The sequence below is a fragment of the Podarcis raffonei genome, chromosome 8, assembly GCF_027172205.1.
Source record: "Podarcis raffonei isolate rPodRaf1 chromosome 8, rPodRaf1.pri, whole genome shotgun sequence".
Taxonomy (NCBI): Eukaryota; Metazoa; Chordata; class Lepidosauria; order Squamata; family Lacertidae; genus Podarcis; species Podarcis raffonei.
The window spans coordinates 52477540-52549628 of NC_070609.1; the positions used below are offsets into that span (position 1 = coordinate 52477540).

Here is a 72089-nt window from a genome sequence, read left to right on the forward strand (position 1 = left end):
AAGGACATTTGCAAACTGGAGGGTCATATTTCAGCTGCCGCTCTTTGTATCTGGGATTTTTTCCCTTTACATCTGGCATTTGATGTCATTCGTCTCATCAGTATCAACAGATGCTCTACGATTGTGAGTACTTCTTAGAACCCAGGTGAGAAAGGATCACATTATTGGTTCTTCTCCCCTTGAGTAAAGTATGATGAAAGTGTTAACCTGTGAGAATACTAACATGACAACATGGTATAAAAATGGGTTTAGAAAAGTAACAGTCAACTGAGGCTGCATAAACAGAACATTATATTGTATGTTTTATGCACACTGAGATCTTGTTTATTTCTACCTAGTCCACAAACAATCCGGACCAATTGCTTATTTTTTACCCCTGAAAAGTGTCTTTTCACAAAATAGTTTCATTCAAAAACAAAAGCTCCATTCAGATTGATTCTGCATTACTCCTCAGTGTGTCCAACTGAAAACAGATGTAGGCAGTCTGAGCAATGGGGGTGTCTCCACACCTGCCCAATGACGTTGTGGGTGGGCACATGCCAAGTTCAGAATTACAACTTCCTTCTTCGTTCAACTAGGGCATATGCAGAAGGTAAAAGGTGTGGATAACCTGCTCAAGGAGAGTGTTTTCAATCACATATGCAGTATCCATGCCCTCCTAACAACTCTTTAAACCCTTAACAAACTACACCTCCCCCCCCCCCAGTATGGTTTGGAGGAAACCATGCCTCTTTAAAGTGGTATGATACTGCTTTAAATTTATAGTGCAGATCGGGGTATGTATGTATGTATGTATGTATGTATGAATGAATGAATGAATGAATAAATAAATAAATAAATAAACAGTGAAGCAAAACTGAAGTCAACCCACCCCCACCCTTGACTTAAGAGCAATGTTGGCATTTGATGCCAACTTTCTTCCATGATTCCCTTTTTGGAATTAGATTCCTCTTCTCCAACATCTCCTGCCTTAAAGAACATTACAAATCGTGTTGGATAGCATAGAGGAAGGCTTGAACGGTTAACTATTTATAGTATGATCCATACAGATGGAACCAATTCAGACATGAGTCATGCTGTGTCAAAGGCTGATACCTATTTGTTAATTCCTCAGTCTTGACTTGGCCTGAAATGTAAAAAGTGGTGACCGATAGCTCCTTGAGATAAACACCTCAAGCCCGCATTTCAATTTAGCACCGATAAGGCTGCTTTAATGTCATTGAACTACTAGCCTGGTGCAAAGCAGCTAATTAAGTTTCATTATTATGCAATGGGACTTGGCAATTGCGTGCAAATTGCTAATCTAATATATTGCAGATGTGCAGGGGTCAACTCTGACAAGAATGGGATTGTGTGCTGCAAAAGCTGAATGCCTAAACTGGGTGTTATGCTAAATTTGGAAAATGTGGTAGTCTGGGGTATTTTGTGGCTCCTTAAATCATTCTTTATAGGATAAAAAAAAATTGTCTTCTGAAAAGCCATGTTTTGAAGCTCAGAGGTGGTGAATGCACCTATGCTTTAGCGAAATTTGTGTGAATTGCTTGTTCTGAAGGGTCTTTATTCACAACCCCCTTCCCCACAAAAATTTCTAGCTAGCCTACATTTGGCAGAGGGTATCTCTAGTCTGTTTGCTCAGAAATGAGCCAGTTTTTTTTATCTCTCCCCCAATCTAAATTTCAGGCTTTCTTCCTGGTGGCAACACTATCCTGGTTCTCATTTTATAGAGAACCAAACTGCAACATTTTTGTTTTAAAGTAACCCACTTTGCTTTACTATATTTGTGGGAATTTTCAGAGGTGTGGTAATATTAGTTTGGTGCAGCAAAAACTTACCACAGGTCTTTTTGCATCCTAAAGGCTAGCTAACATAATATGCAATAAGCAACCAATGATGTGGACCCTGGTCCAAAAAAAAGTTGATGCCACAATACGTTTGCTAGTTTTTAAGAAATCTCAAAACTCTTTCATGTTTGCAAGAGGATTGTGACAATTTATAAAAACACACACCAATGAATTTCAGTTGAAGAATCTATTGCAAAGTAAATTTTGTATACTATAAAGTGGCTAAATAGTTTTGAAACTTTCTTCTGTGGTCTAAAATAGTCATTCATAGAGACCATAAAAGGGAGGACATGCAAGGTTAATTGATTTTACCGAAGGTCACACATGCAGTTTACAGTCTAATGAGCAATGGAACCCAGATTTTCCCCCAAATTCCAGCTGGGTGTCAAGACCACCCTTTCTGCTATTGTTTTCTCATATTTGTGCTATGAAAAACATCTGGGAACAAAACATGATTCTAAAGAATCTTAAGTGGCTCTGTGTCAGTCATGTTTACTTTGTGCTAGAGGCATATTTTAAATTTAAAAGGAAGTACATTGGGCTGGATAAAACTAGAGCAATGCAGGCTTTATGACTTTAAGATCCCAACTGCACTATACATTTACATTGGTCTTATACCATTTTGTGGAAGACAGGAGTGCCTGGTGTGCTCTGGTCCACGGGGTCACGAAGAATCGGACATGACTAAACAACAACAACATACCATTTTTAAAAAATCGTGGCTTTCCCCAAAGACTCCTGGGAGCTGCAGTTCCTTAAGGGGGCTGAGAGTTGTTCTCAGGGCCCTATTCCCCTCAAACAGCTACAATTCCAAGAGTCCCCTGGGCTTTGTTTCTGAACCACTCTGCGAATTGTTCTTACACCAAGAACTCTTCTTTATTCCCTCTCTCTCCTGCCATGACGCTTTGCTTTATATGCAACCTGATGAAGGGTTCTGGAGGAATTTTCCAGTGGATTTCCCATTACTAGGAGTTGTGTGTTCACTTGCTTTTAAATGAATTGTTAGATAACCAGTGTTGGTTCTTGTGATGAGTTTTATAGCTGGATACTAATTTTGAACGCAGTTTCTGTCCCCGTTGCATTAGCTGCCCTGTCTAATGGACTTGGTGGAAAGAAACCACTTGGCCTAACACTCTTGTTATCAGGATTAATCTACTGCCTGGAAGTCATTGGAACTCTCTTCTTAGCTCCAGAGTCCTTCCTGCTTTACCTCTATCTCTGCGGCCACCTTGTTGACATGAGCCTAACACTTAATCCACTGGAGGAAATCTAGCCTGCGGCCTAGGCAGAGACGTCCCCAAGAGAGGGTAACCAGAGGGCAGCTGGGCTAGAGGTGAACCCTACTAGAACTTTTTTTAAAAAAAGAAGTGACCCTCTGAACAGATCACTTGACGGAGAACCCTCAGGGTGATTTGTGCAGTCGGACAATGTAACTGAAGGCAGGTAGCACCAGCGAGATGCTAATTTAATGGGAAGTTTGATTACAGTGTGATAGCAGCCAGCTAATTGTTTCCACCTCTTTATGTTCTTGGTATTCATTACACTCTACATATTCGAAGGCATAAAGATCTGCTTCTGTACAGCCTTTTGGCCGAACAGTGAGACATCATGTTTCTTTTTATAGCTCTATAAACACTGCTCCCATAAACTCGCTTGCTCTCCCTAACTATCCAACTCAGCTTTCCAGGAGGCTTTTAAGTCTTTCTTTAACAGAGTAACCTTAGAGTCCTGGAATTAGACCGGAGGAGGGAGAAAGGGATGAAGCCTGGGAGAGGAGGAAGGGGGGATATTTGTCCCCAAATGATTTCACTAAATCCCCAGTACCTTCTATGAACTGCCTGATACTGAGTCAAGCCAATGGCCCATCTAGCTCAGCATTGGTTATAATGATTGGAATTGAGGGCTGGTCCATTAGCATGAATATGGCACTGCCCTACCAATCACAGTCTGCCCTCAGCCAGCCCCCACCTCCCTCCCTCCCTCCCTCCTCACAACCAATCCAGGAGGTGGCACTGGCTGTCAGCTGCATCTCCATGTTGCCTTTGTAGGACTCAGCAAGGGAGGAGGATGGGAATAAACCAGACTAGTTGGGTCCATTCTCACTCCGGCTACTGTTGGCCTCCTTGCCTTCTGCCCAATGGGCATCAGCTTCCATTGACTAACTGGCAGCTGCCTTACATGGACTATGGGTCCATCTAGCACGGTATTGTCTACACCGACTGGCAGCAGCACTCTGTGGTTTCAGGCAGGAAGTCTCTCCCCACCCTGCCTGAAGATACCAGAGATTAAACTAACAACTTTCTACCTGCAAAGCAGATGCTCCACGAACTGGTTTTCAGCAGTACACCATCATTCAACATGGAGGATCAATATACAGTACTCATTATGACCAATAGACATTGACAAACTGATTAGTACTCTTCATCATCTTAATATGGGCAACTTCAAGACCCACCAACTCCCCTTTTCTTGGGGTTCTATCCAATGTTAGTTCTACTTAAAGTAATCCCATTGAAATTAAAGGTCTTGTGCAACACACCCACTTTCTCCCCCCAAAATCATACTTTTTGTCATAAGGAAAATGCACTAGAAAATATGGGATAATACTTGTTGTGATGCAACATCATCTAACCTCCGTGCAGACAAATCAATGAATGCTAATTAAGTCACCAACTTCCCCTAATTTCCCTGAAAACAAATCAGGACAAATACTCAATAAACAAGTCACCTGGAAGATTCTGTCAGTTTCAATTTCTCTCAGTTTCTCATTTTCCCACTCTTAAAATTCAGTTATCCACAATTCCAAATGAGTTCGCAATTTTAGATAACAGATGGGGACAGTAAGTGTGTAAAATGTTACACTCAAGCAATCAGGGTAACCGTTAGAGGTCTTCCAGTGATTTACTGGAGGATTGTGTCATTAGCCTGTATTGTGCTTCTAAATGAATTTGACCAAGCCAAGTAAAAATAAAACAAAACAAGAAAGCCATTAAGGCTTTTCACTATAAACCCGTAGCAGTCCTCGGGCAAAACAGAGTGCAGCAAATTATATGAAACATATCTCCCTTAACCACAGCTCTATTGAAACAATTTACTGGATGCCTGAATTGTCCTGCAGTGGCTCTGGATGACTGATTGAGGGGAGAAAGTCAACCCCTTACAAGCAAACACACTTAATATTTTCCAAGCAGGTGAACCATGGAAAAATCAACATTCCCGCCAGGTAAAGATGGGGTGTCAAATTCTGGTGAGTTTTTGTTTTTCTTGGTTTTATCCCATTGGCTGGCGTGAGAGGAAATCCAGACCCCCAGACCCTTCTATTGGGTGTGCCATTTGAAACGATCACAGCAGGTTATTTTGGGGAAAGTTCAGAGATCAGCCGACATCTGGGGAGAGGAGAGCAATAGCATTTCCCAGGGCAAACAAACACAATTGTTAAGCTGTGGGTTTGTCTGAGGGTTTGAGAGAGCTGGTGGAATTCAGCCTCATCATTTCAGACTACCTGAAACACATGTTTAATGCATTCCTATCTCCAACATTTGTACCTAATGAATACAGTGGGCATTATTTTCTCCTCCGAGCAAGATTAGAATTGATTTGTGGGCCAGATCAAGAAGCCAGTAGAATAGGCAGTGATCAGCGAGATGCTTTCCAGCTCTGGAAGGCAGCAGACATTCTTGATGAAGTTTGTTGACAACATCATCTGGTAATCCGAAGCACACTGGAATGATGGACAAGCAGAGTGGTCAGAGGGAGAAGAGGGAGCTGACTGGGAGGAGGTGGTGTTGGAAGCTGAAGAGGCAACAGGGTTTAGTGAGCAGGAAGAGGCTGTGGCAGAAACCAGTCCAGAAGCAGAGGCAGAAGCAGAGGCTGAAGAGGAGTGGGATGAAGAGGCAGAGATCAGGCAGGCTGCTGAAGAAGCCAGGGAATTCCTCCTCCTGCTGTAACCAGCTCCCGTCCTCCTGGTTTCCCAGAACCTGAAGAGGCAAAGACAGACAAGGCAGAGAAGTCTCAGGTTGTTTGGGAAGGACCCAAGGGAGAAGGAGACTTAGAGAGTTGTGGAACCCACAGGGTCCCTGGACGTTTAACGGTCTGTTGATCCCTGTGCCACCACTGTGCTCGCTTCCCCGCTGAGCTGTTTTGCTTTTCTGAATAGAGTTAATTTCACTGACACCTTATGAGTTATTCCTCACCTGATCCCAACTCCTGCCTTGACAACTCCCATCAGCTGCATTTATAACATTTAGTGAGCATCAGGTTGGGGAAGGCAGCTCTAGAGCTATCCTACATTGTTATTCCTGTTACCTGGTATTCAGAGGTACAGTGTCTCTGTACTTGTGATGGATGGCAGCCATTTGTAGACCTTGTACCTGCTGCACTGCTCTAAAACCATGTGGAAAAGAAAGGAAATACTTGCTGTCTACAAATTTATCAACTGGTGGCTTGAAAGACTTGAAAGGAATTTCTGTAAAAACAACACAGTGGCATGCCGATCCAACTATTTTCAATGAGGTGGAAAGAAAAGTCAGAAACATGAAAAGATGTTTCTTCAGAGTTGTTTCTTTTATCATGGAGGTATTTTGATTTCATAAATTATAACTGAAATTAGGCATATCCTGGTGTGTGTGTGTGTGGAATAAGCATGCTTTCTCTTCATTTCGAAGTTCCTCATTTCCAGAGTTGGGAGTTCAACCACACTGGGAGAACCCTCCCCATCTGCTCCAGCTTCCTAACAAGTCGGTTTCTCTTGCCTTGATCCGAGCTGTCAGTGGAGTGGGAATGAAAATCACCATATTGCCCCTTCTGCTTCTCTCTCTTCACAGACTCCAGAAACTCTGCTCAGATCCTCCATTTCAAACAAACCCGAAAATGTTCCAACCTGCAAAATAATCTTGGGCCAACTGTCATAACACCACGTTTGCCATGTACAGCTAATAAATCATCCTAAATGGGTGGTTTAATGGTCCAGGACTTGACTGTGCCAGGATTAAAAGGGCATACCCAAACAAAGAGTTTCTGTGGCAGTAAGGCATGGTGTGGCATGGCGATCCCATGAGGATGCAGTGTATCCTCTGTGGTATTCTGGTAAACTTCGGCTCTGTCGATTGCCAGCCAGGAAGTCAAACAGAATTCCCATCTCATGACCCTCATCCGTCCATCTCCTGTGATGGTGTGCTCATACTGGAAATGTAAAAGTGTGCTTAATCCGAGAAATGATCGTGTTGGCTCAGTGTTACTTCTACTTTGAGTGGAAATTGTGTGGAAAGTTGAATCCAGGGCTGGCCTAAGATTTTTTGCCACCCAAAGTGGAAGAGTCAATGTTACCTTCCTTCCCACTCACCAACCCAGGGCTAATCCCATTGGGGAATTGTCTTGTGAAAGCCCCATTGAAATCAACAGCTGTGGGTGGGTGTGAGTGCTCAAAAGCAAGAACAATAAACCAATTTATTTTCTTCATCTGAATTTCCAAAGAAGGTATTTCCATCATTCCTGACATTTGACCATGCTTTCTGGGCTGATGGAGTCAAACAGCATCTGAAGGGCATCCCATTGGCTACCCCTGATGTGAGTGATCCAATGAAATTCCCCTACTTAAACCTGCTAGGACACAGGTGGGTTAGAAGGCATTCAATCAAAGACAAAAAAGCAGATATCACCAGTTATTATTCCAAAGACCAATCAGGGCAGAGTGGGTCAGAGCAGAGTACAGAAGGTACCTTCTTATCCTGTATTAAGGCACTGCAGGCTTTATTCTGAAGTCTGCATTAAGTGTCACATTGACTCTGTTGTCTGTCTCATGTTGGATTTTTGGCACTTACTACACTCCATAAAAGCTGCAACACCTTGAAAAATGGTAGGAGCCCCCATTTTGGTGGGACCACACAACTTCACAAGCCCCTTCCTCAACTTGGCTTCCATACTTCTAAAATAAACGCCCGTTGCTTGAGAAGTTTCTGTGGAACGTCACACACAAGCAAGCTGTCTCTCAGCAGGAAGCCATGCGAGTCTTCAGCATGCTCACTTTTCCTTCATCAGATGATGTTTATGATGTTGCAAGCACATGCTCCATTAATGGTCCAATGACTCCTTTATTTGCTGACAATTTCTCAAACAAATGTGAAGAAAGGGTGGGTGGGTTTTTCATATATACCTTTGGCTCTTCCCCAGCTAAAATGAGATTGAGGGAAAGATAGGAGAATACATTTGTTTGATTTCACTGCTGTGACAGATGCCTTTAGATGTGTTTCACTTCAGTGTATTATTTGGGGAGGACTCCAAGCCAAAAGGCAGAACATGGTCCAAGCTCAATCATAGGGTTGGAAAAGTCCCCTGTATGAAATCTGAAGAGTAACTGTAGACCTATAATAGCCAACACAATCTCTTTCAGATAGCATTATGATCTTTCATATTTTAATACTAAACTCTCCAACTAGCACTTCCTGAAACAATTAGTAAATTGAAACAGTTATCCTTCAGAATTTGCACTTCTCCAAATTTTGCAGTGCAGGTTTCCAACCAAATAATGTGTAGAAAAATGTGTATATTAGGGGGAAGTGCATGAAAAAGAGTATATTAGTGAAAACATCATACACAAATGCATTATGTCAGGGAAGATTCCTTGGGAAATTTGTGTATTGAGGAAATTGCAGCACTAGCTAGGGAAATAGGGATGTTCCAGGATCAAATCAAAAGCTGGGCTGGGTTTTGTAATTTCTGGACAGTATCTGGAAAATCAGGACACTTTGAGTGTATAGGTCCCTGGTGCTGATATTGCTTACCGCTGTCATAAACTCGATCCGATGTCCTTCCTCTCAGCCCAACTTTTGCAATATTAGGACAATGTATTACTATTAAATATCCTGTAATATCTCAGGTATTGAGTGCTGCTTGTGAGGATCAAATTGGAGGACCATCCACACCACCATGAGTTCTTTGGAAAATAGGAAGACCCTGGTTCACCTAGCTCAGAATTGCTGACACTGACTGGCAGCAGCTGTCTTGTGTTTCAGGAGTGGCGCCATTCCCGGTCTTACCTGAAGATGCCATGGAGTGAACCTGGGATGTTCTGCACGCAAAGCAGAGTGGTTTAACAATCAACCCCTCTTCAAGGGGAACTCTGGGAATTGTAGCTCTTGGATGGGAATAGGGGGTTTCCTAACTCTCAGCACCCCTAACAAACCACAGCTTCTTAGGATTCATTGGTGGAAGTCGTGATGGTTGAAAGTAGTATCATAGTGCTTTAAATGTATGGTGCGAATGTGGCCTCAGTATCATTCTCTCCCTGCTCACTCTTGCACACACATAAACATGCCCTCCCACTGCCACCAATTTCTTTTAAGGAGTTGGGGGGTAGGGTGGGGAATGAAGGTTGTCCTTGTAAACAGGGGCCAGAGTTTAATTTCAGATACGGTTACTCCACCTTGTGCAAGTGATTTGGTTTGACACCACCCCGGCCTAGCCACACACAAAAAGCTCTTTATTAGTCTCTCGCCGAGGAGCCTGAAGGATTTCTTGCTTCTCCGAAAATGACATTTCTCCTCCCTTCAACACACATGCACTTTTCCCCCCTTCCCCTCAAATCACCTGAACACTGGCTGGAAAGCCACATCACGCAAAGGTCCCATGTGAAGTGGGGGCCAAAGCATTTCAGCATCTGCTAATAACCCCCAAACTGAAGCACCAGTGTGCCTGGAAAAAAAAAAGTTGTATTTAAAAGACTGCAGCTGCAGCAGCTCATATTTCAGCCAGCCACCAATTTCCTTTTCCCCCTGACAAACAGGCCTCAGAAAAGCACACAGGCCAGAAATTCTCCACGTTAGCGAAACATTTCCTCTTTCTCATTCTCCTCTCCATTAGCATTATTACATTGCTCCTGGGGAGAGAGAGAGAGACCTGATTTTTCCAGCCTGTTCTGAGTATTTTACTCTTTTATTTTCAGGACTGGTGTTCAAAGAGGCTCAGGAGACATTGCCGGGAACAGGAAAAGGAGAAAAAATTCCCAGAGATGGAGGCGACATGAGCCACATTCACACCATACTTTAAAAAAGCACTATTATACCACTTTAAACCATCATAGCTAACCCCAAAGAATTCTGGGAGCTGTAGTTTGTGAAGGGTACTGAGAGTTGTTAGGACACCCCTATTGCCCCTCAGAAACTGACAATTCCTAGAATCGCATGTGAAGAAAAATTAATTGTTAAATCGCTCTAGAAATTCTAGCTTTGCTAACGACTCTCAGCACTTGTAACAAACTATGACTCCCATAATTCTTTGGGGTGTTTTTATCATAGTGCTTTAAATGTAGTGAGAATGGGACCATGAGCTACAACACTGTTGTTGTTGTTTTAATGAATATCACCTTCCTTTTAAAAATGCCCTCTGAATCTCTGTTGGGTTGGTGTGTTTTTTTTAAGTACTACTAGTTCCAAATTAGTGTGAATCTATGAACGCAAAGAAGGATGTGCTTGCAACTAAAAGTGGCTCATTGGGTGGGGCAGAGTTACTGCACTAATTTCCCAGTGGGTGGGGAGCTGCAGCTTACCAAGAGGGAGAATAGCAAGGCAGCACGGTGCAAACACACCAATGGAGCCAATTCAGTGTTCCTGCCAGTGTGTTTGCACCACACCCACTCAGAGAGAGTGGCGTTATGCCTCTGAAAGTGTTGGGAGAACATAGCCTTATCCTCTATGAATTTGTCTCAACCTCTATGCTAGCTGATGACCATCACTACATTTTGCAGGAGCGAATTCTACAGTTTACCTATGTGAATAAGTGCTTCCTTTTGAGCAGTATGATTCTGAAAGCTAGTTACTAGAAATCACAAATGTGGAGAGTGATGTTGCACTAAGGTCCTGCTTGTGGGCTTCCCATGGGCATGTAGTTAGCCACTGTGAGAACAGGTCCCAGCTTCAGTCTCTGACATCTATGGTTAAGGGTGGGAAGGTCTCCTGTCTGAAGCCCTGGAGAGCCACTGCCAGTCAGAGTAGACAGTATCAAACTAGATGGACCCATGGTCTGATGATATAGGGTAGCTCCCAACCTTTCCTAATGTTGACGTTCTTCAGTGTCTTCCTTCTCCTCAAGGATCTCTAGAAGATAAATATCTTGGTGAGTGGGTGGGTCTTGTCTCTAAACACATGTGGATGAACATTAAGTTCTGACATGCGTGGCACCTCTGTGAGATTTGTAACATTTCACACCTTGGTGAGATTAATGTGCATAAGGGATGCCCCTCCACGTGGCCATAGAAGGTTTGTACTGTACTTGCTTCCTAGCCCACACTGGAAGTTCAGTAAATGTTCACTGAAAATGAACGTGCAAATAAAATAAATAAATCCAGAAGCAGCTAAAGTTCCTGAGACAGATATCGTTCCCTTAGACAATTTGGTTAATTCTTTGATTATATCAGGGAAACATAAGCCGTTCACTTGCTGATTGAATCCAGGCAAAGCTCTCTCCACAAAACCCTTGACTCATTTTTAAATTGCCATTAAGCTTACATTTCAGCACATGCCGCAGAACTCAAAACTCATCCCTCCCCCTTGACAGCTTTCCACCCCCAGTGACATGGCCAGTGACAAGGCCTTTCTTCAGGAAAGAGTGTCTATTCCCAGGCATATGTACCATATTTAGCAACCCCTCATCATCCATTTAGTCGGCACCGGATCCATCATTTCTGCCAAGTTTGGGTTCCCTCACCCTCTCCATTGCATGCAGTTCACAGGGGCAAGTGTGCCTCCTGATATTCATGATGGTGACCAGATCCCTTCTTATAAGCTGAGAATCATGTCATTGTGGTTAGTGGTTCCACCGTCAGTGGCAGCATTGGATATGCCAGCTCTTCTCAACAGAACCTTTGTGTCAGAGCTGTTTACAGCAACTAATGGTGACTCTGAAGTTTTGGTACTTCTGATTCAGGACTGAAGACTGCATTGGACCCCAGATCATTAATTGGGGGCCATAGTTTGTTTCTAGAGGGGGAGCATGCAGTGGTCTGTTGCAGTGAAAGCAACAAATAGTACCATTTATAGAACAGAGGTAGAGAACCTACTTCAGCCTAAGGGTCAAATTCCCTTCTGGGTAATTTTCAGAGGTCCACATGCAAGTGATACATGCGGCCAAGGCCAAAGTGGACAGAACAACTGAGGTGGAAATGGGGCGCACTGAATTTTAGATGAAATCAGTGAGAACCTGAAAGCAACCAAAATGCTCAATCATCCATCCATATCCCAGAGTGGCTCCTGACCAACATTAAGTGAAGGAGCATTTAACGTCTCAAACATAGGGCAAAGGATGCTGAGAAACCATAACGTAAACTCACCAAACAGAATCGCAACAAGTCCCTTGTTGGGGGGAAAAGGGAATGAAATAATGGTCACCTCCAAACATTTACTTCTGCGAAGCAGGGGGTTCCAGTGCCTACCGGGAAATTTAGGTTTCTGTAATAGTCGTCAGCTGCTGTAGCACATTATTATAATTTTTTTTTAAAAGGAATGGACTAGCAAAGTGATGGGGACATGCACTGGAAAGTGTGTGGAACGAACAAATGATTTATGGGAAGATGTCTAAATAGCCTGCAAGCAAATCCTGTAATCCCTCTGAAAACAAATAAGAAGAAACACTCAGTAGAAAATGGACACAATATAACCTCCATGTAAACTCTTGAGAGTCCCATGGACTGCAAGAAGATCAAACCTATCAATTCTTAAGGAAATCAGTCCTGAGTGCTCACTGGAAGGACAGATCCTGAAGCTGAGACTCCAATACTTTGGCCACCTCATGAGAAGAGAAGACTCCCTCGAAAAGACCATGATGTTGGGAAAGATGGAGGGCACAAGGAGAAGGGGACGACAGAGGACAAGACGGTTGGACAGTGTTCTCAAAGCTACCAGCATGAGTTTGACTAAACTGTGGGAGGCAGTGGAAGACAGGAGTGCCTGGCGTGCTCTGGTCCATGGGGTCAAGAAGAGTCGGACACGACTAAACGACTAAACAACAACAACAAACTTAGTGCAAGCAATTCAGGACGAACGCCCAATAAATAGGAGCCCAGAATCTTGCCTATAAAGTGGAGCACAATCCTTACTGAAATGCAGCTGAGGGGAGGTAGAGTTAAGGGGACTCACACAGAACACTTCTCCCTAGAACTCTCCTCCCTCCTGAAATGAGAGCGGCAGATGGATTAAAGGTGAGGGGTGCTCATTGCTGGATGTGTTCCTAATGATACAGGACACAGTGGCGGCAGCCAGAGGGAGCATTAAGGGCTGAACGGCTGAAAGCCTCCGTTGCTGAGGTTAATTTGGTTGACATTCTCCAGAACCTGCCATCTCCAGGAGTAATGGGATGCATAGCAGTAGCGCTGGCTATTAACTTCAAATTTAGAGGTTTCACCTTTTCTTCTTCTTCTTCTTCATTCTGCCCGATGACAAATCCTACATCTACAGAAGGGATTGAAAGGGCTGTTTGTTTTTTCAGCTGACTCGTTGGAACTGAGCACGTCTGTTGGATGCACCATAAATGGCTGAGGTTTATGAACTGCAAAACACTGAGGAAGTTTTCCAGGAAACCATGTTAAAAAAATAATAATAATCCGTAGGCTTGACAATCTACCTGAAAAATAAAATATTACTATTTGGAGCGAGATAGCAACATGCAAAGATTTGCGCTACATTCTGTTAGAGACTGGTAACCAAAGAACTGGCTATTGGATTCAAACTGATATTTGAAATTAAATGCACCCTTCACCACACACGTACATTGCCCCCTCATTGTCTCTTGTTGAAATCTTTAACAGCAGCCTGATACAGGTGTGGCATTTCCAGGCATAGAGATACATGTTAGGAAAAGCTTCAGCTGCATAACTGATCTCCTTCATCGATCAACTCCGGCTGCTGTTTCTCAGCCTACTCCACATGTACCCCGTTTCATCCAAAAACTCACATGCTACCTGTGGTCTCCCTTTCATATCTTACTTTCCTTACTGCTGGAAGTTTTACTTCCAGCCAAACTGACAACTTCCCCATGCCTCATTCAAACTGAGCTGTGCATTTTCTGGTACTGTAAGCTTTGTTCCCTGAGCTGATGACATCACAGCAGCACAGCCAATCAGAGATTTTGCTGCCAGAAGCACAGTTATTTACAGGCAACTTCCTACTATCTGAATGCCTTGTTTAATTTTTTTCTTAGATCCAAAAGAAATTAATTTCACTAATTCATCCTTAGCAGGGGGAAACCCTTTGCACTAAAGTGTCTCGCATAGGCTGGGACAAAGATGTAGCTGAGCAATAGGGCTCAATCAGAATAATGCAGGTGCATTGCATAGGAGTGCAGTGGCCTTTTAATGTTCGTATGAAGCATCCATTCTGGGTGGGCAACTTTCCTTTCCTTTTGGCCCCCAGGGATGGGAAAATAAGCCCAGGATGGTTCTCCCTAAGGGTTTGTCTTTAACTGCACACATCTGGCTTTCATAGCTGGAGAAATAAATATCAGACCTAATTAATCCTCCGTGGCTCCCTAGCCCTTGAACAAAGCAGCTTCTAATTACAGTTTCAACCAGGCATGGTGACAGAACAAGCTTGCTACGGCCGTACTCTTGATTTTGAAGTAGTATATTTCATCCCTGGAAACATAAAGGGGGAAAAGAAAAGAAGAGGAAGCTCTGAAGGTGGGATGAAACTGGGCAGAACACGGAATAAAATGTCAAACTAAATGACTAAAGACAATCAACCAAACACTGAAAAATTCTGATCAGGTATTTTAAAGGGAAGGAAATATTTTAGAGTGGCAGGACAAGGTCAAGGGTTGCTTCCAACTAAGTACTACTCAGAGCAGACCCACTAAAATTAATGGACATGTCTAACTCGTATCCATTCATGTCAATGGGTTTCCTCCAAGTAGCACTAAAGTCATGTGCACACCATATATTTAAACCACTAAGATACCACTTTAATCAGTCATGGCTTCCCCCAAAGAATTATGGGAGCTGTAGTTTAAGATTCCCTCACACAACTACAGTTCTCAAAGTGGTTAAATAGTCCATTCCTCTTCTAACAGAACCCTGTGACTATCTTTGTAAATGCATGGCACTTCACAATAATTAGTCATGATCAGGGTTGTCACCCAATTACAGGAATTCTGTTTGATGAGTTTTGGTCGATTACATATGCTTACCTTTGCATATAGGTAAACTCAATAGTTCTGAAGCAAGACGTGTGCTGCCTTTGTCTTCAGATAATGCCTTGTTGCAGGCATCATCTTGGCAGTGTGTTGATAAAAGATAAAAGAAAGGACTTCTTCATGCAGTGCGTAGCTGAACTCATTCTCACAGGAGGCAATGGTGGCAACCCAATTGGATAGCCTCAAAAGGAGGATTAGACAACTTCATGGAAAATAAGGATATCAATGGCTACTAGTCATGATGGCTATGCTCTGCCTCCATAGTCAGAGGCAGTAGTGCTTCTGAATACCTGTTGCTGGAAACCACAGGAGGAAAGGGTACTCTTGTGCTTGGGTCCTGCTGGACAGTTTCAGCTCAACTCAACTCTTCTTGTGTACTGCATGCTTCTTGCCTACATGGAGGTCTACCCTACACCTAGGGAAAGAATAATAAGAGACACACGTTCCATTTTTAATGTTCTAAATTTCCTTTGCCTTTGCTACTCTTAACAGAGATTTTTGTGGTTTGGTTTTATTCCTTTGCTGGATTTTTTTTATGGTACCAATAAAGCACCAGGGGAAAAAAAAGTTCATTGGAAATGCCTGAAATGTTTCTCCACTGGAAAAATAATATCCTGTAATATATGGAGAGCCATGTAAATGCTCTTTTGCCTAACACAACAGAGCCCTTGTCCGCAATGATGGATGGGATGGCGGGGGAGGGGAGGGAGAAGGGAACTGACTTCATGTTCCACACACACACACACACACACACACACACACACACACACATCTTGCCTTTGGAGGCCCTGCCCAAAGACCTCCTTTTGGATCCGAGGGACAAGATCTCTTGGATGCAAGAAGGTTCAGGAAGGGTAGCTGTGTGCCTGACTTTGTAGAGGACAGGCATAAGGACATAAGAAGAGGCTGTTGGATCAGGCCAAGCGCCCACCTAGGCCAGCATATGAGACTCACAGTGACCCCCCAAATACCTGTGGGAAACCGTTGATAGAATACAAGAGCACACTCCCCTCCCGTGGTTTCCAGCAACTAGTAATCAGAAGCATGTGGAAGGGCCATGTACCCATCATAGCTAGTAGCCATTGATAGGCTTCTCCTCCACAAATTTGTCCAGTGTTCTTTCAAAGCCATCCAAGCTGCTGGCCATCATTGCCCCCTGTGGGAGCCAGTTCCATTGCTTAGCCATGCACTATGCGAATAAGTACTTTCTATCATCTGTCCTGAATATTCCAACCAGGTGATTCCTTTGTAAATTTTTTTTTACTGACGTTTCATATTTTATTGTACTTGTAAATGTCCTTGTGCACTGCCCTGATATTTTATATAAAGGGTGGTCTATAAATACATGTTATACATGAATAAATAAAATACGCAAAACACCCACCTTGCAGACGTTCATTCATTCATTTAACAAACTTTAACAAAATGTAAACATCTAAGTGGTCTATAAAAATATAAAAACAAACCATTAAAATGCTTGATTTAAAAAAAACAGTTAAAAAGAGGTCTTTAGAAATATGCAAAATATGATTCAGATCAGCAACAATCTGAAACAAGATTAAAGCACATGTAACTTGTACCTGTCTGGATAGGCTTGTCTCAACAAAAAATGTTTTAAGCAGGTGATTTCTTACAAGTGCAGAACAAGTATTATATGACACCTGTAGCTACTCTGGTTCCTCAGACTGAAGTTGTTGCATGGGCATATATGGGTAAGGTGATGCCATAAGTAAACTGATCCATCTCACCAAGCAAGAGAGATTATTCTAGGCAAAGGCATATATTCCAGCCAGCAAAAAAGCACTCAAGGAAGCAGGGCATGTGACGAGTGCTGGTGGTTTGGGTTGGCCTGCATAGAGCGTCAAGGGCCAGACAGCAACTCCTGAAGGGCCAACACTCAGCTCCCAAACCTGAAGCCTCCATCTCCTGATCTGCACACCCTCTATGTTCAGCAATGTGCTCCCATTTCCCCCACAAAGAAGATCATTGACTCAAACCATAGTACGATGACACAATCTCACTGAAGCATCAAATCACAGAATTTGATTCCAGTGGAAGTTAGTCAGGCCTCAACCATTTCAGCAGACCTCGATGCATGTCCTCTTCCCTAAGGCCTTGATTCATGGAGAGGGTTATCAGTTAGGGCTGTTATGCTGAGGTCTCACTGAGTGTTGCTCTATTATGTTTTATTTTACCTCTGTCTGAGCTGCTAGGTTTTTAGCATTGCCATGAAATGGATCTTTCAATGGTTAAGAAATTGACATTTTACACACACACACACACACACACACACACACACACACACTATTGTAACTGGACTTAGGTTTTATATACAGTATTGTCGCAAGCACCTTTTGTGCAGCCTGCTTATCAAATAAAATAAACAAACATTTCCCTATAGAAGATAGTAGCTGAATCTTAGCTACTGGATTCAGATGCTGCACAGATGTAGAGTGTGGGACAAAGTTATATATACAAATCCCTGAGAGGGCCCAAACACAGGCCTGCCTAGAGTTGGTCCTAGACAATGGCCAGCCCCAGAAGTACAAGATTAATGCCATTCTATCCTGGAGATATTGCATTGCCACCCTCTGACTCAGAAGCCATTGCAGAAACCTGAACACAACTAGAGTCTTGCCTTGCCTCAACTCAGAGCCTGACACTCAGTGAGAGCTTTTAAAATTGTAATTTAAGAGAAAATTACAGTAGAAAAGCACCTCTGAAATGGTTCGTGGTAGCTACCCTCTCCCCACCCACTCTGGTGTTGAAACGGGGAGGGCCATTTCACATCAGGCCTAGTCTGCATTCAACACATTCTCTCTGCAAACAACAACCAAAAAGGTGTTGGTAGCCTCAGCACTAACTCTGTTCATGCCAACATCATGGCATGAGATTGCCTTTCTATCCTTTAGGCTTGAAATAGCAGGTATCTGGAACATGTGTGGTCTCCTGAACTTGGACTATTGAAGTGAATTCAGGCTGCATCCAGATGTCAAATATTTAATTCATGTATTATCGATTCTATAAACAGTTTCCCAGCAGGGCTTCTCCTACTCTTAAGGAAGAGAAGGGGAAGGGAAGGTAGAGGCTGGCTTCTCCCTGAGGGACAGTTATTGTGCTTGAACACAACATAGACACAATACCTGCCCTCACTCAGTTTGCTTCTGTTCAGTCCAAAGCCCTTCAAGAAGAATTACAGACTACAAAACCCATGATGGAGTACAACTGTGAGTGAAATGCTTATACTGTACACAAAAATGTCAGATCCATGCATGGGAATGCCTGGGGCCTTTAATATTACTAGAATGGCAGGATAAACCGAACTGGTTTGAAATTTTAATCAGGAACCAGAGGTTCCCATGGCAATCAGTTCCTCAGGTTGGATAAACATATAATTCAATAAGGGAATTTCTCCAGCGATTCTCATACATGCTCAGAGTCCATCTTTTCATAGAGTTCCATCAATTCCCACTCTTAACAGATTAAATAATTAGAACACAAGGGTCTTTAGGAGAATGCATTGGGGTCACAATTTCCATTCATTTGTGGTATCTTTCAGCATTCAGGAATGAGGGAACCAAGTCTTGTTTGAGTGAAGGAGAATCTTAGGATCCAAGTAGACAAACGAGAGAAATCAGATCTGTTGTTTCTTTAAAATATGGGTGGGAAAGTAGCCATTGACCCTGAATCAGATTGAGACAGAGGCACCATGTGGGGGGCTGTCAACCCTTTCTGCAGTATTAACCTAAAACACACACACCCTGCCCAAACTGCTGTTTTACACTGTTAAGGAAAAATATGGGTACAAAAAGTTTTCCTTAAAGGGAGGAAATTTTTCTTCAAAAAATGGCGTGGCAGGAAAGCATGAATCCCGCCCCTCAAGTGCCACAGTACCAGCTTGAATCATCCCACCTCCACCACAACATCTTTCTACCAAATTGTAAAGACACATGTGAGCCATTGTATTTCCAGACTGTTGCTATTCAATGACATACCAGCAAATTCAGGTTGCACAACTATAGTAAATTGGGAGGTCTTTTGCAACAAATCCAATTCCCCAAAAGATACTTTTTTGTTATGCATAAGGAAAGTGATGGGGAAATGAAGGGGGAAATGTGAAAAAACACTTGCTGTGGTGCAATGCCATCTCACCACCCCACAAACATATCAGAATGTATGCTTCTTTAAATAGCCAACATTGTCTAACCTCCATGGAAACAAATCAGGACGAAAGCTCAAAAACAGGTCATCTGGAAATGCCCCTAATTACGGATCTCTGCTGCCTGGTCTGGTTAGACCTTTCGATGCATCATCACCATCATTGACAACAAGTATATTCCACCTTTACCTCCAAGAAGCTCAAGGTGGTATATATGATTCTCACCAGGTTGTGACTGGTTCGAGGTCACCCAGTGAGCTTTCCTAGCTGAGTGTGGATTTGAACCATGGTCTCCTGTGCCCTAGTCTGACACTCCAGCCACTACATCACACTGGCTCTCAATACAAGGCAGATTTTAGAGCTCACCCTCTGTATCTGAAAATATACATAATGGTTGCTTATGCTAGGAGTTGCATATGGTGGTGAAAATCTCTTAGGGCTTAGGCCATCCTCTTTAACAGCTTCCTCACTTGAGAAGTGCAAACAGAAAGCTCAGCCACAAAAGGCTACTGCAGAAAAGGTCATTGGCAGGAAATCCATAAAACACCATTAGTTTTCCTTGGGCAATCCTTCTCAGCTGATAAGACTCCTATTAGATCCTTAAGTCAAGTTTTGTTTACACTGCTAGCACTAAGTGGCCACTTAGACACTTTGCTGCTTGTATTTTTCTTGTGTGTTTTTCTTTCTTTCTTTCTTTCTTTCTTTCTTTCTTTCTTTCTTTCTTTCTTTCTTTCTTTTTTAAAAAAAATCCTGTTCCTCTCTAATTTGGCAAGCAGTCTGGCCTGATATTGTTGTCATAGGAAAGCTGGTGGAGAGAATCTATGTTCAGGAGAGAAACACAATTCAGTTTGTGAACCTGCCTAAGTCACACTTTGCAAAACGATGTACAAGCAGAAGAACAGCTGTCCTTCAAAATCTGCACTTTCCCTAATTTTGCCATGCCTTTCTTCAGCCAAGTAATGCACATAATAGGGTTAAATGTGCATAAAATGTGTGCATTGGTAGAAATATACACAAGTGTATAATATTAAGGGACATTGCTTTGCAGAAATGTGTATGTTGGGTAAACTACAAGTAACGCAGAATACAAATAATCAGTGCTCTTTTTTTCTAGAAATAGAGGTGCCGGTACTCACCATGAAGTTGTTACAGTAAATGCCACACTTTTAAGAGAGAGAGAGAGAGAGAGAGAGAGAGAGAGAGAGAGAGAGAGAGAGAGGTGTGCCAGTACTGCGTGCCCTTAAGTACCCCCAGGGGAGAAGGCACTGCAAATAATACAAACTACACAGACATGTGTACATACTGGGAGAAATTGGTACTAAAATGCTGCTGAATTTTCAAGAAGGCTTTTTTTAAAAAAGAAAAAGGCAAACAAACACAAACTTATGTGAAAATGTGAAGAACTGATTTTTAAAATGAGGTTGTGCAGTGCAGTGAATGTTTTGATTCTGTAGTTGGGAGTAAGTGGGTGGAAGTAGTCCTATACCCTGTAAGATGACAGCCTGCTCTGGTACAGATCTGGGCCCCTCTCAGGTGAGAGATAGGAGAGGCCAGATGGTCCAGTGGGGATAGGGGCATGAGTCTATTAGTGCAAGGATATTAGCAGTGTATCTTAGATGTTCATGCTTGGCAGTGACCCTTTGTATGTGGGGTGCAATCACAAAATCATTAGATCAACTGCAATACAGGAATCACAGCTAAAGAATTCTTTGCATATGGCCACTTAACCTCTGTTTAAAAATCTCCCATGAAGGAGACTCCACCTGAAGGAGCAGGTTGCAGTTGGGCAGTGCTTCTGGATCCAGCTCTCTGATTGGCAGCTCAGGTAGCCTCAGTGGCTGGAAGTGCTTTTTACCACCTGCGATTGGTTTGACAGCTGCAGCTATTCCTGAACTGAGGAAGCCTTGCCACAGAAGTTCACGCTCTGTGTTAGTTCAAGACTGCATTACTGCCACATCTGCTCTATGTGGGGCTTTCCTCATGCTTGATCTGGAAGCTGCAGTTACTGCAGAATGCTGCAGAACAATTGCTGACAGGAGAGATGCCTTGGCAGCATAGAACACCTGTGCGAAGAGATCTGCCCTGGTTGTCAATTTGCTGACAGGTCAAGTTCAAGGTGCTAGTATTAGTATATAAAGCCCTTAATCACTTGGAACCAGTTTACCTATAAGATCACCTTAACCACTTTGATTGGTGGAATTGTTATTATTACAGGTGCCACATAATACCGTATTTGTAAGAACTCAGTTGTTTAGTGTGGCAGTGCATATACTTTGTAACTCACTGCCGATTGAGATGAAGCAAGTGCCTTCATTGTAGTCTTTTCAGCATCTGCTAAAAACATTCTTGTTTAGACAAGCCTACCCAGATGCTTAGAAAACTGAGGCAATTTTAATCTGCTTCACTATTTTCACTTTTGTATGTTTTAAAATATGGTTGTGATTTTTTCTTGATTTTCTTGTGTTATCTTTTGCAAACTGAGAGTTCAGAGGTTTTTTTTTTTTACATTTAAGCAGTATATCTACTTTTTATGAAATAGATACATAAAATAACTGTACAGCCAGTGATGTGCAGCCTCCCTGCCTGCCTTTGCTTTATGATCTGGGGGTATAGGAGGAACCATGATGTTTCCCCCTGTGCTTTAATTCAAGTGTAGGCATCTAGGTAGGCTGTAATGTGCATAACCACTGCTGAGTCTATTTGCAGAATGAAAGGAAGGACCTTCACAGACACCCCTTGGCACTCTCAAAATTAAGGTAAGATGGACAAACCTTGCCCTCCACCCACAAATTTTTTAATCAAAATCCCCCCTCCCCTTTGATTATTTTCAAATGCAACTGATGCTAAATGGTCAGGGGGGAAATGCAGGTGAATTTTTTGGCAAAGCACTACTCTCAAGTAAGCATGTATAACATGGCAGCTGTAGGGTTCACCCTAGGGTTGCCACCCATTCCTAGAAAAACGTGATTGTCTTTTCTGGGGGGGGTGTGGAAAGTGTATCTATTTGGACTTCAAACGGGAAGCCGTTTTCCGTGTATTCAAGCTCCTCCTCCTCAAAACTGTGAGGGCAGAGGGTGGATCTAGTGGGGGGAAGAGGAGAGCGAGAGCTTGAGCAGGAGTTTGTGTGGGTAGAGGGTTGGGACCATGAGGAAGGGAGCCAAGAGAGAAAGAGGTATTGCAGGACGCATGCAGAGGATGGGCTGGGGTTGGGAGGAAGAGTCTGAGAGAGAGAGCTTTTGCACAGGCAGAGGGTGGGTCACGGAGAGTGAGAGAGGGAGTTTACACAGGCCTGGTCCATCCGGTGGAGAGTGGGGGCGGGGGGAGAGCTTTTGTGAGAGCAGAGGTGTGTGTGTGTGTGTGTGTGTGTGTGTGTGTGTGTGTTGAAGAGTGAGAGGGGAGGTTTGCACTTTGCACAGGCCTGGTCTGCCCAGTCTGGTGCAGAGTTTGCACAGGCAGCAAAGAGGGAAGAACAAGATCGGAAGAAAAAGAAATGACTGAGCGCAGTGTAGCAGCTACAATGCAAGGACACTTGACCCCCAAACTCCTTTATTGTGAAGGTGGTGGTGAAGGTGATAAAGGTCAAATTTTTGCTCTGGTTGCATTTATGATATTTCTTTTGGAAAATGAGATTTATGTAGGGCATAATAATTTCATTTCCAGTGTGGCAATGCTTTTAAATACACTCTCGGACCTGTCCCATATTTTGCCCCAACTGTCCTTTGTTTTCCCTGACCAAAGGTGGCAACCCTAGATGACCGACCATACAGAAGGTTCCTGGTGGTGAAATACAAGTCCTACCATGGTTTCGTCCTACCCTGCAGTATCCCGATCCTCCTTGGGCATCACTTCCAAAAGATTTGAGGCCCATCCAACATGGAGAATTCCATCGAAAGCTCCAGCTTGAAATGCATCCATTCCACAGGTCTTCTGGTCCTTGGCAATATTTTCCCCTTAACCTTTTGGCTGCGCTCAAGGACTCAGCAGAGGTGTGCGGCACGCAGCATTTCACAGACTGTGTCCTTTGGCACCAAGGAGCGATTGCTTCAGCGGTCAAAAAAATACGTCCAAGATCCTCTCTGGCTTTGCTTTCTGGGCCATGTAACATTCAAGTGTGGCTTTTGGATCTCTCTTACCCCGTCCGTCCCCCCCCCCACCGCACCTCTGCATGCAGACCAAACTGAGAGCTGCCGCCGTCTTTTATGACTGGCAGAAAATTGATTGTTAAGCTCCAGGGAGTTTCCAGCACAGCTGTAAACTTTCAGAAATACTCGGTGACGGCTGAGAAACCTATAGAGTGCTGTTTCAATTCACAATACCCCCTTTTCATTCCTCAGTGCTAAGGAGAGGGAAGGATGTGAGGAGGTGGGGGGAGAAATCCCACCAGGATTTCTGCTGTGGTATTAGCCAGGTTTCAGAAAGAAATATGTTGCTCTGTGTTGTGTGTGCTCCCAGAAAGAGATGGCATGTTCTTCCAGGCCTATTAAGAGTGGGACTATGAGAAGACGATGCGTGCCTCAGGAACAGGTGTTTGGAAGCCCTCCTTCTGATGTCCCAAACGGGACAACTGTTGTGTCTCCAGATGACTCTCATGCGGTTGGCCAGTAGTTGGGTCTGTTTCTATGGCTAGGGCTTCTGCCAAAGCTGCCTGCCCCATCAGGTCTCTGGCACACCTGGTTGGAACATCAGCCGAAGTGACATTCCAACCTCGCAGATCAGCATCGGCTAATCAGCCAAACTGTAATCCTACCCCAAGACTCGGGGCAAACAACCCCCCCCCCTGCCTCAGTGGACTGTGTTTAAAAAAAAACCCCAAAACCCACACAGGCCTGTCCCTCCAAGGTTTGGCTAGACATTCTCGATTTGAAAATAGGCACGGAAATGTTCAAGTGAGGGCCGTCTGTCTAGGTCTTACGATTGTCTATTTGGAAGCGACAAATAGTAGTTTAAATACACATACACACAGAAAGAGAGAGAGGGAGAGAGGGAGGGAGGGAGGTCTTGTACCTAGTCTCTTTTGCTCACTATTTTCTTGGGCTTCCTTTATTCACTGCTACAAGGGCATCTACATGTTAGGAACGAGGCACTGCTTGCTAGGTAGAGCACATGCTACATAGCCGCCAACATAAACCTTGTTCACACATTACGCTGAACAAGACATCTCTACACACACACATCTTTGTGGGAAAGACACTGCAGCTCATATATTATGTACACAGGGCAAACGGACTATACATTTGTGAGTCGTTGAACATGAATGACCATGCAAGTGTGCAGCTCAACAATTTGAGTGCACAGGGACACATATTGTACACTCTGTGGATACAATGGGTGAGTGTCCCATTTGTGCTCACGTAAATGGTGCACGCTGAATGTGACGCATGGACTCTCCCCTATGGTGTCATGATTAAAGCAAGGCGGGGGCAACCTGTGGACCTTGCTCTCATTTCATGTGGCCCTTGGCTCAACTTCAAAAACCCTCTGCAAACAGTTGTATCAGATCTCTGGCAAGAATGCTCTGCCTCCTCCTGGCAGCATGCATTGAAAATGTTAGGATGCAACTCAGCTTATACTGAAAGCTGCTGGATTTCTATGGTAAGAAAGGACAGAGAGGGAGGGAGGGAGGAAGAGCAGGATGTGTTGATATCAATATTGGAGGCTTTCCTCTAGGTGTCCCCTCCATCTGCAGTGGGACCAGGATTAAGAGCTTTAAAGGCCTTAAAACACTGGGGGGGGGGTTCTCCCCCCCCATATGTTATTAAAAATAAAAGCAGCACCAACCCATAAAATAAAATTTTATTGTTTGAAATGACAAAAAAACCTTACATGTATGTTGAAATTAAAATAGCTTATTTCCAGATTTTCTAGATGACAACTTCAGTGGGGTTTTTTTTTAAAAAAATGTGAAATTCTTTTAAAAATCAAATGTGAAATTATTTTTTAAAAACATCTTCCTTCCTTCCTTCCTTTTTTGGTACCCTTGCTTTGCTTGTGCTCTAAGAATGTTCTTAGTCTGCCTGTTGGGAATGCAGCACTGAGTGGGGCATGGATTAACAGCAGTACCTGACACCATTGGATAGATGCTAGCACCCCAGCACACATCCCATCCAGTGGTGTTGACATCTACCCTGCTCAGTGGACACTTTTTAGGTTTCCCTCCCAGTCTCCAGTCACTGCCACCAGGTTAAAGGTAAAGGTAAAGGGACCCCTGACCGTTAGGTCCAGTTGCGGACAACTCTGGGGTTGCACGCTCATCTTGCTCTATAGGCCAAGGGAGCCAGGCTAGCCCTCAGGAAAAGCAGGCTAAATTGGATTTCCTGGTGTCAATATAATGCTTGCTTTCTTTCCTCTGTATGACTGGTGGCAGCAGTATCAACAATGGGGGGGGGAGTACTGAATTTGAATAAGTAATACGGGTGGCAGGAGGCAGGTGTACTTATCTAACAGGGCTAGTTTAGTGCAGTTTCTTGGAGTAAGTGAAGTAACTCACAATATCATCTAAAGCAGTGGTCTTCAACTGGTGGGTCAGAACCCACAAGTGAGTCATGGCCTGATTCAAAGTGGGTCACAACAGGAGCACTACCACCAGGAAAATTATTTGGTAAAAGATTAATAAATCGGGTCCTGACTGAAAGAGGGCACATATTGCGGTGAGACCTGGACAACCGACACCCTGTGTTGTGGGTGGGTACAATTGGCCAGCCACAACACCCGATTGGTAGGTCCCTCAAAGCTGGGTGCAATCTGGCCAATGGGACGCAGTCCAAACGATTCAAGGGACCTATTTATGCCCATGCATGTGACCCAGAACTTCCTCTTTTGGCGCATGCATTCAGAACACCCGCCCACCTCTCCCTACTTTTAGGGCTTGCGCTTGACCTTGCTATGCCATTGTGTGTCATCTGTTGTTGGGACAGGGGCACGGCAGGAATTTTCCCCACTTGGCTGATTGGCTGTTGCCATTTGGGTTTCGCCTGCCGCAGAGCAAATCGTCACAACTTGTAAGGTTGCAGATAGACTCTGGTTCAGGTGATAGGGATGGGAGAACGCTCTCGCCATCCCTATGTGAAGGGTATTCTGTTAAAGGAATCCAGGGACTCAATGGTTTGGTCAACCCCTGAGAGGGGGTTGTGCCCATGCCTGAGTCCAGGGGGACATTTGGGTGGCGGAGTTAGCCCGTTCCCAGCTTTCTCCTTAGCCAGGTGTTCACCCTTGGCTGACCTATGCTGGAACCCTGGGTCAGCACTACCTGCATGGCAGGGAGCTAGTTGAACCAGAGCCTATGCAACCAGTCACTTTCAGTAATCAATAAAGTTATGGCCTAAATTCTGCCAAAAACCAAACCAAAATTTGGGTCATGTGTGAATTTATTTAGGGGGGAGGTTTCTGGCTCTGAACACGCAAATGCATGTTTGGATTAAAAGTGGGTTCTGGGGCTGGAAAGGTTGAAGACTGCTGATCTAAAGAGCTCCACACACCTTAAGACCACAAAAACCAGAAGAGGCAGAAGACCAGCAAATCCAGAATCTAAATGCCACCCCAAGTGTTCCACTGTGAGTCTGAGTTGGGTTGCAAATTCAGAGGAAGGCCTACAAGTCTTGGCATTCCTTAAAACACATACACACACACCAGTTAGCCAGCAAGTCTCTGTAATTCAAGATACTGCCATCCGCCCACGTGCAAAATTCCTGAAACTGTGCACATTTTCATACTTGGATAGTTGAGCGTGGCTTTTGCTCTGCCTGAGCTGAAACCAGCTTGGCCGCCACTGAATCCCAGATCATCCAAGTCGAGTGGATTCTGACTCTTTGCCCAGGAACCATATTTGAAACATTTCTCAATTAATCACCCAAAGTAACTAACATTGTTGCCTTCCCAACAAAAACCACTAGTTTAAAGTCTTGCGCATGTTGCATCTTATGAAAGAGCGATTATATAGCCATCTCTTTCCGGCAGGTGGAGAATATGGCAAAGGACGGGTCAGCTGCAGGTTAATATTATACTTTTTTTTTGTTAAGTATATTCATTCTTCTTTTCCTGAGAGAGAATTAATATATTTAACAAAAAGGTATAAAGGGAAAGGGGAAACTTCTCCAACCTTTCAAGTCCCCCGCTTTAAGGCACATGGTAGAAGATGGAGGTGGGAAACCATTAGGATACAATTTCAAATATTAAATTCAAATGTAGGATTAAATGAGATTTATTTCAAAGCCCCAGCGATTGTCTGGAATTGAGACTTTCAGAATTTTGACATCAGGCACAACCAGATGCTAGGCACAATTTGGATCCATTCAGTACGAAAGTAGCACCTTGAAAGTGAAACATCCCAAGTCTGTTTTGTAGGGTGAACATTTCATCTTTTTCCAAAAAAAGAAAAAGAAAGAGAAGATTTTCTTTCCAAAAGCTGTTTCGTTGCCAGAGAAGCTGAAAGGGAATCATTGTATAATAGAGCGGCTTTTGTTAATAGCAATGTCACGGGAATTCAACGCGCCTGAGTTCTGAAGAATAATAAAAAAATACCATGGTTTTTTCAAGGCAGCAGAAAGCCCACAAGTATTTCACCAGCAGCCCACTCAAACCCCCCTTTGAATATCCATCTTGTTCCGTCAGATCTTGGCTTTTCTTGCTCTCTGAACAGTTTGGCTTATATTGTGCTGCTATGTAGGGCATGTAATTTCATATGAATATGAAAATCTGTGACACAGATTTGCATACCATATGCCTATGCTGATTTAGATATATCGTTTTATACATGCAAAATTGGTTTACTCATAAGATTTCTTACCCACCCTTCAACATAAGGCCCCAGCATGGGTTACAACAACATAATCATGCAATTAAGAAACAAGTCCAATAGTTTATACATTATAAAGAAGCAAGCAAAAGAGCTCTGAACAAAGATGACAGGGCATAGGTAGAACAAAACAGAAGAAATGGGTCTCACTAAAATATCTTAGCTGTCAAAGGCCAGGGCAATGGTGGTGTGTGGCACATCGTGGTGGGAAATGAATTCTTCATTTTAAGGCAAGGAAGGGGAACCTGTGGCCCTCCAGATGTTGCTGCACTATAACTCCCATCATCCCTGGCCATTGGCTATGCTTTCTTTCCTAGAGGTAGAAAAGATAAGGTGGACCATGCTGCATCAGTTCAATGTCTCATCTGGTCCAACATCCTGTTCTCACAGCAGCCAATCAGAGAACAAGCAGGACCTAAACACAACAATCCTCTCCTGAGGTTTCCAGCAAACTGATATTCAGAAGCATTACTGCCTCCGACAATGGAGATACAACAAAGTCACTGTTAACCATGAATCCATCAATATTTCTCCTACTGTGATGCTGCTTTTCCTCAGCTGTCCAGCTATTCACTGAATACTCTTTGAATAGCACGAACAGGGCTATAGTGTGATGGTGAACGACCAACAGCAGCCTTCACCCGTCTTTCTTTTTGTAGCAATCAGCATAAACGGGATCCTGGGTTTTTGGGTTTTTTTCCTGAAAGGAGCTAAGACAGAAGACCTTCAGATAATCTACCCAAACCTGCAATCTCAATTTGAAAGATTCCAAGCATAGCTAGGAAATTAAAGGGTGGAGGGGGAAGAGAAACCTGACTTTTTAATTCTCCCGATTTCTGGCTTCCATCAAATAGACCCACCAGCATCCATAAATGGAATGAAAACTTGTGGAATTGCCTTGTTAAATAGCTTGATTGCTTCAACGTTCACATCACCTACATAGACCATTAGCTGAAACCTGAAGAGGGCAATCAGGAGAGTGGGTGACGGGGCAGACCTCAAAAGGTTTGGACATGTGTCTCCATCTCTCACTTAAAAAAAAATAGCAGAGAATTTAAAGCTTTCGTTGGGCACAAAATCTTGCAAGAAAAGCAAGTGTTTCCCCTCAGAGAGATTTATGTTCTCTTTCAAAAAAATTAAATGTCACAGAAATTGCCTCTCTCTGATATAGTTTCCACTTCTGTTGCTGGCTGTAAGCTTAAGCAGAACATTTCAGGAGTCAACATCAACATTTTCAAAAGTACATTAAAAAAAAAAATCGAGTCTCATCTGAGCATCCTGGAGGTGAGAGCATCCATAGATAAGCTGCATTGTCAAACTGTGAAAGACTATTGTGATTTTGAGGAGTTTCAGGTGTTGTCCAGCTATGCTCCTTTGAGGTTAAGAAATCCAGGGGGCTTTAAAGGATCAGTCTCTCTCTCTCTCTCTCTCTCTCTCTCTCTCTCTCTCTCTCTCTCACACACACACACACACACACACACACACACACACACACTATTAGTTTCTCACAGCTAGTTATATGTTGAGATACCACTGCATGGAAATCTTAATATCTGAGATAAGCTCCTGTTGATCTCACACTGGCACCTGGAATAAGGAGTACTGGCTAGTCTTAAAAGTTATCTGTGTGGGTTGCCTGCCAAGCATGAAGCAGTCTTTCACTTAAATTGGAAGATACATGTCACCCAGCACTCAATATGGCTTATGCAACCCCAACAACATCTAAGCTTCGAGATCAGCTCTGCTAGACAGGACCTCAATGTACACCCTAGACTGCAGAAAATGCTGCACACCAGCCAAGCTCTCCCTGAAGCTTTAGGAGTCATGTCTGTTGCTGATGGGGTCCCCTGCGACCACAGGGATATAAGCATAACTGTACTGCTTTGTAGTTTTCTTTTAGTCCACTTAATAGAATCTTTAGCCTGTGTTAAGTTGTGGGCGAACATATCAGATGACACAGTGATTCTTCCAAAGCAGCTCTTTATTTGTAAGCTGGAACAGAACTGAACTGAGGAGCTCAGTCAGCCTGCTTATATAGAGCTCCACTAGAATGCAACAGTAACCATTTTCTGTAACTAGCCAATCACTGAACGTCACTTTCGATCCTTCATTTGCATAACTATCTACTGTATCCCCCTGCTGGCCCAGGGTGAGAACTTCAGTACATAACAGCCTGCACCCTATTTCTGTGTTCATTGTGTTCTGAATCCAAAGAGAATATTGGCCCCAAGGCAGAACACAAGCATCAATTTGCCACCATATGGGGGGCAGAACAGAAGAAGGTTTAGCTAGAAGGAGCTACAGCATTTTTATAATATTCATTTATACACTAAGATAATAGTGGGGTTTTTTTGCACATCATTGTTTACTTATCTAAAAACAATTTTTAAATCATGCTTTTCAGCCAAAAATAGAAGGCTCCCAGAGTGACTAACAAATCATAGAAACATAAAAGCCCCTGCCCTTAGCTTTACAATCTAAAAAGACCCAACACAAAAGGAAAATGGATTGTGAAGGAGGAGGAAACAAGCAAACTTAGATTCAAGTTCTTAGTTGCAAGTTGTTCTAATGACCAGCTGGAGAAGGGAAAAGATCACAAAATTGCCTCACCCCTCATATGCCCTGTTCTCTACAGCAGAGAGCATCTTGTTATTATCTGTGTGGTGTTTGGTTTATTGGAGTTAAGCCAGACTTTTGACAAGGGTGAAAGTGAGGGTTTGAAGGGGGAAAGAGGGGCATTGCTTGGGGAAAGTCCTGAGGACCAAACTAAGAGGCTTGGATGGCTACATTCAGCTTCCAGGCCTGAGGTTCCCTATGCCCAATCTGATCCAATCCAATCCCAGTGACACCCACAAACCAGTTTGGTTGCATAGTGTTATGACATCATCACATCCAGTATTTGAGTTTGAGTGGGTTGGATGAAAACAATAGTCACCAAAGAAGCCCTGAAGGGAGAAAAGGTACTGTGAACAGAAGGATTTTGTGGTGGTTTTTTGGGAGTAGGTGTGTGTCTTCCAAACATGGCTTCCTTGCTGAAAAGAAAACTCGGATAACCTTCTGTTAACCCCTAGAACAAACAATCCCTATACGTGTCTGTGGAAGTTTTCTTGCCAGCCAATTGTTCTATCCCCACACAATCTCACCCATGACATTAACTCATTTTACTAGGGTTCTGTCAGTCATGTAAGGCCTTCACCATAACTATACATTGCAAAAGAGCTGTTTTATTATCCTAGGAGGAGCTGACCTGGAAATATCATTGGCACAAATACAGCACTCTCTATAGCCTGCCCAAGAGGTAATTGGGTATTGATGTGTTTGTTCAAGGAGGTCTCATGGTAGCAGAGCCACCATCCATATTCCATAGCTCAATCCACCGGGTCCATCGGAAGCTGAGCAGAGTAGCAATTGTTGTGTTGACAGCTTTATGGCCCCTCTACCTCAGCTATTCAAAGAACCACATTATGTCTATGACGTTACCAAATCTTCCCATTTGGAAGTCATGTCATTGTTATTTGGAAAGGGCTAGGCAGCCTCACTGGAAATGCCTTTTGATGGGGGCTGGAGAGATTTTTATTTTTGCATTGTCAAATAATCTGTTAGGAGTCAGCATTATGTGCAGAGGAGTAAATTGAAAAGGAAATGCTTCTCGGACTTTCAGCATGTGAGGTGAAGAGGAAAGGAGAAGTTATTTAGCTCAACATACCGAAGGGGGAAATCATTTGCTCTTGAGCTCAATTGTGGTTTTCAAAGGTCAGCGGGGAAGACCTTTGCCTGGTGACCTTCCCATTCCAGCTCATCTCTCACCAGGGACGCAACAAACCCAGAGTGCTGCATCCCAGGGGTCTCCAGCCTTTTCAGACCCAGGGACACATTTTGAAATCTGTTGTGGGCACCACTACAAAATGGCTCAGTGATAAGCCTCTTTTCCTGTTGGTTTAAAACAATGGTTTGAATTATATTTATTTAAATCAATCCAGGCTGCTGGACACAAAGGTAGAAGAAAAACAACAACACCCAAAAGTATTTCTTAAAAAATAGGACGGACAAGGGGCCTCAATTTGCACAGGAGGCACCATGGTGCCCACAATCTTCATTTTGAGGACCCCAACACTAGACCATACAAGCACCATTTTTATGTCTTCTCCCAAGGCACTGTGATTGGAGTGCCCTGGGAAAACAATTAACCCTGTTTAAAAGCTAGACCTGCCCATCGAAACAAAAGATCCCCTCCCCTCTCGAGCGCTGAGTGTTTTCCCAGACAGGTTGGTTTCAGTTCTTATGATGAGGATCTAACAAATCTGCCTTGTTTGGAGAGCTGAAGTCACAGCACTACTTGGAAGCCTAAGGTCCCTGAGATGCCTTGAAGCACCTTGTAGATGTTACAACCTGATCTGGAAAGGTGAAAAACTTTCCTGAATCATCCTAATTCATCTCATAATTTGGGGTGCACCCAGAGCTGATACACCCCCAATATTAGTCCACAACGAATGCTCACCCCTAATAATAAATGAATGTTGTTATTTTAAAACTGAGCTGTTATTTTAAAACAGACCCAGAAAGGTCTCCAAGTAACTTACAATATATTTTAAAAATAAACGTTAAGTAAAAGCACATAATAATATAAGCACACACAACAACACGGGCAATACATAAAAAAAAAGCCACAAAGCAACTCAGCCCATTACAGCAGCAGAAAGTTTTGGTGCACCCAATACAGCAGCAAAAGAACATTATCATAGTTCATCTAAAGCCTGTGGGGAAAGGTAAGCTTTTACCTGGTGCCAAGAGAATGTTGGACAAGGCACCAGGCAGAGCTCATGAAATTCTCTTTCATTCCTTGCTGGAGCTAAACAAGACATAGCTATACAAATTAGGAGGCTTTGCTGCCTTGTACTGAAAGAACATTGGTCCATCTAGCTCAGTAGGGACTGGCAATGGCTCTCTGGGGTGTCAGGCAGGTATCCCTCCCAGCCCTACCTAGAGATGTTGAGGATTGAATCGGATGCCTTCTGCATGCAAAGGAGATGCTCTGCTGCTGAGCTATGGTCCTTCCCCACATGAGCCTATGCAAACAGAGTTGTCTCCTTTGCATTTGTGGTAAGCAGCTAAAGTACATAACAAAGGTTAGCTGCACTAACTGTAAGCAATGAGTGAACTTGCTGGACAGAGGCTTGCTGAGCAGAGATCCAAGTGCTGTTTAGCCCCCAGGAGCAGAATGCATGAGAGAAGTCTGGTCCATCACCCCCCCCCCAAATACACTCAGTCAACTAGCACTGAGCTGATTAGCTAAGGGGCAGAGCATGTCACAGTCAGACTGCAATTAGCCATGCTAATCTTGCCATTCGCTCCTGTCTCTCCTCTTAGCCCTGGGACATAAGTGGGTCATTCCCTAATTCTGAGCAGATGAGCATAGGATTCCATGGTGATCTTTGCTGCAACAGGGGTGCTACAGGCATGCTCTTATTGTTATCTATGGCATGCTGAAGGGGACGCAAAGCGCACTTGCCCAGCCCTTAGGCTGCTCCCTTAGGTCATGGGTAGGCAAACTAAGGCCTGGGAGCCGGATACGGCCCAATCGCCTTCTAAATCTGGCCCACGGATGGTCCGGGAATCAGCATGTTTTTACATGAGTAGAATGTGTTCTTTTATTTAAAATGCATCTCTGGGTTATTTGTGGGGCATAGGAATTTCTTTTTCTTTCTTCCAAAATATAGTCCGAGCCCACAAGGTCTGAGAGATAGTGGACCGGCCTCCTGCTGAAAAAAGTTTGCTGACCCCTGCCTTAGGTGGTGCTTCTCCCCGACACTAGAGCTAGTATTGATCACGTGATCCAACAGATCCTGGAGCTCGGCCCGGTCTCAAATGAAAACCTGGTTTCAGAAAGGTTTCACAAAAGGACAGGCCAAATGACAGAGGATGGAGAGACTCCCCTATGAGGAAAATGCTGTAGTGTTTGGGAGTTTCTAGTTTAAAGAAAAGGCAAGTAAGAGATGAGATGATAGAAGTTTATAAAATTATGCATGGCATGGGAAGAGGGGCTAGAGAATAGTTTTCTTCCCCTCTCCTAACATTAGAGTGGGCACCCAAATGAAGCTGAATGTTGGCAGATTTGGAAAAGATAAAATAAAGAATTTCTTCACGCAACTCATAGTTAAACTATGGAACTCACTCCCACAGGAGGTCATGATGGACTTCAACTGGGGTGACTTTAAAAGAGGATGGGACAAATACATGGAAGAGGAGACTATCAGTGACTACTAGCCATGATGGCAATGCTCTGTCTCCGCTCTCAGAGGCATTATGCCTCTGATTACCAGTTGCTGGAAATCATGGGTGGGCAGACTGCTGTTGTACTCGGGTCCTGCTTGAGGGCTCCCCACAGACAACTGGGTGGCCACTGTGAGAACAGGAGGGTGGATTAGAGGGTCACTGGTCTGATCCAGAAGGCTCTTCTTATGTTCTGACCTGGAGCCCCCTTCCCCTTCCAGCTCTCCCTCTCTCTTTTTCCAAATCTGGCTTAGCTGGCTTCTCAAGCCAGCCGTGGGTGGGACTTGGAGAAAGGAAAAGAGGTTGCTGTGAATGGGAAATGAATTTTCCATGAGAATCCACTTCAACTTCTCAGTAATAAGATATTTGATTCACTCATTGTGTCGCTGCTTGTTTTCGTTTCACAAGTTTTCGCTGCCTAGCCATGAAGCTAAGATTGAAAGCCAGGGCGTTTGGTAATTAAAGACGGGCCCAGCAATCCAAAAGTTGCACTCCTTCCCAATGCCAAGTAGTAAATCCTTTAATGCTTCTGGATTTTACACTCCAGTTTGGAATTTCCCAATGGTATTTAGTAATATGCTTATTGTATTGGTTTTAATTCCAGGGTCAATGGAGTTTTCACCAAAAACGCTAACTCCGTACAGTAGCTGACATTGATTGGAAAGAATGCTGGGTTGTATTTACAAAACCTTTCTTTTTCTAGCAGAAGTTCCATGTAGAAGCTGATGGCCCCAGCTTCAGATGACCCCATATTTTCTGTTGATTATAAATGAGTGTCACCCAGAAGAAGGCAAAGTCTTGTCCCCTACTGCCCTAGTAGATTTAGGCTAAGCATTTAGGCGCCTTCACTATATTTCCCCCCCGCACCTGCTAAAAGCATTCTTGTGAAGACAAGTCTACACAGATGCTTAGAAAGTTTAGGTAATTTCAATCTGTTTTCTTATTTTAACTTTTATATGTTTTAAAGTAAGGTTGTGGTCCCTCCCCCCTTGGTTTTACTGTTTTATCTTTTGTAAAACACTGAGGTGTGTGGTTTTTTTAAAAAAAATCAAGTGGTGTATAAATTTTATGAAATAAATAAAAATAATAATTTAACAGTAAGAGCACTTTGACTGCCCAGACTCAACTCGACAACTTCGGTGAGAACTACTTCACTGAAATGACATGCTCATGTTTAATATCTCACATGATGGCATAGATGCCTTGCGACTCTGTCGGAATGTTAGCCATTCTTTCCCCCAATGAGCAGCAAGCTTTCTTGTTTATTGGGGAAGCAAAAGTTCAAATTTTAATTCAAGATTTGTATAGTGGCAAGTTCCTTACTTGACTTCATAAAATGGCAAGATGTACCCAAAAGTTTAGCTGTGGGGGGATGCACACTGGTTTCTAGCTTTCACAAGTGAACTGAAACCTCAGCAGATAGAAACTATAGCCCTCTGGATCATGTTCCATGCATATGGACCATTCGAAGCTGCTGTCTACCATTGGTCCATCAAGCTCAACATTGTCTACACCAGTCATCCCTAAACTGGTGCTCTACAGATGTTGTTGGACAGCACCCCCCAACCATTTAGCTCATTACTTGCTTGCAGGCTTCCAGTTGGGGCAACTGGTTCAACACAATGAGAACAGGATTCTGGATGATGCTGGGCTCTCCTTAACAAGGGAGCTCACACCTATGACTGTATTACACTGAAGTTAGTACCATTTGGTTCTCATGAGGTGGCATGCACCCTAATGAGACCATTTGGTCTTTGTGGGGGGGAGGCAGTCAAGGCAGCAGCGGTGCAATGCTTGTGAAAAGCAACACCCAGAGGTGTTCCATCCCTTAAGCATTTTGAGCTTTTTTGGGTAGTTTCTCTCAGGGGGTATATATGCGTGTGTGCATGTAGTCCTTCTGAAAGGTTTAACAAGTCAGGCTATTGCAGCCCCCAAGCACTTGTTGTCCCTTAGACAAATTGGCAGAAAAGGAGGCAGGCAAAGAGGTTTTTTTTGCAAGTGACATTCCATCAAAGCAATATGGAAGTGTTTAAAGGGAAAGGGCTGGCACATGGGGGTGGGGGGAGTCGAGATCTGAACCTTTAAATTACAGCCATTCCCGGCCTAATGATAAGTAAATAAACAGTTCACAGCTGCACGGGGACCAAACAGAGAAACACATCGATCTCTTGGAGGCGTGATTGGCGAGCAAGTAATTAAGTGTGAAATGTGAGCCCTCCATCATGTCAGCAGGAGATGCTGGAGGTCTCCAGTTGGACAACCCCCTAGGATTAACCCTTCGAGCACCCTTGGGTGAACTGCAGAACACTGATCCAAAAGAAAAGAAAGACACTTGGAGCCGCAGAAAGCTCCCTCTGAATAAGGGAGGGAGTTGCTTGTATGAGACCATTGGGAATGTAGCTGTAGCTGTAGCTTTTCAAAGATCGTGAGGGCTGGAGAAGGTGGAGTGGTTAAGGCAGAGGGAGTCAACCTGGTGCCCTGCAGATACTGCTGGACTCCAACTCCCATCAGCCCCAGCGAGTGGTCAGTGGTCAGAGATGATGGGATTTGGAGTCCAGCGACATCTGGAGAGTTGCCATATTGGATATCTATGGGCTAAGTGGTGTCCAAACTTTTTTCAAAGAGGGCCAGATTTGATGAAGTGAAGGGCCATGAGGTTGTTGAGCTGTTTATATTATTTTACTCCAAAGTTGTTGAGCTTTGTTTAGGATTTTACCCCAGGAATTAAACTGCCACAGGGGCCAAATTAAACCAACTGGCGAACCGGATTATGCCCCCAAAATGGACTTTGCCCATGCCTGGAGGGATGAGCTACAAATAAGTAGGACCCAGATTCAAATATTGCCTTTGCCGTGCACTCTCTGGGTGGCCTTAGTCAAATCACTCTCTGTTAGCAACATCTGCAGTATGTAGATAATAATAGTGGCCTGCCTTACAGGACTCTTGTAAGAGTGCAACTCTATAATGTAAATGAACCTTCAAAAGCACTGTATTATTATTATTATCATTATGTCCAGACTGGTTTTTAGAGTCAGTTATTACTGAGCTCCCTCACATCAAATGTATGGTGTGGCAATTAACCTTTGACATGCTCCCCCACAGCCAAAGTGTGGCATGCATCTTAAGCATCCACAAATGGGCAGGTTCCTTTTGTTCATGGTCAGGAAGACTGAGGTCCAGTGGAGGATTCTGCCAGCAGAAAGAGGGGAGGCAATTTTCACTAATTTTCCCTTCAGCCCCTTGCACAGTTTTTCAAGCTGCTCCAGGGGGTCCCCCAGTCCTCAGAACAGATTGGTTGTGGGGTTGTTTTTGTTGGGGTTTTTTTTTTGGGGGGGGTACAAGAGACTGCAGAGGGAAGGGGAAATTGATGGAAAAAACATATCCCCTTTCCACTCTAGTAAACATCCTGTGCGGAACCCTGTTCAGGCGGTGCTTCCATAAGCAGAGACCTAGTTAAAATCTATGGCCCTGTGCGTAGAAATCTAGTGTATCAAGGAGCAAACTAGGCAGTTGCCCTTCTCCATAATATTCACCTTTTTTTTTTAACATGGAGGGTTTTTAAAAAAATATGTAGGAACATTGATTCTGCAATCCCAGCATGAATTTACCATGTGATATTTCTGATTGTGTAGTTTGTCTATCTAGTGGCTGTAGGGGAAATGCTGCAGAGATCACAAAATGATCGCCATGATTGTTCAGTTCACACATTTTATTTGACCAGGTGCACACCTTGAATCCCCTTCCACCCCCACCCACCCGTCTCTCTTAAATGCAGCTGCCTCTGGGGTGAGATCCATCAGCTACTTAAGAGCTTGCAGCATTACACCCCTGCAGGTCAGGCTCTCACGGAAAATGTCATTGCCAGCTGTAGCTGTCAGGGAAATCAGATCAGTCCAATTAAATTACCCAGATTCCTGGAATTTGGTTGGGAGACAAGATTAACACCAATCCCCTTTCAAATTGGGGTATGACCTCGAAATAGCACCGAGCTACTCAATCTGACGTTCAGCGTTCACTTTGCATTTCTGGTTGTGTTGGCAAGGCATGAGTGAGAATGTGTTTAAACAAAAACATTGCGAGATGAAACATTTCAGATCATAACACCGGAGAGGGATTTGCATTAACAAGCCAGGAATATTAAAGGATATATATATAAAAACACACACACACACATAGTACAAGGCATAAATAATGTCCAAGCTAAAACTGTGCTCTGTTGCAGGCAAGATGGATTTTTATTTTATTGTATTTTATTTGAAGGAAAAGGATGGAAGCAGGGTTGGGAAGGAGGTGGAACTAACTGGCTGAGAGGAACTGCCAGTTTTAGTATCTGGTGAGGAGGAAAGAAAGCAATTACCACAAGTGAAGAATTCCCAAGGCAAGAAGTGCTGACTTTTGGAAAGAAACTCGCATCCTCCTCAATGTCTCGGTCTTTGTGGGTAAGTTTTGTCCACTCACTCTGTTCTATTTTGGGTTGCATACACACCATACCTGTAAAGCACGTTCAATGCACACACCTTTCCCAGGAGAATCCAGGGAACTGCAGTTTACCTTTGAAGAGCTACAATTCTGAGCATCCTTAACAATTTACAGTTCCTAGGATTCTTTGGGGGAGGGGAAATGTGTGTTAAAGGTTTGGTATCTGTTCTGTTCTATTCTATTCTATTCTATTCTATTCTATTCTATTCTATTCTGGTGAGAAATGCTTTTAACAAGCAACAGGTGAAACAAATCTGACAGATAGAACCTAGTCCTGCAGCTGAAATGATCCAGTGTTAGAGTCATGCTGAATCGGACCAAATGTACAATATAGCTGAGCATTCTGCCCCCAATTGCTTTGATTTATTGCATTTCTATGCCACTTTTCGGGATGCAGGTGGCACTGTGGGTTAAACCACAGAGCCTAGGATTTGCCGATCAGAAGGTCGGCGGTTTGAATCCCCGCGACGGGGTGAGCTCCCGTTGCTTGGTCCCTGCTCCTGCCAACCTAGCAGTTCAGAAGCACGCCAAAGTGCAAGTAGATAAATAGGTACCGCTCCGGCGGGAAGGTAAACAGAGTTTCTGTGTGCTGCTCTGGTTCGCCAGAAGCGGCTTAGTCATGCTGGCCACATGACCCGGAAGCTGTATGCCGGCTCCCTCGGCCAGTAAAGTGAGATGAGCGCCGCAGCCCCAGAGTCGGTCATGACTGGACCTAATGGTCAAGGGTCCCTTTACCTTTTACCTTTATGCCACTTTTCATTCAAACGAACCTCAAAGCAGCTTGCAAACAAGAAATAGCAATAACATAACAAAGCATAACAGAACATTGCAGCTACAGTATAAATCACAGAAAATAATTACCAAATCGTCAGTAAGACAACCACAATCTATAAAACACTATTAATGAAATAGTGACTAACAAATAAGCTAAACATTACAGCAAAAGTCATATTATGTGATTAACAAACAAACACAGCATTTAGAATCTATGATAACACCAGATAATAAAAATAAATGGCCAGCCGGAAGCTACCGAGAAGCCCACAGGGCAGAGCATGAAGAGCAGTCCCCCTCCCCGCTGCTGTTATTCAGAAGCAGGCCACTGCCTCTTAACATGGAGGTCTGTTTGGCCACCATTCCTTCTAGCACTCATGTCCAGAGGTGTGTGCTGGTGCTTGCTTAGCCAAAATGCCATCACTCGCACTTAATACATACATATTAAGCAACAGGCTTGGGAGGACCTCAGCATTTTCATAAGTTATTTTTTTTAAAAAAAATCTCACTCATTAGTCCAGTTAGTAGAGCACGTGACTCTTAATCTCCGAGTTGTGGGTCCAAGCCCCACATTAGGCAAAATAATAAAAATAAAAATAAATGCTGCATTGCAGGGAGTTGGACTAGACACCCTTGAGGTCCCTTCCAACTCTACATTTCTATGATTCTATTATCTTTAAAGAGGTGGGAGATACCTAACCGGGGCTTGCAATGGGGTCAGGGACTCCCTAAACACTCCATTGAGGAATGAGGATGTTTGGTGGTCAAGGACGGCTGCCTACCTGTCGGACGGCTGGTGGAAGCATGGCAAGTCCAGGTTGGGAGGAGGTTGGAATGGAATATTTTGAAAGAGAGCACAGCAGACTGAACACTGAACAGGAGGAATTCTATGATGCAACATTCCATTTCAGGTCCTACTTGTCAGGACTATTAATCACGGATAGGCTATTTGTTAATAGGCTATCCATTGCTAGGCCAATCTTTATGAATTTGTCTGACTTAAAATCACCTTAGAAGAAGAGGAAGAGTCTGGATTTGATATCCCACTTTATCAGTCTCAAGGCGGCTAACAATCTCCTTTCCCTTCCTCCCCCACAAGAAACACTCTGTGAGGTGAGTGAGGCTGAGAGACTTCAGAGAAGTGTGACTAGCCCAAGGTCACCCAGCAGCTGCATGTTGAAGAGCGGAGACGCGAACCCTGTTCACCAGATTAGGAGTCTACCGCTCTTAACCACTACGCCACACTGGCTCTTAGTTTGTGGCCACCCCTGCATCTTGTGGCGGTGAGTTCCACTGTGCGATGCAAATGACCTTTGAAATTTTGGCCACACCCACCTTGGCATGTGTCCCCCTACCCAAGGTCTGACCACGGGTCAATGCAGCTCTCAGTCCAGAAATGGTTGCTCCCCACCGCTCTACCCGAAAGCAATAAAATCTCAGCACATGCAATGTCAGGGGTTGGGGGAGGGGGGTTCTACCCAGTGAAGACCAAGCCCCTCTTGTCTCCATTTGTTGTATGCAGCAGGAGTAACACCTGAATGGGGCTGGTGATGACTTCTGGGGCAGTTCACAGATTTATTTATTTTTTTTAAAAAAATATGCATTTACATTCTGGTTGGTGTTCTGCCAAAAAGAAAGAAGGTACCAGGTCATGCTCAGCTTTTATCTCTGTACTTTCTTAGCTTATGCCAAAGGAGGGGCCAGGTGATCCTCTGTCTTGCCACTCGAGGGGTGTGGGGCTCTTAAGTAACATGCCTAACATTTCACTCTGTGGGCTGGATTTAATCACGGACAAATGAATTTAGGCGAGATCGTAAAGGGTCGCGCCCAGCACCTCCAGCCAAAACAGTTTTCGTTGGGTTTGCCCTTGCTCTTTGAAACGTTTGCAAATTCCTCAACATATTAATAACAAAATCTTACTGTAGGCAAAGATTTTGAAGGGGTGGGGGAATCATTGCAGTTGGGTTATAAAGGGCAGCAGCACAATGGAAAGTGCGTTTCAGTTTCATAGGCTTGGAAGGGGTTCAGCAGCAAATACATGATCAGAAACACATTGAATGTAACTGATATTAGATGCTTACATGAAATGCCACTATTAAGATAATACATATTAATTCCTTATTTGTACAATGGTCTAAAGAATAGGCCGTACCTTAAAAAAGAAAAGAAAAAAGAGTTGTGGGCCAATGCTACTCCTACTCGGAGTAGACCCATTGAAACGAATATTTCAGTGGTTCTACTCTGTGTAGCATCAGATAGAACACCAAAATTCCTGACCCTAATTGTTGTTATGGTTTGGCTTGGGAGCAGTTCCTGTGAAACCTTCTTCTAAAAATGTGGCAGTAGAATCAGAGAGTCAGAGGCGTGGTTGAAAGTCATCAAGCTCACCCCTTGACTTGAAGCAAGTAGTATCTCCAACAGTAGTATCACCCCTGGACTTGAAGCAAGTAGTATCTAGGTGGCTGTCGCCAATGGAAGCTAAGGCAGTTAAAAAGTTAAATATGGAGTCTAAATGGCCAAGATATTGGGAAATTCTGGAAAAGGAAGGGGACAGACTGAGATTGCAGAGTTTTGAGAAACTAAAAGGGAAAGTGAGAGATTGGCTGCACTATCATCAAATAAATGAAGTGTTTAAAATGGACAGTAAAATTGGCTTCCAGGTGGAAAAATCAAAATTGGAGACTGAATTGTTAGAATCCAGCACTAGAAATTTGTCAAAAATGTATAATTTGCTGCTGAAATGGAATACACAGGATGAAACGGTTAAATCAAGTATGATTAAATGGGCTCAGGACATTGGTCATAACATTATGTTTGCTGACTGGGAGAAGTTGTGGACCACCGGGATGAAATTTACGGCATGTAATGCCTTAAGAGAAAATATTATGAAGATGATCTATAGGTGGTACATAACCCCAGTCAAGCTTGCAAAGATTTACCATTTGCCTGATAATAAATGTTGGAAATGTAAGGAAAAGGAAGGCACATTCTTTCACCTCTGGTGGACGTGCCCGAAGATTAAGGCATTCTGGGAAATGATCTATAATGAACTGAAAAAGGTATTTAAATATACCTTCCCTAAGAAACCAGAGGCCTTTCTCTTGGGTATTGTCGGCCAAGGGGTGTTAAAGACGGATATAATTTTTTTTATGTATGCTACAACAGCAGCAAGAATACTCATTGCGAAGTACTGGAAGACACAAGATCTACCCACTCTGGAAGAATGGCAGATGAAGGCGATTGACTATATGGGCCTGGCAGAAATGACGAGCAGAATCCGAAACCAGGGAAGAGAAGCAGCGGAAGAAGAATGGAAAAAATTTAAGGACTATTTAAAGAAATATTACAAAATTAATGAAAATTAAAATGATGTTGGACTAGAAAATAAATGGTTACTATTAGCAATGGATAAGATAAGGAGAATAAGGAAGATTAAACTAAAATTAAAATAAGGGAAGATTTGCTGAATAAATGATTAGAAATTGGAATACAGAAAAGGGAGGCATGAGGAAGTCAGAGAAGTAAGGTATAAGAAAATAAGATCTGAAATTGTACTTGTTTTTGTTTGTTTGTTTGGTATGTTTGTTGTATTGTATTGTTATGTTTTTGTTCTTATAAAAAAATTCTTTAATAAAAAAAAAAATGAAGCAAGTAGTATCTCCAACAGATGACCACCCAGCCCTTGTTTGAAGAGCTCCAGAGAGGGCTATCTTCCACCCAGTGATAGCTGAGGCCCAACGGGACTGGTAGGGCAGAAGACAAGGAGGTCAACAGTAGGGGGAGCCAGAGCAAATGATAAGCAGAGCCAAGTAATCCCAGTTTTGTCCCCAACCTGCTCCCTGCTGAGTTCTACGAGGACAACATGAATGTAAGCAAGAAGGCACACAGATCAGGGTTGGCTGAGAATTGTTAGGAGACTGCTATTCCCTTCTATAATTCTCAGAGCAGTTTAACAACCAATCCCTCTTCCCAGGGAACTCTGGAAACTGTAGCTCCATGAGGGGAGCAATGGTCTCTTTACAACTCTTAGCAAACTAAACTTCCCAGGATTCTTGGGGGTGGGGTGGGGGGAGGCATGACTGTTTAAAATGGCATGAAACTTCTTTAAACCTATAGTGCTGAAGGTTTCTGAGGATGGAGCTCTTTACCCTGGCCTTTGACACCTGGAAGATATGTTTGTAGCACCCACCCTGCTATTGCAGCTGTAATTTGTTTTAAGCTGTTTTTAATGCTAAAAATTTTAATGGCTGTAACCTGCCCTGGAATCTTACAGCGAAGGGTGGGTAAGAAATTGAAACAGCAACGAGAACTGGCAAGTCTGCCAGGGACCTTCTGTGTGTGTGTCAAAGAGCACGTTCCTATACTGAGCTATGCCCTTTCCCCTTGACACGGGATCAGATCTTTATTTCTTTTTTAAACAGATCTCTCCTTTTTTAAGCCTATTTGCTACTAAATCGGAACACTTACTGTCAAATTAATAAACGTGTTGTTTTGTATGCAGCATATTTCTCAGTGTATTGTCTGTTGCCATTAAGTTCTGGTCTCCCCCTCCCCTGTTTGTTGTCTAACATTTATGTATATTTCTATGTATGGTATTTTCAATGCATCAGATTCTTCTGGATCAGACTTTGGTTCATATAGTCCAGAGATGGGCAAGCCTGTAAATGATGGTGTCTCTCAGTTTCTCATTTCCTTGCTTTCAGTCTTAAATTCAGTTCTCCACATTTCTGCATCAGTTTGTGACCCCTCCAAAAAAAATTCCTTACAAAACTTTATCAGCATTTTAGTATTTCTCTTAATGCCTTTTTGCCCAATGTTCACATTTTTATAAGCAATCTTCTCTATTATAATGCACTTAGGGATGTTATTTTCGCAAAAATATGTGTGCATTCCCCTCCCCCGCACCATTTCCCCTAATATGCAGACTTTTGCAAACTATTTTGCTCGAATAACTGAATCTCAACATTCAGGGCAGCGTGAATTTTGAAGGAGGCCTGTGTTTCCATTTGGGCATTATTCTTGGAAGTGTGAATAAAACGGGTTCACATGAAAATGCAAACCAAACCAAATTTCTTCCCATCCCTAATTCTGATAGCCTGTTCCCCACAGTGGCCAACCACAAGGGAATCCCACCAGCAAAACTTAAAGGAGTATTTTTCATAAACTGATTGTTCCCCCCAGTGCCCTTTGGTGTTCACGGGTATATTCAATGGTGGATTTATGGTCTGTGGGGCCCTGAACACAGCCCTCTTTTTGTGTGTGTGTGTGGGGGGGTATTCCTTCACCCAAGTAGCATGAATGTGTCTGAAAATAGGTCAGAGCTAAATGCATAAGAATGAGTTAATAACACAGGTTATCTTTCTTTACTATTATATTATTAAACTGTGCTTTTTGTTTCTCTTTAGTGATATGTATACATAGAGAGCTATAAAAAGAAAACACCACCTTCTGTCAGAAAATGAACTTTATTTAAGGGAACAAAATGGATGAAAAGTAAAAGACTTTTGTAAACTATTCACAGGTAGTCACAAAATATACGTGTGTGTTTTTCTGGCATTTCCTTTTGCAGAAACCGTTCGAGGAACTTGCCGTAATTTACGTCTTGCAATGCAGAACTTTAGAGGGCTGAAGTTTATTATTTATTTTATTTATTACATTTGCATCCAACCTTTTCTCCAGTGAACTCAAGGTTTACTTACGTGGTTCTCTCCCTCCTCATTAAATTCCCACAGCAACCCTGCGTAATAGGCTAGGCTGGGTAGTAAGTAACTGACCAGGGTCACCCATGGCAGAGAGTCGATTCAAACCCTGGTCTCCCAGGACTTAGTCCAATACTCTAGCTTCTGCAGTACTCTAGCTTTCTAAATGACTTTAAATTGCCAAACTCATGAAATGCTCTTGAAAAATATTATAACTCAGGGAGGGGTCTCTCAGCTGCATGGGCCCTTCTACATATACTGAGTGTACCTATAAATGTACCATTGGGTAAACTGCTTATGAACATGGAGGCTCTATTTAACTGTCAGGGCCAATAAGCACCAATAAACATATTCTCCATTTAATTCCATGTAAAGTAAGTGACCGCTGATGCTTCTTTTTGCAGGAAATTCCACACATGAACGATGTGTTATTTGGGGAAATGCTTTCTTTTTGTATATTTGAGAACCTGTTTGTTCTCCCTTATTTAATAAGGGATGGTCAAAAGCAGAAGTCAGAAGTGCCAGTTGCTTCTCGTAAATCTCGTCCACCTTAACCAAACAAAACAGAATGTGCCAACTCACAGACAACCCTATTATTTGACTTGCCGAAGAGCTTCTCCCAAAATTAGTTTTCGCTGAATGGGTGGGGGTGGGGTATGAACTCAAGACACTTCAGAAAGTGCATTGGAAAAAACTAGCTGATATATATATATATATATATATATATATATATATATATATATCACCAGACTTTTGAGAAAATAATGTAAGTCCATGAACGAAGAGGGAAAGTTATATATTGAGAGCTCATCTAAAGGAAAACAACACATGACACAGAATACAGTTAGTTGGTGGTGGCTTTTACCTGATTTAATATTTGATTATGACAATGTTTAATTGCTGTAACCCTCCCTGAGGTCTTTGGGCAAACAAGAAGATATAAATAATATAAGCAGATAAATCTTTGCATCTCATGTGTGGGGTTTTTTTTATTTAAAAAAACCCCTGCCGCCTCAATGCAAATACGAGATTTAACATTAGGGCTAATTTGCGCCTAAGACGTCAGTCATGAACAGAAACTCTCCATTCCGCAGAATGGCACTAGGATAAATAAAAGACAGCAAGACTTTGATTTAAGTTGGCTGCAACCTTTGAAACAACGTAAATTAGAAATCTTTACAGGTCTATGAATAATAATCCCGCAACTGGAAATGCTGCAAGATTTGACATTTTGTGGCAGAGCCCAGCAATATACACCTTGGATAAAACACTAGGCTGCATTTGTTCCTTTTTAATATTTAAGTTGTTGTTTGTAGTCGGGTTCATACAGCAACACAGTGTAAGTTCGTTGGCGTTTCTGCCGCTCATTTGACTTGTTATTCCCCCTGCTGACACCAGCGATCCCAAACATGTCAGGAAATAGGAAGGGAAATCTGTGGTGAATGAAGAGGAATAGGTCATGATTAGTGGAGAGAAGACAATGTATCAGTTAAAGATCAAGTTGTGAAGCTGAATTAGCCAGAGAATAATTAACTGCTTGTTAAGATGTAAATCTGAACAAATTTAATCTGACAATCTCATTTGTTGCTGATTTAAGCAATCTAACGCCAACCAAAGAAGAAATCTGGACTTTAAAGAACCCCCAAATAAATTAAAAAGTTAATGTAGCAAATATGTGCATATGAAAAGAAATTGTATCATACCTATGGAAATCACTCTGGGAATTTAGTTATGCAGCCCACAAGACTTAACTCTCCCTGCTGCAGAAAGAACAAAACACAAAATGAATACATTTCACATTCATAGGTATATATGTTTGCTAATCTAGCATGGGGGTAGAAAGATGTCTTTTATTACCATTACATGCAGCAAATTTTATGTTTCTTTCATTTTAATATGCTCTGTTATGATTGTGCAGTATTTACATGAGTCTAAGTCACTTTTATTTCAAGGGAACTAGCTTCCGAGTGAACATGCTTAGGGTTTATGGGGCTGCTGCAAGTTTAAACATTTCCCCTAAGGGAAAAATGTTGAACATATTTAGAAGAATTATTTACAGTCTGGGGTGATATACTTGGGCTGCAATCCTACACTCCCTTCCTCTGGGAAGAAATGTCGTGGAACGTAATGAGGCTTACTTCTGAGTAGACATGTCTAGAATCACACCACTGATCAATCTATTGTTGCAGTGCTGAACTGATTAAATAAGTGAGTAATGACCCCTGTTTTCCTCCAGTAATATGTTCAATATTCTTTTTACCTGATGTAATATTGATGGGGAATCAAATGAAATTCCTATGGGTTGCATCAGTCTAAATACCGTCCAGAGTAAACTCATTTGAATAAATGAACCTGTTAGTCAAGAGCATTGATTTCGGTGGGTCTACTCTTGAGCAAGGCTAACACTGGACACAACCCCAAATTTTGGTTGTTTTACTAACTGTGTTAAGCTTCCATTAGAGATGGCAAGTCCATCTGTTTGACAGTTACATTGCTTCCCTGAGCAATGAGTGGTGTGCCTGGTGCTTTGGTTGTTAAATTCAAGCCTAATAAATTTATAAACTCTTTTTTTCAGAAAACATTCTTGACAAAGTCCTATGCAGTATTATTTTTTGAGTGCACTTTCTCCTCCAAGGAGCTCAGTGTGGCATACAGGGTTCTCTATCCCCGCCCCCCATTTAAACCTTACAACAACCCTGTAAGGAAGCATGGGCTGAAAGGCAGTCCCCCCAGGTCCCCCGAGGAGCTTCATGTCCAGGTGGGGATCTGAACCCTGGTCTCCCAGGTCCTAATCCAACCCTCTAACCACTACTGCACATTGGCTCTCAGTAATAAAAATGACCAATGCAAATACCATTGAAATGCACTAAAAGAAGAGTAAGCCAACACAGTCCTGTTAGCCAGATGTTGCTGGACTACATCTCCCAGCATCCCTGAACATTGTCCATCTTGCCTGGGGTTCTGGAGTCCTGCAGGATCTGGAGGGCCCTGTTACCACCGCTCTAAAACAGCCACACTTTGTAATGATCTAAAAAAATCAGCACCAAAACAGTCAACTAGCCCAGGATAAACGCAGTAACCTATCAGCATTTTAAAACGTCTCCACAGCCCAGATTACATCAAGGACTGAAGGCTCGGAGGGGGGGCAGAAATTTATTTTTTCTTTCTTGGATTTTATTTCCAGTTTCTAAACTACCTTGCTCACCTCTGTGGAAGGTGCACATACAATGGCCAAGAGAATCTGGTTGATATATAAAGGATGACCAAAATGACCACCCTTCTTCTTTAAAATATGTTCAAAGTGGTTTATCATCATAATTGTCATCAATTTATTCATCACCTTCTCAGCCACCATCTCAAGGTGATTTACATAACAGGTAAAAAAAAGGTAAAAGCATAGCAACAAATACATTTAAAACAAGACTGAAACGCTAACAAGTGGACAATTTGCAATAAAATATTCATTTTCATTTTATTATCAAGTATATGTAGTCTCCAGGTGGCATACAAGGTTCTCCCCCTCCTTAATCTGTCCTCACAACAACCCTGTGAGGTAGGTTAGGATGAGAAACTAGTTTTCAAAATCACTCAGTAAAATTTTTAACCCTAAGTCTCTTGGGTCCTGGTTCTACGCTCTAACCACAACACCAGGCTGGCTCTTTCCAGAAATCTATTCAGAAGGGTGTCCCATTGAATTCAATAACACCTACTCCAAGGTAAATGGGTATAAGATTGTAGCCTCTCTAGCTGTTTTTTCTGGCATTTTATTCTAGTAGGCTTTTGCCTGCTAAGGTTTAAAAAAGGAGGTTATTTTTATCGTGATCTCTGTCATGGTTGCTTTTGAATAGATTTCTTTTTTAAAAGTTGTGTACTTCATATGTCGTGAATTTTACCTTGTTTTATTCTTTGTATTGTAATGTATATTTAATATACTGTGATTTTAAAATGCTGTCATCTGACCTGAGTGATGCATTGACCCTAGACGGATGTGGTAGAAATTTTTACAAAAATAAAAATAAAATATTTCATTAGTAAGAATTTGGAATAACAGTGTTTGCCATTCGTTGGTCCACAATACGCTCCTTGAACAAACTGATGTTGCCCCATTAACTTCATCCCTGAGAGCCAGTGTTTCCCACTTCCCCTAGAAATCTAACCATTAAACACCTTAACCTTTTAATACGGGATAAATGCTGTATTAAATGAATCACCGGAGCAAAATGTGGATCAGTCAAAAAGAAAGGAACAAGCAAAAACCTTGAATTGTGCCCTGATATACTAATTAATTATGGTTTGCAAATAGACAGCCAGTTTTCCTCTCTCCATACTGGAAGTCTGAACAACCTCTGATGAACCAAGATTTTAACGCTTGAAGCCACAAATAGCAACAAGAACAGCTTCTTTTAACTGTTAAACGACGGTTTTACACCAAATTAGTGTTCTGAGCAGCTAAACAGAGATGATGAGGTCGAATCTGCTTTAAATTGTCAGGTTCTCGGAATCTTGACGGTTTTTTCCTCCCCTGGTTTGATCTGCAGAAGTAGCAATGCCCCCTAATGGATGAAGATGGAACTCCTTTCCTAACCAGCTCAGCAGGCTTCCTCCTGATAAAGATCTTTACCCAGACTTTAAATCCTTTAAAACAGATTTACAAAGCAAAAGTTTATCTGGAAGAATAACAAAATGCTGAGGTGGAGGCTTGAAAAATATTTGGATTTCTTTGCTGCACGCCAGTACTTGAAAGAGGGTGGCTCCCGAATTTCAGCAACACCAAAATTCAAGTTGAATTCTGCGGTTTTCAGTTTTGATCTGAAAATTCATGCCCATTCATTTGGGAAGTATTTAAGCACTTTCAAAGCAGCACTTACAAGCACCCAGACAATAGGTTAACCCTTTTTTGTCAATTCTGCACGGTGCATTTTTTAAAACTGGGAACTCTTTTAAAACTGTGAACATTTGTTTTCCAGATTAACACCTGTTCCATTTCATCCACAGAACAAAACATTTAAAGACTACATAATCAATGAGGCAATGCAACTGCGAGCAAAATACACACTTAATGAGAAAGGCAAAGGGTTTGTGTAGCTTGAGGAGTACGCACACAGCGGGATGATAGTGTAACTTGGAGTGGCAATGGATGTATTGGGTTGCCATTCATGGACTAACACTAACCAGAGTAATTCCAAAAACAGAAAATGATGGGCACACATCCTGATCTGGACAAATTCCAGATTGCTAAATGAATTTTCCATGGAAATCTGTTGCTTGTGACTGGGAAAATTGAATTGTTGCCAGAATCCTTCCTTAATAAACAAGTAACATTTTAGAAAAGTGATACATTGTTTGCACTCAGAAAACTTTGCTTTTGTTTGTCAAAATCTTTGAATTTTGTAATGTTTATCAAAGTTGTGGTTTATTTTTTTTTAAAAAAAATCTTCCTTTTTGCTGTAGACATCTCTGCTTCAACATGAGTATCATAAATGTGTCTCCATAGTCTCTTTTCTTTTCTTTTCTTTTTGGTGCCATGACTCGGATCTTAGTCTTATTAAGACACGTGGACTCCAAACCTGCTCTGATGTGCTCACAGATCTATCTCCCCCTTCCACTCCAATTGTGGAAGCCTCCGCACACAGAGAGATTCTCCCTTTGCCTGAATTTGAACTTTGAATTTGATTCAAAGAAAGTTTATTGTGCTGAAATCCTGGGTGTAATACATTTACCTGCGTGCAAGTCCTGTCGAGCTCAATGGGGCTTGCTTCTGAGTAGGCTTGCGCTGCAAGCTAGTCATCATTACCAAGTGTCATTGGTTTCATTGAAAGAACAACTCATTGACTTTGATGTGGGGCCATTGATGTTCTGGAGCATGGCTTAAAAAATGATAATCTGTGAATTTGGGGGCTGTGGCTCTGTTGTCTGTACTTTGGAAAACTTTCCAGGATTTGAGATTTCATTATGTCAGCACATATAATCTGCACATCCCACTCCCTGCATATATGTTACCTGTCAACAGATTCTGAAATAATTCCTATGACTCTTCACAAAATAGTAACGCACGCAGAGGTCACCCCGCCCTCCAGCTCCTTTAAGCAAAATCTTTCTTTCTGTTTCCCCGCTCATTTCAACCATCTGCAAACAAGACATACTGTCCTATAGATTTTTATCATATCGCTAGCGGTGTCTTTTAAAATCTGTTGTTAAAGCTGGTGCCTACCTGCCTTTCTATTTATCCAGTGTTATTGGGATTAAGGTAAACATATTTATAACGCAGAAATAAAATTGAAATCCTAAGGATTTAATGCAGCAAGCTACATTTTGACAAAATACTAATGTACAAATGTCTACAATCCTGCTCGCAAGAAGAAAATACGGATAGAACAATTGCATTGAAAGAGTAAAATAAAACCAAGTTAAATAGTGTGAGCCATGTGAACTTTTTAAAAGCTGCTTTTTCTTTGTATAAACCTCCCCATATTCTGAATGTGTGGTTTTTAAAAAAGATTGTTGCCTGCCCAAAATCTTCCGGGAGCGAGACAAATTAAAAACTGACTGACAGATGTAGAGATGTACGCATTCAGTGGAGAGATGCGTAAATGGAATGCTATATCTGTTAATGAAGCCTCTAATCAGCTTGCAATAAATCTGCAGCGAGGAAAAAGAGCTAGCAGCTTTTGAAAAGAAAATCTGAAGCATGTAGGGCAAAATATGTTATAAAAACAAAAGTTACGGTGAATAAAGGGCATGCAGACCTCTGAAGTAACTTTCAACAGCAACCAGTATTTACCCAACAAGTTTTCTTAATAGGGTGATAGATTACTGAGGTTTCTCCAGAAAGGTTCCAAACACACTGAAACTGGAAGGTCTTATATGATTCCTGAGAAAGTGTGTGCATTTCATGCATGGGATAGTGGAGGAGGGGTGGGAAGATGGGCAAAGCATTGAAAGAGAAAGATCCGGTACCTACAGATTGAAGAGTCCACCTCTCTCCCAAGCCGGTTGCTTCTCGTCTGCCGGTCTCCCTTTCCTTAAGTAAAAAAAGGAAGCATGTCTCTCTAGCACAGCTTCAGAAATAACCCATCAGGAAGTTGGCAATATCTCCCGACTAAACAATCATTTAAGGAAACACAACAAATGCATAAAGGCTACTCGTTTTCCTGAGGCTGCCTTGGAAGGCGGAATTGCACAGAAACTCTGAAACAAACAGATTGCAAATCTGACGGCCGGACATGTCAGTAGGAGAGACGGGCCTTTCCCTCTCCACCTCCCTAGCCTGAAAGGCAGTAAAATTAAAAGAAACTGTACTTCATAAAAGACCGGAGCAATTTTCCATGAACCTAAAGCAATCCATGTTCCTGAAACATTTACACAGCATTTCATAATTTCCTTGCTCCTCCAGAAATTTAGACTGGAGTATTTCCTCGCACAAAGTAAGAGAGAACAAGACAGAATTATGTCACTTACAATGTATTTTCATGTGGATTTGTAGACATTGTATTGTTAGCACCTAAGACTAATTTTAAGAAGCCAGAAACCAAATTACACTCAAGAATAACAGCTAAGTGGAATTCATTTTAATCTGTTTGCTTCCAGACCATGTACACAAGCTCGCGTCAATGCTAATAAATTCCGAATTCTTGTCACTATTTAGTTCCACATTCACTAGCACGGGGATGGGGGGTGCATTTGATTGGTTTGCATTTTGATAGGAACCTCCCTCATTAGCATTTCCCAAATCAGAATGCTGACTGCAACACTAGCTGTCTTTGGAAAGCTGCACATCCTCAAGTTTTGCAATGCACTTCTCCAGCTTAACCATAATGTATAAAAATGCATTCTATTCGCAAAATTCCCTAGGACAATGGTAAATATTGGGCTAAGTTACATCAAAAGTGCATGCATTAGTATAAATGCACACACACACAAGCTCTGCACAATTTCTAAAATTGCTATCGGGTGACTGATTTTATGATTAGAATTTTAGAAACTGAAATTGATATATTTGACCATCCCCACAATCAGCCATAATCAGTCATTGAGAAATTGGTTAAAGCTTGATATGGGGCTAGCCCATAGTGCAGGATTAAATGGTGCAAGTTTCATTTTATGCAGATAAATGTAAGACAGATTTCCTCTTGAGATAAATTCTGGCCCCACAAGTGAAAACTGTGTCAGTGGTTTGGTTTTAGAGGGCACGATTCTGAATTTACTTTCACTTCTCAGATGTTGAGTAAAGGTTGTCCAAAACCTTTTGTATTGCCAGTAGAAACAAATCTTGTCTCTTTTATCGTTTCTCCAAACTGAAGGCAAAACTTTGTTTATTTTTAATTTGCTCATCGGAACACCAGGAAGCCACTATGACAAAGAGCTCACTGTCTAGGAATATAGGCAGATTTGCCAACTTTTAAAAATGATAAAGAGACCAGAAAAGAAAGGTTGTTTGAAGCAGTTAAAAACATAGCAAAATCCTTTTAAACTGAGTTACTTTTCTCCATTTCATACAAACATTTTTGAAAAACGGCAATTTTAAGTCACCAAATCCAATAGTCATTGTATATACTTTCTATAAACAAAGTGTATATACTTTATAGGAAATCCTGTGTACTAATTTTACACAAATATGTTTGGGGTTACATTGAGTGGATACTGCTAACTGCCTTGACGCCACTCAATGTGTGTAGCAAAGAAAACTGGGGCATCTAAAAGATCAAGATGTATATCACGGCAAAAGATAATAATGAAATGCACCTCATAAAATTAAAAGTTCCACAACTCAACATGGGATCAAAAGACATCATGGTGGAATGCATCTAATTGCATATAAGAAAAACATATCTACTATGATTTTATAAAAGTTTGAGTTATGGTAGCCTAAAAAAAAAAACCCTAAGCAGTAACAACATAGTCTTAAGTGTTTTATTCCTTATTAAAAAGCACCTCTCACCATTTGTACTGGTGACAATCACTTTTTCAGAAAAATGGAGGCAGTTTGAAAGGGGGAGGAATGCTTGTGAGTGATATACTAAACTCACTTTGGTTTCTGTTGAACAGCTTTTGCAATGTTTCAAGACCCCTTTTTCCCCAAGTGACAGTGGCACAAAAGCACTATGTGTGCACACCATAAGAAGCAAAACTTTCAAATCACTTAAAAAATAAAAATAAAAAGTCATCCAATAACAAAATTAGAAGTAAGCTTTGCCCTTGCAGGGTTGATTTTTTTAAAAAATTAATTGCTCTGGGGAGGCTGGGGAAAACAGACTGGAACTGTGACATGGGGAAGGTGAGCTTTAATCCTTGCCTCTGCTATGATCCAATTCAAGTCCCCACATGCCCGCTGTTTGCAATGGAAGGAAAGCTACCATTGTCTCCAAATGGAAGGAAACCTCATTGGCTCCAGGTGAGAAGAAAGCTCAAGCACCACTGCTTCTGAGTTACATTGTCACATTCCGCCAAGCTAAGCAGTTGGCTCCTTACCTCTCTCGCCCTGACCTAGCCACTGTGATCCACACGACGGTCACCTCCAGACTGGATTATTGTAACTCGCTCTACGTGGGGCTGCCCTTGAGACTGACCCAGAAACTCCAGCGGGTGCAGAATGCCGCGGCAAGACTCCTTACGGGGTCCTCGCTGCGAGATCACATTCACCCGGTGCTATACCAGCTGCAGGAGTATAGGATCAGGTTTAAGGTGTTGGTTTTAACCTTCAGAGCCCTATACGGCCTATACGGCCTAGGACCCTCGTACCTATGGGACCGCCTCTCCTGGTATGTCCCACAGATGAACTTACGTACTTCAAACAAAAACATCTTGAAGGTCCCAGGCCACAGAGAGGTTAGGCTGGTCCCAACCAGAGCCAGGGCTTTCCCGGCTGTAGCTCCGATCTGGTGGAACGCTCTGTCACAAGAGACTAGGGCCCTGCGGGACTTGACATCTTTCCGCAGGGCCTGCAAGACAGAGCTGTTCCACCAGGCCTTTGGCCAGGGCACAGCCTGACTCCCTCCTTTGGCAATCCTCACAGAACTTCTAGCCCAATGGTTGCCATTAATTTGATTGGAATTAATTTTATAATGAAATGATTTTAGAATGTTTTATCGTTTTACTGTTGTTAGCTGCTCTGAGCCTGGCTTCAGCTGGGGAGGGCGGGATATAAATAATGTTGTTGTTGTTGTTGTTGTTGTTGTTGTTGTTGTTGTTGTTGTTGTTGTTATCTTCTATCATTTCTCCACAATCAACCATGCAAAGCTGGCATATCGATTTGCAACAGAGATGAAGAACCCGTGGCCCTCCAGATATTGTTGGGACTCCAGCTCCACATTGTTGACAGCCAGCATAGTCAATGGGAGGGGATGATGGGAGGTGAAGTCTACAACATCTGGAGGGTCACAGGTTCTCCACCCGAGTAAGACTTTTGGTCAATCTTCCCAGCACTTTCTTCCGGGGATTGAAACTGGGCCCTTTGGCAGGCAAAGCATATGCTCTAACATTGCACTTACATCCCCTCCTCAAGCAATGGTGCTGTCTCTGTGGTACCGACTGAGTCCCAGCTCAGAAGATCATGCGCATGCACAGGGGTCTTCTCAGTGGCTTCCCTGCAAATGTGAAATGCATTTCTCTTGGAGATCCATTGTGTCCTGGGCATCTTTAGGGAAATGTAAAAGTCAAAACACGTGGGATTACGGCAGGTGCCTGATGTTTCTTGCAAAAGCAATGGACCTTTCTGCAAAAACATACACTTCTGATTCAGCGGTGAAATGGTTAGAACTCTCTTGCTGCTTTTTCTGGTACTCAGGACTGAAATTGGGTGAAATGATGCAGCAAGAGCTCTCAATATTTTGCCAGCACGCTGTAGCTGCCTGCTTTCACCACTGATACAGTTCAGAATATTTGAGAGAGAGAGAGAGAGAGAGAGAGAGAGAGAGAGAGAGAGAAGAGTAACATGATTTGAAATGAGCCAACTTTTCATACATGCTATTTTCTGGTTTGCAGAAATTTCAGCGTAGAATTCGACCTTCTCTGACATATAATTTTTGGATTTCCACAGTGCTGAACTCAGATGCTTTGGGGTTGCAGGGTGTGAACTGACCTTGTGCCAGGATTATCTTCAGATTGGTTCATAGATTTCTAACGATGGGTTATGCCGAGAGTTTGAACGTCACTGTTGACAGTAGCGCGCATATATATATATATATATATATATGAAATAATGAATGTTTTCTTGCAACTTGGCTGCCTTCCATTCCCTCCCAGTGATGAGAAGGCTCTATAAACACTGGATAGGAGATTAGCACTGCTGTTCTAACCTCATATAGAGATCTGGGCCTTGGAGATGGCTTGGCCACTGGCAATCTGATGTGGTTCACAATGCCCTTTTTGGTTTTTTTTTTCTTTTTTTAGGGAAGGGCTGAACCACTGGAATTGCAGATCCGAGCTGACCCTGTTGTCTCCCCCTGTGATTTACCCTTGAAATGTGCTGGGCAAAGAAGCTTGTCACCTCTTACTATCCTCCCCACTCTCTCCCTCCCCCTTGTGTGGGGGAGTTAACAAGTCAGAGATGGGTGTCAAAGCTATCTTGAGGAACCATTCCAAAAATCCAGCCAACTTTTTAATGGATGATGCCTTTGCGCTTGGCAGTTAGGCTGGGCAGCCTAACAAATGTGAGCTGGGGACTGCCAAAGAGGATTTCCTAGCAGACACTGTGTGTTTGTGTGTGAGAGAGAAAGAGAGAGACCCACTAGCATTGTAACTTGCAAGTTTATATTTCTTTAAAAGCGGGGAGTGGGGGAATCAACAGACAGAACAATTCATTATTTAGATCTGGTTCTAAAAGGCTATTGATTTATGAATCAGAGGCGGCACCCCACCCCTTATCTCTTTGACCTCATCTCCTGATGCCTCCCCCCTCCCCAGGAGGTTTTACTCCTCCACTTCTGCCACTCTTAACTGCCTGATGATCTCACACGAGGGATGAGGGTGGTGGAATGTGTTTCAGTTTGCATTTAAAGGTGAGCCCACCTAAATTCGCAGGCTCTGAAATAATACGCGAACCGAAAAACAGCCATCCTTTGGAAGTGGCACTTTTCTGAATTTTGCAACGCAGTTCTGCCACCAAGTGATGTGTCTAAAAATGCATATGCCAGGGTAAAGCATAAATAAAAAGGCATGTGTTGTTGAAAATGCCATGCAGTAATGCATTGGGTTGTATCCCACATTAGTCCTACTTAGAGGAGACCTGTTGAAATTGATGGGCATGACATGGGTGCATTGAATTCAATGGGTCTCCGTTGAGCGGGATGCTACCTGTTATATTAGGGAAAGTTGGCTGGCAAAAAACGAGTCTATTAGGGGAAATTACATAGGAAAACGTGTACATTAGGAGAAAGGTGTGCTCAAGTGCTGATGAATTTTCATGTGGACTTTTTATAAGTGTAAACTGATCTGGAAATGTGAAGAATTGCACTTAAGCTTGGAAAAATGACAAACTGAGAAAAATCAATACTGACAGATTTGTCTCTCTCCTAAACTAGTCTGCTGCTTCTCCCTAAGTGCCCCCTTAAGATTGGATTTTTCTCCCAGAACAAATTGTCACCTTTCTCTCTAACCTCCTCAAAGCCTGAAATCCACAGAAGATAAAGCTCTCCCCCCAAAAAACCTCCTCCGCCAGCCATACTCTGTGAATTAGAGTCTGGTTGCAGCCCATCAGTGTGAGGTTAGAGCTCTAGACAGCAGAAGCAGGTCCTTTATAGTGGTGGCTTCCAGGCTGAAGAATATATTCAATTACCTCCAGAAAATGCGGACCAATAGTGAACGACTTTTGGTCTAGCAGGTTGTGCTTTATGTATTTTAGTCAGGCAGTTTTTGTGAATTTGTAAATGACGCCTATTCTATTTCTATTATTTGATTTGACTTCCCGGTTTCTGTGTGCGCGCGCGTGTTCTGAACTTTCTTCTTCCTTTTTTAACTTCTTGGAAAAGTGGCATTAAAATGCTTTAAATAAATAACAGCCAAAATCCCCTAGCCACAACTAAGCCCGAGAATGGCAAACTGCACTGCCCACCATTTAAATTTCAATTTTATCTATTCTCTTACAATTTAGTTAGTTAAAATTTACCCAACCTTTCCACTTACATTTTCCATGGCAGCCTACTAAAACAGTCGTGAAAAATAGCAAATCAAAGCAAATTAAAAATGGCAGGAACAAATAGAATAGTATTACAGACAGTTAATACAGTACAAGAGAATTCAGCTAATGTTTACAAAGGCCTAGTTATAGGGGAGAGGGGGAGGATATTTGCCAAAAACATTGGTTTTGACAACAGTGGCCAGACTATGCAACCAATTCCTTTCCTTGGCTAATCCTGTGTTCTTTTCCCGTTCTCTCTAAATTTAGCAGGCAAGCTTCTTGGGGCAGAGACCTAAGTTTTTTTATTGCTCATGAGAGGGCAGAGTCATTTAAAGCACATTTACCAATCATCAGCAGGCAGGTGATGCCACCATCGGGGGCTGCCTGGCTGGTGTTGACCCACAACAGGGCCTTTTCAGTGGTGGTTCCCCACTTGCGAAAAGCTCTCCCTAGTAAGGTGTGCCTGTGTCCATTATTATTCACTTTCAGGAACAATCTGAAAGGATTCCTGTTTACCAAGGCATTTGGTAGGATACTGTCCCTAGATTGGATGGTGTTGTTTTTTTAAAAACTGCTTTTTAGGTGTTTTGAACCATAAATGTTCTTTAGATACCTTTAACTGTTTCACAGTGTTTTCTTTTTGTTTTTAAATTGTGAGTCACTTTGCCGTCCAGCTCTTTTGCGAGTAAGGATAGGATGTAAATGAAAATGAAAATCATCATCATCATCATCATTTAAAGCACATGGCTTCCCTCAAAGAATCATGGGAACTGCAGTTTGTATGGGTGCCGGGAATTATAGCTCTGTGTGGAGAAAACTACATTTCCCAAGATTGTTTGGGGGAAAGTCATGGGCTTTAAATGTGTGCCTAATGTGCTGTAAATGGACAGTGTGGCTCTGCGCCTTTGTAAAGTCTAGTAACCTGCATGATGCTGATGCTTGCCGAATCTAATTCGGATCCATCATTTTGATTCGCTTATTTTAACTTGTAATGCACATAGTAACGCTGCCCATGATATACATGTTGACAAGAAAAGTTGCATATATAGTAAATCAGATTTGCTTCTGTTTGTTTGATGGCAACTTTCGCAGATTTGGATCATTTATCTCAATAGGATCAAACCCCTCTTTGGGGTGAAGGCACAATTATCAGATTTTTTTAAAAAAAAAATGTGCAGAGAATTTAGGAAGCTCCAGGGATTCGATACCCACTGGCTAAAATCCTTTCATATGCTGGACCTACCACAGACTAATTCACATTCTTCACCGTCACCTTTCTTGCACCACAGAAAACCTGAAACTCCAGAACGGAGTATTTACTTTATCCCAAAATACATTCAAATCAAAACAACCCTCCAATATATAACGCCCCCCAAAGTCCCCAAGATCTTTAAATAGAAAGCTTCCTTGGTTAACAATTCTTTCCCGCACCGCTCCTTTGGATCATTTTACTTACCCTCAGTCCCTATAGGGCTCATTGTTTTCCCTTTAGGGTATGAATTTCTTCTATGCATGTGAACTGTTTCCAAATCTCTTTTAGAAGTCTGCATTCTGAAGTGCCACTGCTAGCATATATTTGGTCATGTAGAAGGAGGAGAAAGAAAGAGTGGGGTGGTTGGAAGAAGGGCCATTTGCCTGTAGGATCCTCTCCAACTAAGAAAACAGATTGCAGTTAAAATGGGAGGCAATTACCTTTATGAGACACAGCAAATTGCTCCTTTGAACCCTTGAGAAAGTTCCCTGGTTCCTTCATTGTCTGTTTGATGCATCTGATGGTCAAACTCCTAGGGCCCCCAAGACAGCACCCAAGTATGAAAACGGGGGTTTATTATTCCTAATAAAATACCCAATGCACCGCATGACTAGGAAATGGTGATGGCACTTAAGAATCCTAGACTGAGAGGCAGAAAGAGGTGGAAATCCAGTGTGTGGATGTTTGTTCAAATGCCATTTAAGCCTTAGTTCATTTGGGCATTTTTTTTAATTGGCAGTATTTTGCTCAATTTAAAAGAGATCTTTCCATTCTCACAAGATCTGCTTTACCCCCCTCCATAATTGCTGTTCGTTGTTTTTATCATCTGCCTTTTCCATCAGGACGCAAGCAATATAACCTTTTTTTATGGACAAAATGTTAGCATGAGTTTGTCTCCTTCCATAAAACAGTTATTACAAGCAGATAATTTCCCAGTGAAAACATACACTTTCTAAAGAAAGGGAGGGGGGGAGGAAAGGCATTCTGACATGCTTTGTTTTGCCATCTTCAGTTTACGTTTATTATTTTAAAATGATCAAATGTTGTAATACAAATACACACCCAAGAGTTGCTTTGGTTTGATGTACCGAAAGCAAAACATTTCTAATTGTCTCCCTGGACATATTTTGAAAAGTGAAGCTTAAAATGAACATTGAATTTCTTAAGCATTGCAAGAATTAAGGTTGTGATGGTGCTTTTTATGACTTTTTTAAAAAAAGGCTATTTGGATAAAACAAATGATCCAAGGGTGAGAATGAATTAGTATTTATTTTATTAACAGTGGCAAAGATGTCATTGGTCAGGACAAAGGAAAAGGAGCATCTTAATCTTCAATATGGCAATGGAAATCATTGACCAGTGGAAGCTAAACTGGGAAGCACTGGGAGCACTATGGGTTCTGTGAGATTAAGGTATTGTTGCATTCAGTTGAAAGAGAAGAAAGACGTAGAAAGACAGAGAAAATAAGTGCAGGTGTTTGTCCGAGATTGTTAGAGGAATTATGGGGCGTGTTATTTCGGTCTCACAAATATTACATAAATGAAATTGTTGTTTTATCTTGGAATGTGTATGTCATAGATGGTGGTTGCTGCAATTTTATATGAGGTGTTTTCTCTTTTTTAAAGCATACTATTAATTCCTAAAAGATGTGGTTAAATTTGACAATCAGATTTTGTTGCTTTTGCTGACCTGGAAAGTAAAGAAAAGAGTAGCATTCCATAAGTTCATGATGCAAACCTGAACTCAGTTATTCTCGCATACCGTAAGTGCCATGGAACTCAGTAAGGCTTATTCCCTGCACAGTGGGAATTAGCAGGATTGCCCCCTGAAAATATTAGAACAGACCAGCTTGTATTTTTAAACAGAAGGTATAACTGTAAACAGCTTGATAACTTTTGGGGGGTGCACGATTTTTAGCAGTTTAGTACAGATTCCCTGAGTTACATTTGTGTGATTCAATTAACTACCAAAGCAAATTTCCATATATTTGGATGGTGCTGCTAGAATAGGATAATTGGGATGTCTGTTCCATATGATGTTGGAAATGTTCTTTTTTTGTCTTTTGGGGACCCTATTGAAGACATTTCTTTTTCAACAAGCCTTTAAGCGGAAATTTTTATACCGGTCTGCCATTGCACTGGGTAAGGAATTGTGTGTGTGTGTGTAGCTTTTAATTGTCTTTATATATGAAGTTGTTTTCAATTATTTTGCAATACAGAATTCTTTTGCATAGGTTTTCTTGTTGGTGTTTTTATTGTTACATCATTTTGAGATCTTTCATAGGAAGCGGTTTTGGAAATGAAATCCCATAAATAAAATTGCCAAGGAATACCCACTCAGATAAACGCATGGATTTCATGAGCTTCAGTATGCCCCCCCAAAAACCCCCTCTGTTTATTCTACCTATTCATCCCAGTGCTGATTATCTCTCTACATGGACAGTGCGCTGTTACTTCATTGTCAGATTCTGATGCCCATATTCTGAACAGCCTTCTGAAGCAGGCTGATAGCTCCTTGTCCACTTCCCGTAAATTATTTTCTTTTATGCAGTCATTCCATTGTGTTGTGTCTGTCATTTCTCCTTTATGTTCTGAGAAATGGCAAAACAAAATGAAACACTTAAAAACCAATTCATCCCAAGCAATCACATTTTTAATGTGAAACATTGTCAGTCTTAATGGGATAATCTGAGTATTTGATCTCATATATTTCTCTCCCTCCCATTTTGCCCAGCTCATAGTTTGGTTTTTCTGCCTATCTTGGGCAAACTTTTTTAAAATATATATATATATTCATTCAGGAATGTTTATCCTGCAAATGCACCACAACAGGTAAAATTACAACAAAAATGACAACATTAACAAGGCAGGATGGAGAGGAATTCATTTGGTCTGCTTTTCACAGCTGACAAATCCAATCTAAAGCTCCTAAACTTGTTTGCAGATCATAAAGCAGTTCTCAGTCAAATTAAGCACTTCTTTGGATTTTTGCAACCCAATTCTTCTGTACAAACAGCACACACAAAGATACATACTTTTTACATAATAAATGCATACAAAATATACTGAAAAACATTGAGAAAATATTTATTTTTACATCAAAAAGTGCACATAAAATGCACACAAATTAAGTGCAGACTTTTCATGCATTCTCTCAAAATATCTGCATAGAACGGGACAAAATGGAAATGGGGCAGAAGTCAACTCTTAGGTTCATCCCTACAGTGGAGGCTGGCATAACAGATAAATTATTTGATTAAAAAAACATTGTAACCAGCAAGGCAAAAGCCAGCAGCAGCAGCATAGTTACAGTGGTACCTCAGGTTAAGAACTTAATTCATTCTGGAGGTCTGTTCTTTACCTGAAACTGTTCTTAACCTGAAGCACTACTTTAGCTAATGGGGCCTCCCGCTGCTACCATGCCACCACCGCACGATTTCTATTCTCATCCTGAAGCAAAGTTCTTAACCCGAGGTACTATTTCTGGGAGTCTGTAACCTGAAGGGTCTGTAACCCGAGGTACCACTGTACTAATGGAAGATGGTTAAGGAGGGGATCATGCAAACTTCATGGAGCAAGGTATTCCACTGTTTAGGTGTGGCTTTAACTCCTGCCTAAGCCACCAGGTTTCCACCATAGGTGGGATACAGAGAGGGAGCCTTCCATCAGATTTTAGTTGATAATTTAGGCAGTGGTGCAGTTAGACCTGGACCTCAGGGCTGAAGTCCAGGGAATCATGTCTCAGGAGACCCTCAAATGACCACCTTGAGAATGGCAGGTGGTGGAGGCAGTGGCTCACCATAACGTTCATTCTTTCTTTCTTCTTATGCCCAGTCTATTGAACAGGAGTAATAGTATTTTCATGTAGATACATTCTTGAGGGATAAGGCTATCAATGGCTACTGCTGCGTCGTGTTATGTGACTTCCTGTCACTGGGAATCAGAAGTGGCGCAAGTCCTGCTGCACTCACTGAGGTCTGGTTCGTGGACGTCCTAGAGGCATCTAGACAACAGGATCCTGGCTGAGATAGGCCTTTTAGTCTGGTTCAGTGTGGACCCTCTCCTTGAGATGGGACAGTTTTCTCAGCATCAGTGAAAGCAGAGATTTGCAAGACACTACATGACCTGATAGAGATAGTGTTTCAGGAGTCCCCCCAAATCACACTCACCCACCCTTGGTTACGGCCCTTGGATCCAAGTTGCTTGCACTAGCAAACCGCCCTAAGGCCATTCTAAATTTCCACGTATAAGGAAGGTCCATAGCTCATCCTTTGTATACAGAAAGTCACTGGTTTGAACCCCGGCATGTTGAGGTAAGGCTGGGGAAAGATCTCTATCTAAAACCCCAGAGATTCGGAGCCAGTCAGTCTAGCTGGTACTGAGACTTAGATGAACCGATACTTGATCAACCCAAGGCAGCCATTTATTTATAGTGCTCAATGGGGCTTAGTTCTGGGTAGACACACATAGAAATGGCACTGTGAGAATATTTATATTCCCCCCCTCTTCAACAGAATATTGCTCTAAGCAGCTGAGAAAGAAAAGGAAATTCATCAGCAGAATAGAAATTTTAAGAAAAGGGATTTGAAATGCCCCCTGGAAAATCACACAAAAAAGAAATAAACAGCCCTAAATAATAATAATAAAGATAGCATTAATGGCAAGAACATAAGGAGAGCTTGGCTGGATCAGGCCAATGGCCCACCCAGTCCAACATCCTGCTCTTACAGTGGCCAACCAGACGCCTGTCTAAAACCCCAAGCATATCTCCATGAGGCATATTTTATGTCTACAATGCCTCTGATGTTATAGTTGCTTCTTCCTTAGCCAGTCAATTTTACACCCTCCGCTGGGCTATCCTGCACAGACTGAGCAATGGTGAATTAGAGCTACATTTTGCCTGGAAACAGGCAGTCTGTCTGCATCTAGGCGGTTGGTTAATTAGTGGCTTTGCCAGTCTGTTAGTTGTGCTGTTATGTTGGGTTATGGAAATTCTTCTTCAGCCAAGGAGAAACCCTTCTGGATGCAGGGCTTCAACCTCTACTTCCGCAACACTTTGAACCAAATAAAAAGAAGGAAAGAAAAATCTTTACCCAACAAGTCTCTGGTTTGCTATCCTGCTATTATTGGCTATGACTATTTTTAAAAAATTATTATAATCGTCTAATAGGCCCTGTCCAAACATTGCAGAGGGCTTTGCAACTGTTTTCTCTCTGTTTCCATTTTACAGAGTGAGATTGAGGATATGCAGGTTACACAAGTCAGTGGCAGAGAGCTGAGTGATTTGAACCCAGGTTTCCTAGGCGTAGGTCCAAATTCTGACCAGACATATACAAAATACTGTGTGCTGGCTTTTTGCTGGCAAATGGGGTGGGGGTGGGGAAATCCAGCAGTTCCCCCTCGTTTCTTGTTAAAATGCTTTCCCCTAGGCAGGTTATAAAGCTGAATTTGGAGAAAATGTATTAAAAAGCACAGACTGGGTTGATGACAACCCCACAACCTAGTTACTCACATAATTTCTACCCTCTACATTTGTTGGCTGCAAAGCAGACCTGAAAAGTGGGGAGAGTTAAAGAGATGAAGAATGCACATTACTAGGCTTGGCCAATCCCTTCGTTTTAAGGAGTTTAGCAATGATCCCTAAGAACACATTTGGTTCTAATCAGGCTACATTCACTGGAGTACATCCTGTTTGTCTTCACTTATTATTACTGACAAATTATCCTCCTCTCAAATCTCAGGGAGCGCTCACTTTATCCTTGCATTAAACCTGATTGGAAACAGTAGGTTTAATTGTGCTCAGCGTGAGGCCTTGTTATAAAAAGGCACTGGGGCCTATTGTTATTATTGCTATTGCTAAAAAAAAAAATACTAGATGCATGAAGACAATGTATTTGGTATTCTGATGTCAAAATATACACCGCAGACACAGATTTAAAAAACACTGTATTATGGGTGCAATCCAGTGGGTAGAGAATAGGGATGGGTGGGTATTTCCATTTCAGTTTCTCTCCATTTCTGATTCTTCCTATCTTAAATTTAGTTCTCCAGATCAGTTTGATATTTATTTATTGGAGGAGGGGAGTCTTCGTGAAAATCCACCAGCATTTTAGTTCAATTTTTTTTCTCCTGACAATGCACATTTTTTTGCATGCAATTTCCCCTAATTTGAATACTGCTACATTTCCCTGATATAAATGTGTTTTGTATGTTATTTTCACTAACATATGCACACTTGACCAAGCAGATGTATTTCTGCACGCTTAGGGGAGAACCACATTGCAACATTTGGGAAAGTGTGAATTTCAAAGTTACCGTATTTTTTTGTGTATAACATGCCTGCATATATAAGACGCCCACTATTTGGGAGGACTCCAAATTAAGAAACTGGGGGGAGATTACCTAAAGATGTTGAGCTATATGAATAGGTCTTCATTGTTTGTTTGTTTGTTTGTTTGTTTGTTTGATGATTGATTAAAAAATAATTTGTTATTTTTGTACTGTTTTTAAGGTATCCTGTATATTGCCTTAAGATCATAGAATCATAGAGTTGGAAGGGGCCACGCGGGTCATCTACCCCAACCCCGTGGAATACAAGAATCTTTTGCCCAATGGAGGGCACAAATCCACAACCCTGAGATTAAGAGTCTCATGCTCCACTGAATGATATATGTGTGTTAATTAACAATGTCTCAGTTTGTCTATTGTTTTAGAAAGTGCAAATTAAACACTTTCCACTTGATAGGCAAACTAAATCAAATTTCTCTCTCATCCCTAGTGAAGAATAGCAATTATATAGTCTTCAATACCAAATAAGTATTGCACACACACGTGTGTGTATATATATTTGTGTGTGCATGAAGAAACGCTAATAATGGAATGAGCAGCCTAACTTCATCCCACTTCAGTTCCACTGGTGGTTATCCTAGGTCTGTTCCATCCTCTTCCATGCACTTTTTTTGAGAGAGAGAATGTATGAAAGGTCCACATTTCATTACGTATGCAACTTACACATTTTGAATAACCTAAAAAATTATGTTTCAATGCTTCTCTATGCAGTTTCCCTTATTTATGAAATATGTATTTCATCTGCATCTTTTCCTGTAAATTGCATACTTTTGTGAGTGCTGTTTGTGCACTGGAATCCCGAGAAATGCATAATCCAACCAAGAGCATTGAATTTGTTAAATCTGCTGTGACAAGCAGAATGAAAGACTTCCTCCATCCCTAGAAAGGACACCATTTTCTGAAACCAGCTTCATAGCACTGTGTGGTCCTGAAGCAGAATGATGCATGGCCGTTTTACGGGTCTCAATCTTGCTTTCAAAGGACTCAGCCAACACCACGTCTGCCTCAGGCAGGGCCTACCCCATCCTCCCAGATTGCAAGCCGCCCTTGCCGGGCCATTGCCAAGACTCTCCCTTGGAAATGAAATACACATCTCCAGGGTTTTCAGTGAAAACCTTGCAACAACAATACTATGAAAGAAACCTGCAAAAGGTTAGCAATAAGTATGAGCTGGAGACTTTGAGAAATGTTGCAGCAGCCCAGGCGCAACCACAAAATACCTGTTAAAATTTCAGAAATCTCTCTTTTTACAGCTAGCTGCAATCGCCTGGTGAGCAACATGCAGACTCTGGTAAAGAAGAAACAGAGTCAAAGGCCAGCATTCTAGCTCTTTGGAATGTAATGGCCAAGTTCTCCAAAGATGCCAAGAGATGTTAGTACTCAAAGCATTTCAAACATTTTAGTTAAAGCGTTTATTGTTGTTTTTTTAAAAAATCAAAATAAAAAAAAATCCAGCCCTTCAGTTTGGTAATGAAAAAAAGGCAGTCCCAGTCCTCAGCTTTACAGTCTAAAATACATGGCAGAAAAAGGGAAAGTGATGAGGATGGTGGACAAAACACACAGACAAGTATCAGTTCTTCAAACATTTTTATAATCACCAGCTGGAGACAGATGAAGCAGCCTGATGTGAATGGCTGATGCTAGGTGAAGAGCAAATGGCAGCTGGTCTCTCAAGCAGATGTATTGGAATAGCCCTACTTCCACTCTTTCCCTCTGTTGCAGCCTGAGGCTATGCAACTCCAAGATCTCTTGGATAAAACAGATTGTTATTATTAGGACTCAAACCGGAAGCCACTGGACCTTTTCTTTACTACCCTTTGTGCCAAACTGTTTATGGTTGCAGAGGGAAAGGTTCCTTGAGCTATGATGTCTTTGCAGGTTCCTGTGTAACCCCACCAACTATGACCTGGTAAAGTAGGACTGCAATGGGCTGGTCAATGCCTTGACCAAGCCTGCCTGTGTAAGGTTTAAAAAACAACTTTATCCCGATCTACTTCTTGCAGAAGCAGAAACAAGGTATCAAGACTCAAGGTGACAGATTGGGAATCTTGGTCTTGATTTGCCGGGAGTTGAAAGTTTCCACTAATGGAGGTCAGTCGGACTAGGTCCATTTAGGGATGCTGCAAGTTCTCCATCTGTAATCCAGAAGGTATTTATTCCCCATTGTGGATCGAGGGCCCGACCCCCGCTATGTGAAATAAACACACAAGGACACGTGATATAAGGTTAATGGGCAAGAAAAGGCCACAACTTTATTGATTACAGCAGTGAAAAGGTATTGGCTTAGGCATTGGATGACTATAGGAGGCGGGTTTATTCAACAGTAGGTGGAGCCTGTTGATGCTAATCCAACTATAGGCTTACCCCTGATGTCACCGAGGGTCGTGCCATGGCCTCCCGCCAAGCAGGCATCGGACGGAATACACGACCACCAGATTCCTTTAACGGAATAACCCACGGTAGATAGCATAGGCGATGGCCACACCTAGCCCTTGACACACATGAATCCAATGCCTAACCTACCCACCAATACCACAAAAGTTGTGACGATTACTACGAGGTAGGCGAAAAAACCAAAAAGCCTAATGCCAAATGGAAAAATTCCTACCAGGCCCCCCAGCCAACTGGGGCGACCAACCTAAGGTCCATAGCAAGGCAAAAAAAGCTAGACCCTGAGCTAAATGGGAGTGGAGGGTGGGTGACTCGCTGCGGGACGACGACGACTGAGGAGGCGGAGCTGGAGCCGCAGCATTAAGCTGCTAAACACGCCCCCTGGAGACACTTGGTTGGCTGCCTCCGGTGGGCGTGGGCGCCAGCCAGGTGAGGAGGGGTGGGGGCTAAGGCCCCCGGCCAGGGGCAGAGCTCGGGCTCCCACCCACAACCACTCCCCTCTCTTCCAGGGAGGAGAGTCTTTCTCCTGACACCAGCATTATGGATGTGGAAAATTCTCCTTAGTAAACAAACGAAGCCGCCTTAACCCCCATCTGCACCATACGTTTAAAGCAAATGGTCAACATGATGACCAACAGTCATGGCTTCCTCCAAAGAATCCTGGGAAATGTAGTTTGTCAATGGTTCTGAGGGTTGTTAGAAGACACACACCCCCCCCCCCCGCAGAATGACAATGAAAAAAATGGGCCATTTCAGTGGCTCCCCCTGTTTGTGGAATGTTCTACCCAGAAAGGCTCACCTGGTGCAGATATTGACATGTTTTTGGTTTCTAAGAAGAGCACATGGGAGACCAGCGTTCAGCTCCCCGCTCAGCCAGATACAACTCACTCAGTGACCGTGTGCGCTTTACTGTCTCTCAGTCAAACCTGCCTCACAGGGGTATTGTGAGGATAAAAACTGGGGAATGATCTCCTTGGAGGAAAAGTGGAATATAAATGTAATAACAAAATAAAAATAGAATAAACCCAGACATGTGCTAACAGTGTTGTGACTCTTGTGTTCATATTAGCTGGCAACCATGCCTTCATAGTGCGGGAAGAGATTTTTTTAAAAAAATAATTATTAGTGGACGGTCCTTTTTAGTGTGTTGATATTGCTTTTAAATGTTGTGTTTGTATGAATTGTATTTGTGTGGCTTTCCTTCCTTTGATATATATTTTTTTCTTTAGAGGAAAGCAGCAAATAAATCGAATAAACCATAATAAATATCAAAGCCTGACCAACTGGCCCTTCCCCATCATTCATTCTCCTATGCCATGTTGAAAACAGGTCCCAAGTGAACTACTCTTGTGCTATATTTTGTCCCGATTTGGCTTGGGTACAGCACTTCTACGTTTTTAAGTGGTCACAGCCAATGGAATCCAAGGGCCATGATTCAATGGAGAGGCGGATACAGTTGACCACTTCCTCCAACTGGTCAGCCACAAATTCCTGACGTCGTCGTGATTCAAAACAGAGAGCAGGTTTTTTTGGAAAGACCCCTATGGTGACATTTGGCATCACAGAGGAAGCTTTTCAAACAAGACCCAAAATAGGGCTTATAATTAACATTTGAACCCCCCTCCCAGCTTTTTAATTATAGAGGTTGACATAAAAAGCTGGTTGTGCCCAGTGACCCAGCTAGGCAATATTACAAGAAAAATGTTCCTAACCCACATCACGCCACAGTAAACATATTTCACCTCAGCGAAACAAAACAAAAACAGGAGGCCCATCAATCAATTGGAGGTCCAAATAATAACTCAACACTCCTTCTCAAAACATCTGCGGGCGACAAAATAGGCCAGGAAAGGTTTTCATGACGTCACTTGCTGGGCTTTGGGGCATTTTTTTGCACCAAAATTGTTCCATCTTCCAAAAGGCGTTGTCACATTATAGAGTCAGAACTACATGGATCACATACTTCAAAGAGCCAGTGTGAAACCACTGACAAATATAGTGATGAACACCATCATATACAATATATAATCATAATAGCATATAATAATATCCTTTCCCAATTTGGAGCCGTTCCACACATTGCATCTAATTCATGGAGCAGTTGTCACAAATGGGGGCACTTTCAAAGGGCTTCTTTGAAGAGAGATGATCCATAGGGAAATCACAGCGTACAGAACAGACCCACGGGCATCTCCAGAGGATGCCCTTAAACAGGAAACAAAGTAAAGGAATTGTGCATGCAGGCCTCACTCACATCTGCTTGACATCTCCTCCAAACTATGGTAGTTCCCATAGTACCCCCTTATGTCTATAGCAAGCACTTGATCCACTCGGAATGAGGAGTCTACACAGCCATAGGAGTGGGTGTAATTGCGACTTTAGGATGTGATACATTTTCTGCTCCATTACAGGAGACCCTGGGTTCCTGACCACCATCTTTAAAGCCAACAATGGGCTCTGGGTGTGCAAAATCTATTCTTCCATCCATTATTTTCTGGCCGAAAGTAATGCCTTTGGATGAGCTAATATTAGAGATGAGAGAATATGGAGATTTCTTTTCCTTCCCATTTCGTATTTTCCCCACTTTTAATTTGAATTCTCCAGATTTCTGCAACAATCTTGGTTGTTGTTGTTTTAAAAAGTCGTCATGAAAATTCACCAGCATTTTAGTGAGGATTTTGCCTAATATATACAGTTCCGCAAAGCAGTTTTCCTGAACATAATGCATTTAAATTGGCTATTTCCACCAATACATGCAATAAGAGGCATGCTTTACACTAGTTCTATGCATTTTTGTACCCATTACTTGACTGGAGAACTGCATTGCAAAATTCAGAGAAGTGCAAATTTCACAAGAATGACTGTTTTGGCTTGCATCAGAAAAAAATCCATGAAGATGATAGATAGATAGATAGATAGATAGATAGATAGATGATAGAGTGGAAGCCAGTGTGGAAATGTGAAGAATGAAACATAAGATTAAAGAAATGAGAACAAAGAAAATAAAATTGACATGTTCACCCATCCCTACTGGGGACCATAAGAAGGAGAGTCATTTTTTAAAAATCACTCGCATAAGTGATCTCAATCAGTCAGAGTGATGAAATTAATAATTAAACATTCAAGATCCAGAGGCCTAATTTTTTCATTCCTGTCCTTATTGAATTGAGGGTAGTTGTCCAATGCCAAATGATAACCGGTAAAAGGGCAACCAAATGGGATCTGAACCCGCTTCCACAGCCAGCTCACCACAGAGGCAATTGCCAAGCCAAAAAATTCAAGAGGGGTAGCCCATCTTCCGTTTCTTGCGGTTAAAACAACGAAGAGTCTTCTTGCTGGGAATCACAAATGGGGAAAGTACTGTTGTGCTCAGGTCCTGCTTGTGTGCAAGAGTGTCAACTTGAATAAAATATGCGGCCAGGTAAGCCTTGCCCCACATAATCAATCAAAATACACGGGACACACATGCCATATGAATGGTAATGGCCATCATCTTGGGGGCAGCCCCCTCAAATATTTTAATGGGGGGGTAAGGGACCTTGGCCCCTAGGAGTTGGCTCCTGTGCTTGTGGGAATCCCATAGGCATCTGGTTGGTCACTGTGAGAACAGGACCCTGGACTAGATGAGCCTTTGATCTGATCCAGCAGGCTTACGTTCTTGTGTTATCTTAAAGACGGACAAAATTATTTTCTTCACACAAAAGCATTCATAGACTCAATGCCACTTTGTCAGCTGAAGGGAAATCTTCATTGGATTTTTCTTTTTTAATGGCCGAAACAGAGTAATATTTGGACA

At 42.4% G+C, this 72089-nt stretch overlaps 1 long non-coding RNA gene across 1 annotated transcript; it reads right to left on the bottom strand.

Annotated features, from left to right (window-relative positions):
- Positions 1 to 46028: 46028 nt before the first annotated feature.
- LOC128419416 (uncharacterized) lies at positions 46029 to 47004 on the bottom strand. The gene is made up of 2 exons (XR_008331845.1): positions 46893 to 47004; positions 46029 to 46622 (listed from the first exon to the last, which is right to left on the bottom strand). It is a non-coding gene; the product is annotated as an uncharacterized LOC128419416 (long non-coding RNA).
- Between the last annotated feature and the right edge of the window lie 25085 nt (positions 47005 to 72089).